The sequence below is a fragment of the Rana temporaria genome, chromosome 2 (genome assembly GCF_905171775.1).
Source record: "Rana temporaria chromosome 2, aRanTem1.1, whole genome shotgun sequence".
Taxonomy (NCBI): domain Eukaryota; kingdom Metazoa; phylum Chordata; class Amphibia; order Anura; family Ranidae; genus Rana; species Rana temporaria.
This window is the reverse complement of record NC_053490.1, coordinates 101368627-101440715: the sequence shown is the minus strand read 5'-3', so window position 1 is coordinate 101440715 and position 72089 is coordinate 101368627. Positions and strand designations below refer to the sequence as shown.

The 72089-nt window shown below is 42.4% G+C and overlaps 2 protein-coding genes and 1 long non-coding RNA gene across 3 annotated transcripts; 2 read left to right on the top strand and 1 right to left on the bottom strand.

Annotated features, from left to right (window-relative positions):
• The first annotated feature begins 32630 nt into the window (after positions 1–32630).
• Positions 32631–37502, top strand: LOC120929296 (keratin, type II cytoskeletal 4-like). The gene is made up of 9 exons (XM_040340623.1): positions 32631–33336; positions 33444–33664; positions 33776–33836; positions 33970–34065; positions 34295–34459; positions 34999–35124; positions 35298–35518; positions 36362–36396; positions 36482–37502. The coding sequence occupies exons 1-9, from the start codon at positions 32707–32709 to the stop codon at positions 36847–36849; spliced, it is 1923 nt and encodes a 640-aa protein (XP_040196557.1). The 5' UTR covers positions 32631–32706; the 3' UTR covers positions 36850–37502.
• Positions 37503–47209: 9707 nt separating this feature from the next.
• On the bottom strand, positions 47210–47649 carry LOC120929298. Its single transcript, XR_005747363.1, has 2 exons — positions 47611–47649; positions 47210–47382 (listed from the first exon to the last, which is right to left on the bottom strand). It is a non-coding gene; the product is annotated as an uncharacterized LOC120929298 (long non-coding RNA).
• Positions 47650–49924: 2275 nt separating this feature from the next.
• On the top strand, positions 49925–70005 carry LOC120928228 (keratin, type II cytoskeletal 4-like). Its single transcript, XM_040339334.1, has 11 exons — positions 49925–50040; positions 61739–61814; positions 62229–62354; positions 62522–62694; positions 64034–64068; positions 64158–64404; positions 66553–66587; positions 66675–66921; positions 68260–68481; positions 69786–69825; positions 69913–70005. The coding sequence occupies exons 1-10, from the start codon at positions 49925–49927 to the stop codon at positions 69817–69819; spliced, it is 1311 nt and encodes a 436-aa protein (XP_040195268.1). The 3' UTR covers positions 69820–69825; positions 69913–70005.
• Positions 70006–72089: the final 2084 nt, after the last annotated feature.

Here is a 72089-nt window from a genome sequence, read left to right as displayed (position 1 = left end):
CTCAAATGTGTAAATTCTGTGCCTTAATTTCCCCGCATTCAATTTGCATAGCAGGAGAATGTGACTGGCTCTCTATGGAGCCGGTTCACATATCTCTGCAGCGGGTCCGGTGTGGTGTGCCGGAAAAACATGTGCCTTTTTTGGTGTGGTTCAGGTTCTATCTCAGACAAAAATTCGGGCTGAAATAGGACCTCAACCTGTGAACCAGCACGCACCGGACCCCTACTGTGAGCCGCATGCGGGGACAGTGTGAACCCGCCCTAACTGTCCAACAACAAGAGTTACTTAATATAAACTTTATATATGCTTTTTTTTACAATGTGTAGTAAACCATGTACCCTGCAAATACAAATAAAAGCATATTTAAACCCCTAACCAAAAATAGAATGTGTTGCAGCTTACCAGTCTTTAGAATTGGTGGTTGAATTCCTTTTTTTTTCACTTTATTATTCTGCAAGGAACACCTTTCCTGTCCTAGGATGACAGCACTCACTTTCCTTACTGTGTCAAGACTACAGAAACAAGATAGGACTAAAGCTGGGCATAGATGGGACTTCTCTTAACTGGTGGGTTTTGCAGCAGGGCAGATGAACAAAAGTCGATCGCTACATTCTGTATAATTACAGTGTCCATACATGGATTGAAATTTGGCTGGTCCCTGCTGAACCGGCTTCTGCTGAACCGGCTGAGTTTTGAGCCATCTATTGGCAGCTTTAGGGATCCCAACTCCCAGAGAACAGTGTAGTTGATCACAAGATTTGAGGCAAGATCAATAAGTAATTTTGTGAGCTTATCAAACAGTTATAACAACATTCCCGTTAATATTATATTATTTTTTCTATTATTATTATATTATTATAGACTAAAAGAAAGGCAAGTTCATTGTTAGGGTTTACTTGCCTCACTGACTGATGGTGACTTCCATCTTTGCTCTCTTCCAGAGAGCAGAATTTTCTAAACTTCTTGATGTATTGTAGGCGTAGTCATTCGCTGTCCACTGTGTTCTTCTTACCAGCTGCCATGTCACTACAGGACACAGCAGTGATATAGCAGACGGCGGGAAGAAACGCAGGACGTAGTTGGGAACCAGACATGAAAATTCTTTTGCAGTCTTAAGCCTCGTACACACGATTGGATTTCCGTCGGACAAAGCGTAGGACTTTTGTCCAAAGAGCGTTAGCTGTGAACTTGTTCTGCATACAGACGACAAAACGTCAGCCCACAAATACGTGGTTTTTCAGCTCTTTAGCGCCACCCTTTGGCAACTTCTGCCAATGTTGTACTATGGTTAGCATTGCTTCTGAGCATGGGTGTTTGTGCTTTGGATTTTTTTCCGACTGACTTTTGTACACACGATCACATAATCCGACATCACACATTTGTTGTCGGAAATTTTAAACCATGCTATCCAACATTTGTTGTCGGAAAATCTGACAACAATTGTCCGATGGAGCATACAAACGGTCGGATTTTCAGTCGAAACCCTTCCATCACACAATTCCCGTCGGAAAATCAGATCGTGTGTATGGGCCTTTAGTTCTTTGAGGGACCGACCAAAGGAATAAACCACCTCCCAATAGTTGGTATGACTTTACTTCATGTGAAGCCCACATTTAAAAAAATTTTTTTCAGGCAACAATCACTTACCATTATGTTTAAAAAACAATCTTTTAACTGGTGCGACTACTGTAAGCTGGAATCTGATAGGTTGCTATTCGTTCATGCACTTTGCACATCATCATCATTACTTCTGAAAAAGCCAAATAAAGCAACAAAATCCCAACTTGACAATGGTTAAGCCATGAAAACAATAGGTGAGAATAAACCACACTGAAATAATAGCATTTTAGTATAGGGAAATTGTATTTTTATAAACTTCACACCTTTTTATTTTATATTGCATTTCATTTCATTTAAAATGTTGTTGCATAACTAAAGTCATTTGCGATGATCAATCACAATTAACTAAAACAAAGATTATATAGACAAAGTAGTAGCTATGCAGATATACTTTATTGTGGGTGAGGTGCATATTTGCAAAGGGGTGAGGTACCAAATAAATTTGTTGGGTGAATTGAAGATTACAATGCCATAACAACAAAAAAAATGTTGTCTTAGGTGCCAGCTTTATTTTAATATAAGCTGGTAAGTGAAGCGTATAGGACATTTCCTGTACTGTAATGCAATATGCTGCTTCCAAGATGTATTTATTGTTTATTCAAATGTCTTTCATTTTGTCCTCCTGTATTAGATGGACTTGGTTCAGAGATGTTTCATTAATTTCACACATATAGAAATTAAATGTGTGCATTGAAATAGGTCATTATGATGTTAATTAATGACCTTGGTTAAACAGTGTTAAATTGCTTTTCTCCAGGCTTCATTCACACATTTTACAAGGTTCAGACATCAAACTCTTGGAGTTGGAATCACAATTGGTTGCGGATAGCTGTGACTGAGAAACCTGTATACACCAAAGATTGGCTGACAGGTACTTCAACTGTCTGCGGCTGTCCCCCAATGTTTTCATTTAGCTGGACAGGCAGGAAGTTTCTTTCTGGACCTTAAAGGACATTTGAATGAAGCCTTACTATACGCCACAGTTTTAAAGTGGAGTTCCACCCATTTTTTTTTATGTTTGTCTGTGCTGCATGCCCTAATCTCATAGTGTTCAGAATGGACAATTTTTATTTATTTTGTTGCTTGTAAATACCTTTATTTTGTAGTCCTTCATTACTTCCTCCTCCTTATTAGCCTAGACTATTAATTAAGTCACAAGGCTATTTGCAAGGGTTTCTGGGATAGGCATCATGTATCCCAGTAGTCCTTGCAAATAGCCTATTTGCATAGAGAAGGGGCGGCAACTTCCTCTGACACTCCCGTTGCTATGGAAACCTGACTGAAACCTATTACATCACTTGTGCAGCACTGAGCATGTGCGAGATCTGCAAGGCTGAAATCCAGGAAGTCATACAGTCTGGCTTCATGATGCCCACACTTAAGATGGCCACGGTCTATTTCTAGATTATAAACTAACTAAATGATCTAACAACCTAACAAAAGGACCTTAGTTTACAGACTAACTTTAGTAGACTACATTAAGCTTGTGTATTACAGAGGTATTTATATTTAAAAAGTGAAATTGTGGGTGGAACTCCCCTTTAAGTGCCCATGGCACTCTACAGGGTGTTCCAAAATTTGCCAATCAATAGGGAAAATTGAAAATGTTAGATAAATGTACTGTAGCGGGGTGCCTGTGAAACGGGTTAAAATTACGGGAAACATTTTTGATGGGATATATGTTCCTCCACAGATTCTTAGATTTTCAATATAAGATAATACCAGCAAAGACTTCAGGGTGAAGAAGGATAGTTCTTTAACCTTTATTGGTAAAGTCCGTTCTGGGGCTGGTTTAATTGGGAGTCTGATAGAGCTCTGGGTGGGAGAGACTCCCAAGTCCGTGGACTTCAGTTTAATATATTCTTTTTAGGTCTTGATTAAGGCAGCTGGTCCTACCTCTTAGTGAGAGTGTGGATCTCCATGTGAGGAGGCAACTAGGAGCATGGCTATCCCTGATCGTGGATACATTTATTTGTGTTTTTAAAGACACTTACCTTGAACAAAAGACTGCTTAGACTATGGACACAGTAAGGCAGGCCATACACTATACAATTTTCTTGTTCAACTTTCGTTCATACAGGGAGTGCAGAATTATTAGGCAAGTTGTATTTTTGAGGATTAATTTTATTATTGAACAACAACCATGTTCTCAATGAACCAAAAAAACTCATTAATATCAAAGCTGAATATTTTTGGAAGTAGTTTTTAGTTTGTTTTTAGTTTTAGCTATTTTAGGGGGATATCTGTGTGTGCAGGTGACTATTACTGTGCATAATTATTAGGCAACTTAACAAAAAAAAAATATATACCCATTTCAATTATTTATTTTTACCAGTGAAACCAATATAACATCTCGACATTCACAAATATACATTTCTGACATTCAAAAACAAAACAAAAACAAAACAGTGACCAATATAGCCACCTTTCTTTGCAAGGACACTCAAAAGCCTGCCATCCATGGATTCTGTCAGTGTTTTGATCTGTTCACCATCAACATTGCGTGCAGCAGCAACCACAGCCTCCCAGACACTGTTCAGAGAGGTGTACTGTTTTCCCTCCTTGTAAATCTCACATTTGATGATGGACCACAGGTTCTCAATGGGGTTCAGATCAGGTGAACAAGGAGGCCATGTCATTAGTTTTTCTTCTTTTATACCCTTTCTTGCCAGCCACGCTGTGGAGTACTTGGACGCGTGTGATGGAGCATTGTCCTGCATGAAAATCATGTTTTTCTTGAAGGATGCAGACTTCTTCCTGTACCACAGCTTGAAGAAGGTGTCTTCCAGAAACTGGCAGTAGGACTGGGAGTTGAGTTTGACTCCATCCTCAACCCGAAAAGGCCCCACAAGCTCATCTTTGATGATACCAGCCCAAACCAGTACTCCACCTCCACCTTGCTGGCGGCTGAGTCGGACTGGAGCTCTCTGCCCTTTACCAATCCAGCCACGGGCCCATCCATCTGGCCGATCAAGACTCACTCTCATTTCAGCAGTCCATAAAACCTTAGAAAAATCAGTCTTGAGATATTTCTTGGCCCAGTCTTGACGTTTCAGCTTGTGTGTCTTGTTCAGTGGTGGTCGTCTTTCAGCCTTTCTTACCTTGGCCATGTCTCTGAGTATTGCACACCTTGTGCTTTTGGGCACTCCATTGATGTTGCAGCTCTGAAATATGGCCAAACTGGTGGCAAGTGGCATCTTGGCAGCTGCACGCTTGACTTTTCTCAGTTCATGGGCAGTTATTTTGCGCCTTGGTTTTTCCACACGCTTTTTGCGACCCTGTTGACTATTTTGAATGAAACGCTTGATTGTTCAATGATCACCCTTCAGAAGCTTTGCAATTTTAAGAGTGCTGCATCCCTCTGCAAGATATCTCACTATTTTTTACTTTTCTGAGCCTGTCAAGTCCTTCTTTTGACCCATTTTGCCAAAGGAAAGGACGTTGACTAATAATTATGCACACCTGATATAGGGTGTTGATGTCATTAGACCACACCCCTTCTCATTACAGAGATGCACATCACCTAATATGCTTAATTGGTAGTAGGCTTTCGAGCCTATACAGCTTGGAGTAAGACAACATTCATAAAGAGGATGATGTGGTCAAAATACTCATTTGCCTAATAATTCTGCACTCCCTGTATTTACCAAAACCATATAATATGAGGTCACACCTAAGCCCTTTCAATTTGTATGCAATCAGGCAGGTACTTGTACTACACAGTTGAACTTCAATCTAAAGGAAATTGAATACGAAAATTGTATAGTGTATGGCCAGCCTAATGCCATGTACACGCGACCGTTTTTCGCGATGTGAAAAATGTTTTTTTTTATATCATTAAAAACGATAGTGTGGGCTCCAAAGCATTTTTTGCGACGTTAAAAATGGCTATTAAAAATTTAGAACATGCTCAAAATTTTCGCGTAGTTTTTAGCGTCGTAAAAAATGGTCGTGTGTGGGCTTTGAAAATAACACGCATGCTCAGAAGCAAGTTATGAGACGGGAGCGCTCATTCTGGTAAAACTAGCGTTCGTAATGGAGATAGCACATTCATCACGCTGTAACAGACTGAAAAGCGCGAATTGTCTATCACCTAACTTTTACTAACATACTAATGGTACTTCCCCTTCATAGTGCCGTCGTACGTGTTGTACGTCACAGTGGTTTGCTAGAGCATTTTATTTTCACGATTGTGTGTAGGCAAGGCCGGCTTAACTTCGTTTTTTCTAGACCATTAAAAATGGTCGTGTGTAAGCATAAGGCTCAGTAGAGCAGAAGTTTACTTTAGTTTGATTGATGGCAATTAGCCTATTTCTTCTGTTTGTAAAATATCCTGTGGATTAAACATGATGTTTTTCCTAAAGAAACTGAGTTTGCCCCTGCATTGAGGCTGATCCTCTACAATACCTTTACAAAATAGTTATAAGATATACTCTACATTAGGGATGAGCTTCGTATGTTCGGTCCTTCATCGAATTACAAACGTTTTGGGCCGTTCGCGCCAAATTCGAGTTAAGTTTCACAGCATATAATTCACTGCGGCATCGCAGTGCATTGCTGGCTGATGATTGGCCAAGCATGCACTATGACCCGCATGCATGGCCAATCACAGCTTGCAAAAAACGGAGAGCCATAATTGGCCAAAGCCAGGGTGGCTTTGGCCAATTATGGCTCAGGGGGTTTAGTACACGCCCCACACTATAAAAGGCCGCCTGCAGGTCGGCCTTGTGTAGTGTGTTGCGGTGGTTAAGAGAGAGAAGACAGAGAGAGTGTCATTTTTAGTTAAAGTTACAGTGTGTAGAGGATATATATGCATCCGAGGTGTTGTATATATATTTATACACTATATAGTTTAGCTAGATCCGCTCTTCCTAATATACTGACAGGCAGGCAGGTGATTGGAGAAACAAATTTCATTTTGCAAATTTATTTTATGAAATGTGAAACTTTATATTTATATTTATATAATTAAATTATTTTTTGATATCTAAAAACCTTGTGTTTTGTGCGCCTACCTTCGATACTAAGAGCAACACACCTCACGTAAAAATCCCTATATTTGGAGAGGAACTTCCTTTCTTCCCCTTATATAAGCTAACCTTTTTTATTTTTTGCAGGCAGGTGATTGTGCTAGCTGCAGTATTCTCACCTAAAGCTACGTGGTGTGTGTACTGCCTGTGTCCTCTGCAGTTTGCACCTAAAGCCACCTAAAGCTACATTAAAGCCGCAAGCAGTTTTAAAATACTTTTTTCTTATAGTAATCTAATTTTGTGCAGGGGCAGTTCTAAACACGTGCCACTTCACAGGCATACTATAGACACCAAGCGTCTATAGTATGTGCGATATTTAAAGGAATTTTTCATTTTTTTTTCATTTAAGCATCATTAAAATCACTGCTCCAGAAAAAATGACAGTTTTTAAAACTTTTTTTCCATTGATACATGTTCCCTGGGGCAAGACCGGGTTCTCAAAGACGTTTTACGACAATAACTTGCATATTAGGCTTTAAAATGAGCACTTTTGAATTCGAACGTTCGAGTCCCATAGACGTCAATTGGGTTCTAAATGTTTGCGCGAACGGTCGGTCCGTTCGAAGGTTCTGGTGCGAACCGAACGGGGGGTTGTGGGCCCAGCCTCTTTCTACACACATATACACACACGTACCCACACAAAGTATATATAAACTATAATATCAGTAGTTTGGTGACCTGGGGGGATATAGTTCTACAGTACTTTAACCACTTGCCACCCACCCTATTGCAGATTGACGTCCGCAAGGTAACTCAGTTTTCCTGACTGGTCGTCATATGAAGTCTAGCAGGATAACCCGCCTCGCAGTGTGGCAATCAGTGGTGCTGTGTGTCAAACCCCACCTCCAATCGTGGTAAAGGTCCTATGACGTAGGCTCTTAACCACGTGATCAGCTGTGACCAATGACCAATCACAGCTGATCACAGCGGTAACCAGGAAGTGCCAGTAATCGGCTTTCTTCGGTTCGTGCTGACAGGGAGAGCTGATCGACCCTCTCCTGACAGGGGGGGAGGTCTGAGCCGTTAATAAGCGCACTGATCAGTGCATCCTCCATCAGGAGGTTCCCACCACAGATTCTAATCAGTGCCCATCAGATGCCAATCATTGCCCATCAAAATGCCAACCAGTGTGCCCATCAAAATGCCAATCAGTGCCCATCAGTAATGCCTGTCAGTGACCTTCACAGATGCCAATCATTGCCCATCAGTAATGGCTATCAGTGCCGCCCATCTCTTCCGCCTATCAGTGCCACCTATCAGTGCCTATTAAGGTCTATGGGCCATATCCTCAAAAGAGATACGACGGCGTATCTACTGATACGCCGTCGTATCCCTGTTTCTATCTTTGGAACTGATCCGCAGAATCAGTTTCCAAGAGATAGACAGAAGATCCGGCATGTGTAAGGGACTTACACTGCCGGATCTTAGGATGCAGTACCGCATCCGCCGCTGGGGGCATTTTGCGTCGAAATGCCGCCTCGGGTATGCAAATTAGCACTTACGGAAATCCACAAAGCTTTTCAGCTTTGTTTTTTCTCCGTAAGTTTTAGTTTGCAATCGTAAAATTAGGGCTGCTTTTACAAAGTGTAAAAGCAGACCCTTCTGTCCAGCGACGCGTTTTTTTTTTGTTTTAAAATTTTTTTTTTTTCGCCGTATCTTTTTTTTCCCCCGATGCAACTTTATTGACCCGTCGCGATCCACAAAGCTCGGCGTAACGTAATTTCGCGCTATGCACGTCGGGGAAAATGACGTCACGAGCATGCGCAGTACGGCCGGCGCGGGAGCGCGCCTAATTTAAATGGGAATCGCCCCCATTTGAAGAGGAACGCCTTGTGCCGGCGGAATTTAAGTTACACAGCCGAAAATTTCTAGGTAAGTGCTTTGTGGATCGGGCACTTAGGTAGAAATTTTAAGGCAGTGTAACTTAAATGGGAATTTTTACGTTACGCTGGTTCTTTGTGGATCTGGCCCTATATCCCCCTCTGTGAGCATTATTACCCCTCACATTAGGTGCAGATCATCCATAGGGGATCATTAGTGAAACCAAGCCAATGATAAAGCCACAGGATATCCACGGAGGCCGATCCAACCATTGATCATACAAGAAAAGGAAAACTCATTGCGCAGCGTCCAAGTTAAAATGGGCAATTTATTTAAAAAACTATTGCGACCCCGATCTCAGTAAAGAGCCAATGACATAGCTCTTTACCCATGTGATTGGCTGTGTCCAATAAAAGAAAAGAGGATAGGAACCCCTGAGCAGGTGTGCAAACCCAAAATGTCTCACCAATAGAGTTTCCAAGAAATATAAAAAAAATGTCAGGTGCTTTAACTCACCAGTGTTGTAATATGTTACATATTACATATTACATATAACATATTAGAACAACCAGCATCTACAAAAAATGAAAAAATCGGTATTACATGGACTGGCCCTTTAGGCTATGCATTTTATTTACATTTTACAGCATGCTTTTGGAAATTATCCATGTTTTGTTTAGTTGTCATATACTTAATTTTTTCCCCAATAAATTTGACAGTAAAAAACTAACAATTATAGTCTTCTGCTTATAAAATAAAATTTTACTGCTATATTTTATTTAATGACTTTTAAGAAACTACAGTAAGCTATAGTCAACAAAAGCATTTAAAAGTAGACTTGTCTCACAAGTTGTGTGTTTAAGTGCTCTTAAAAAATTATACTGTGCCCTTAGGTTGTCCAAGGCTGTCAGTGGCGATGGCTGCACATAACATTACCCCCCTCTCCCCCAACCAGCTTCACAAGTTGGATGCCAGCAGATTTGTCTGTTATTTACAGTATGCAGATACACCTCTGTGCTTGAATTTGGAGTAAATCTTCTATCCTCTTCTGCTAAAGCTCACTCACACCCAACATTAGGCTTCAAAACTCACACTTCACAGCTGAGTGAGCACTCTTCATTGCTTTTCCCCTCTCTTTATCCCACTCCAGTTTTACTTCACTTGCTTCTTTATCTGCTCCATTAGCCACTTCCACTTCCCTTTGGCGACCCAGACACCCACACTTCTATCTACACCCTAACTACTCCACCCAAGTCAACTCTAAAACTTCAATCACAACTCCATCCCCTTTTCCCCCTCTTAATAATAATAATAATAATAAACTTTATTTTATATAGCACCTTTAAAGGTAGCTTCTCAAAGCACTTTACAAGGAAAACACAAGAAATACACAGGATAACATAAAGGTTAAATGTAAGCTTTCTATAAAAAAAAGTTTTTCGTTTTGGTTTGAATTAGTTTAGAGAAGATGACTCTCTGATGTTCTTAACCCTTTCCATACAGGGCATTTTCACCCCCTTCCTGACAATTTTTAGTTTTCAGCGCTGTTGCACTTTGAATGACAATTGCGCGGTCATGCAACACTGTACCCAAATGAAATCTTTATGTTTTTTCCCCCCACAAATAGAGCTTTTGTTTGGTGGTATTTGATCATCTCTGCGGTTTTTAATTTTTGCGTTATAAACAAAAGAAGAGTGACAATTTAAAAAAAAAAACACAATGGGCCAGATTTACATAGAATCCGCGGCGGCGTAGCGTAAGCCATTTACACTACGCCGCCGCAACTTACTGGAGCAAGTGCCGTATTCTCAAAGCACTTGCTCCGTAATTTGCGGCGGCGTAGTGTAAATGGCCCGGCGTAAGGCCGCGTAATTCAAAGGGGGCGGCTTGTATTTAAATTAACCCCCCCCCCTGCGCCGATCGAACTGCGCATGCGCCGGCCGGAAAAATAGCCCAGTGCGCATGTTCCAACTCACGACGGAAAACGTCAATGAAGCTGACGTGAGCGTCATTTCCGCAAATCCCTATTCGCGAACGACTTAGGAAAACAACGTAAAAAATTCAAATTTCGTCGCGGGAACGACGGCCATACTTAACATTGGCTCCGCCTCATAGAAGCAGGGGTAACTATACGCCGGGAAAACCCTTAAGTAAACGGCGTAAAGTGACTGCGTCGGGCCCGCGTACGTTCGTGAATTGGCGTATCTCGCTGATTTACATATTCTCGCCGTAAATCAGCGAGAACGCCCCCAGCGGATATTTTAAAATTGCAGTTAAGATCCGACGGTGTAACACAGTTACACCTGTTGGATCTGATGCCGCGTACACACCATCACTTTATGTGATGAAAAAAAATGACGTTTTTAAAAACGTCACTTTAATTGACTGTGTGTGGGGGAAAACGTCGTTTTATGTCTTGTAAAAAACGACCAAAAAAAATTGAAGCATGCTTCAATTTTATGTGTCGTTTTTCAAAAGTGCACTTTTTACTTCACAGAAATTGACTGTGTGTAGCAAAAAACGTCGTTTTGTAAGACAATTTTTCATCCACGCATGCCCAGAAGCTACTTTAATGGTAAAATGTGGTGGAACGTAACCTCACTTTGCAACATTGTGAGAAAAACGATGGTGTGTAGGCAACTTCGTCTTTGAAAATTGAAGTTTCAAAAATGTCATTTTTTACTTCACAGAAAGTGTCGTTTTTTTTCATCACATAAAGTGATGGTGTGTACGGGGCATGAGGCATATCTATGCGTAACTGATTCTATGAATCAGTCGCATAGATATGACCGATGCAACTCTGAGATACGACGGTGTATCAGGAGATACACCGTCGTATCTCTATGTGAATCTGGCCCAATATTTTTTAATATTTGATTTAATAAATATCACATTTAAAAAAAAAATAAATGTTTTCCTCAGTTTAGACTGATATGTATTCTTCTACATATTTTTGGTAAAAAAAAAATCGCAATAAGCGTATATTGATTGGTTTGCACAAAAGTTATAGCGTCTACAGAATAGGGGATAGATTTCTGTAATTATTTTTTTTTTTACTAGTAATGGCGGCGATCTGCAATTTTTATTGTGACCGTGACATTACGGCGGACACTTTTGACACGTTTTTGGGACCATTCACATTTATACAGCGATTAGTGCTATAAAACTGCCTTGAGGCAATTAAGTTCGCATTTGTTTGCGCTATATAAGTTTCTCACTCACTCATTACTGTGTTAATGTGACTGGCAGGGAAGAGGTTAACACTAGGGGGCGCTGAAGGGGTTAATATGTTCCCTAAAGTGTGTTCTAACTGTAGGGGGGAGGGGACTCACAAGGGGAGTAGATCGATGTGTGTTCCTCTGTACTGGGAACACAGCATCGACCTCCTTTTATATAGGGGAGGCGGGGCCACCCGTCACGTGACCCCGCACCCTCTGCTACGTCACTGGGGAAGCCCAGTCTTCTCCCTTGCTGGGCTTCCCCAGTGATGTAGCAGAGGGTGAGTCAGAGGGTGCGGGGTCACGTGACGGGTGGCCCCGCCTCCCCTATATAAGAAATGTCACAGCTTTAGCCGCTCATTCGGTGGGCTGTGTCCAGCGGTGAGAGGAGGTCGGCGATGCTGCGCTCTGGATGGATGGATCTTCTCATCGCTGGACAGGAGATCACCCGCACCCGTGGATACAGACAACGTTGGAGCAGAAAGCCGGGAACCAGTGTCACCGCTGGATTATTTTTTATTTTTTATTATTAATAAAGGACTTTTTTCTAGGTGTGTGTGTGTTTTTTTAAACTATTTACACTTGCTTCGTGAAATGGTAGGGGTACAATGTACCCCATTATCAATTCACATAGGGGGGGGGCAGGATCTGGGGGTCCCCTTTGTTAAAGGGGTCTTCCAGATTCTGATAAGCCCCCTGCCCGCAGACCCCCACAACCACCGGGCAAGGGTTGTGGGGATGAGGCCCTTGTCCCCATCAACATGGGGACATCCTCCCCATGTTGAGGGCATGTGGCCTGGTACGGTTCAGGAGAGGGGGGCTGCACTCTGTCCCCCCCTCTTTTCTGCGGCCGGCCAGGTTAACGTGCTCGGATAAGGGGTCTAGTGTGAATTTTTGGGGGAATTCCACGCCATTTTTTTAATAATTTGGGGTGGAGTTCCCCTTAAAATCCACACCAGACCTGAAGGGTCTGGAATGGATATTTGGGGGGAACCCCACGTCATTTTTTTTTTAAATTGACGGCGGGGTTCCCCTTAATATCCATTCCAGATCTGAAGGGCCTGGTAATGGAATTTGGGGGTACCCCCAGGCTTTTTATTTTTATTTTTTATGAATGGATTCGCTCTGAATTGCCAGAGCCGACAATTCATTATAGCCGCAAAGCCGGTTTTAAAAGACTTTTTTTCCTTTCAGAAATTACACTTTGTGCAGGGACAGTTCTAAGTACTGGAAACATGCTCTATTTCACATGCTAACTTTACACCCCCCCTAGGTACGAAATTTAAAGTAATATTTCACTTTTATTGTTTCACTTTTAGCATTATTAAATTCACTGCTCCCGAAAAAATCCTATTCGACAGACACCAAAAGCCTTCAATGACAGATTCGACATAGAGAGAAAAGATTCGACATAGAGAGACATGAAGAGTCGACATTTTTTTTTTTTTTTTAAAGATTCTATCGAATCTTTTTTTTTTTTTAGAACATTCGACAGACACCATAAGCCTTCAATGACAGATTCGACCTTAATTTGGATTTTCGGACGAATGCATTTTTTTTACGAAAAACTAAATAAATAAAAACAAATTTCGGGAGTAACTAAATAAATTTATTTTTTGGACGAAAACGAAATTACAAAACTAAATATTTCAGTGTGCACATGTCTAGCATAGAATGCAGCCGAACAATGTTTCCCAAGTGGAGAAAAGATGTTCTGACAACGTTTTGTACCCTTCCCATCTGCTCTCTGCAGGACTATCCATGACTATCATGCAACAAAGGGTCCTAAAACATTCACCTCTCTGAATATTAAGGGAAAAAAAACATTCCTGAGAATTACTCTAGGCTCCCTACTGGATCTGAAACATGTGCAAGCACATGGGGAGGTTGATTTACTAAAGGCAAATATACTGTGCTCTGCAAGTGCACTTCAAGTGCATTTGCTCTAGATCCGAGGGAAAGCTCTGAAATGAGGGGAAGCTCTACTTATTTTCTATCACCCAGTCATGTACAAGAAAACATGCTGTTTTTAATTTCCCTTGCATATGATTGAGTATTCTTTGCAAAGTGAAGCTTTACCTCATTTACTAAGCTCTGGAGCAAGTGCACTTGCAGTGCACAGTATACAGTATTTGCCTTTAGTAAATAAACCTCATAGTCTACTTTCAAGAAACGCATTTCAAGCATTTCCCAGTGGCCTATCACTGCTCATCTACCCTATCTCAATCCAAAGGCATGAACCTTTTTATTCCAGAATTGGTCCTGTAAACCTTTATTAACCAGAAGCAGAATAAACAGGGATGCTATCTATTCATAAAAGGAAGAATTGATTTGACACCAGTAACATTAGTCAATGACTATTTCCTCAACAACTCATTACAAAGATGACACCTTTTATTCTCTTGTACTTAAACAGATTCTCATTTGTGAAACACATATACCCCCACCACCATCCTGTCAGAAACACCTTAATCTCCGATTATGCCCCAATTCATCTTATGCTTTACCTCGCAGCCTCTCTGTCCGAATGCTAATCTTGGAGATTGAATGAACCTTTCGTCCAAGACGCTGCAATCAGAACAGATGTAGACGGGGTGCTGCAAACGTGTCTCTCAGTCAGTTGTACCAATTCAACCATCCCCCTGTTTGTTTGGGAGGCTCACAAATGTGAGATTTGAGGAGTCCTTATCAAACATGGGGCTCAGGTGAAAACTGGTTATGTAACCAAACGACTTACATTGTTGCGTACTGTATACCAGAATCCACACACAATAAATTCCTGGCTCAAGCTAATCACACACAGGTGGTGAATGTTTTTGGGGAACTTAAAAGCCTACTGTTTTCAAAAATGAAACCCGAGATGGGATGTGCTGCATTTGGGATGGTATTTTCTTATTTTTATCCTGTACTGTTGTGTTATAGTTCAGGTAGGGGAACCTTTGGGGTGCTGACATGTTGAGAGACATACATCTAATTTTGTGTAAAATGTGTTATTATTTTTTGTTATATTATATAAGATTCTTACATTTCTGTTTCAGAGCATAAATGACCCTCTTATCTCCTGATTAAGCTGAATTTATATATCCGGGAGTTGCATTGAGCTCTGCCATAACCACCTTGTAAACACTTTATTGCTATATGTTAAGGGGTTTAGAAATATTTATTCCCCCCCCCCCTTTTTTTCCTCATTTGAGGGTATATTATGGTTTCAAGCTTTGGTGGATCACAGAAAACACTTATATTTTGTGGTCACCTGGTCCTACAATGTCCCCCCCCCCCTAATGCTTTGCTGTACATACGCTGAAAAGGCATTTGATAGGATAGACTGACATGTTTTGCAAGCCACCCTTCAACGCAGGTTTAGGTCCCCATATACACAAATGGATCTCTACACTTTACTTCTGCACTCTGCTGCAGTCAATGTGAATAAGACATGGTCTGAGTACTTTACTATCTTCAGTTGGACCCGACAAGTGATTCATTATATCCCTGCATATTTATATTTATCCCAAATCACTTTTTGTGTTTAATTAGAGCACATTATGGGTTAGATTCGAGAACATTGCTGGCCTTGTCAAATCGTATGAGGAACAAAAAAAATCCTGCTTATGCAGATTACCTGATCTTTTTCATTTTCTGCCCAATAACTTCCCTACCTAACTTACTAAAAGAACTAGACACTTAAACTGCTTTATCAACCTTCAAATATACCTCACGAAATCGGCAGCCCTTTACATATTGTATTTGTTTGCACTAAAATTAATTTAGGGTATTTTTCCCGAAATGTGTGTTTGATAAATAAATGCGCAAATTTTGTGTGGCATAAAAAAATTGCAACTACCACCATTTTATTCTCCAGTGTCTCTGCTTCCAGAACATATACTGTACACATTTCTGGAGGGGTTACAATAATTTAAAGGGTACTATATTGCTTTCTATTACCTTAAAATTACAAATACTCTTCCTTTTAGACAGTGAGTGCTCTTTTCAGTAGCCTCAAGGACCCAAACATTGTCCGATTCTGAACTTTATCTTGCTGGCCAGTGGTTAGGTAGGGCATCTCTGGAGTAGGTAGGCTGATGCCAAAATGATTTGTACCGCTGTACGATGTGGACAATTGTTGTTCTTGCATTACGTGTCAGTGTTCTCTCTTGACATCTGAGCTTGCGTTTTCTCCTGGTTAAATATTGGAAAATCTGTAAACAAATAGGAATGACAGGTGGAAGGTAAGTGCTGGCTCCTTATGGTTCCCTGTGTAAAGAGAATCTGGTTTTCTAGACAGATAAAAACACATTAGTTTATGTTGTGTGGTCATGGCGTTCTTGTTTTTTTTTTCTTTTTGATTTTTGATTTTTATTTACTGGATTTTTTCCTACTGAAACCATCAGTGTACTTTCCCTCTGATAAATTGCTTATCTCAGCAGAAAATTGCCTTCATATATTCTCATCTAAGCATTTTAGCTTCTGGTTCTCAGAAGATTTAATCAAGTTTCATAATACCTCCCGTAGAATAATAAATGCTAATAAGATGCAGCTAGGGAACATAATTATTTATTAGTCAGGGACATTGGCAGCTAGAAGTAAACATACAGGTCTCCCTGAAATCTCCCACCGCTAATAAGAAAGGTGTGTGTAGAAGTGCTACATACACACACACACACATTAATGCCCCGTACACACCATCAGAATTTCCATTGGGATAAACTCAGACAGATTTTTCTGACGGAATTCCATTCAAGCTGTCTTGCATACACACTGTCACACCAAATTCTGACTGTCCAAAATGCGGTGACGTGCAACACTACGACGAGCTGAGAAAAATTAAGTTCAATGCTTCCGATCATGCGTCGACTTGATTCTGAGCATGCATGTTTTTTTCTCCGTCGGAGTTCCATACAGACGAATGGAATTTCCGATGAAATTTTTTTTCATCGCAATAAAAGTGAACATGTCTTTTATTGCGATGAAAAAAAATTCCATCGGAAATTCCATTCGTCTGTATGGAACTTTCTAAGTCCGTCGGAATTTCCAATGGAAAAACTCAGATGGGGCACACACACGGTTGGAATATCCGATGAAAAAATTCCGTTTGACTTTTTCCATCGGAAATTCCGATCGTGTGTACAAGGCATTATATGATCTCCATGGTCTCCGTGGCCTTGATATATCAGCCAGGACCCTAAATCAGGACTCTAATCTGCATGTCCAATCTTCACAAACTGGTTAAGCCAGGGGTCTTCAAACTACAGCCCTCCAGTTCAGGAACTACAATTCCCATCATGCCTAGTCATGTCTGTGAATGTCAGTGTGTTACAATGCCTCATGGGATGTGTAGTTCTACAACAGCTGGAGGGCCGAAGTTTGAGGATCCCTGGGTTAAGCACTAGACATGTGTGTTTTGATTTGATTAGTTTTATGACTAAATATTAATTTTCAGAGATTCGGATGTACAGTGTACTATGTATAGTAGTTCGGGCTCACGGGGAAATTAATTGAGTTTTTAAATTTGTTAAGTAATTTGGATTTGGATAATGAATGGATCGAAGTTCTTTCAATTCGTTAATTTGGATGTACATGACGCCAGTCAAATCAGTCCATGCCATTTCTCTTGGTGGGTTGAACTAACTTCCGAAAATATAGAATCCTTCCGCTTAGAATCTGTCCGATTCGATAATATATTGAATATAGCAATCTTACGGAAAAACTGCAAAATGTTTTGATTCCATCCAGACGAATATTCCAAAAACTTATCGGGTCAACATAATTTATGACAAAACAAAATACTTTTATGAACGGATGCATCTGAAACAAAACAAAAAGAACATTTCTAAAATGCACGTGTCTATTAAACACTGATAATGTTGGTTGTGTCTGTCTAATCATGTGTCTGTGTTGAGCTTATCTTTTGTTTATCCAATGACAACATGGATACAAATCGGATCAGCATGTCCCTAGGCCTGTGGTTCTGGTTTAAATTGTGGATGATTATCAGTTTACTAACTAGTCGATTGTTGATCTATTGCATTGTAATCTTTAAATAGGGACCATAACTTTGCACTACTCTTCATTTCGTGTATAGAATATGTGATCTTCCCATACAAAATATTCCAGATTCAGGGCCCCACACAATGCATGAAACACAATATTAATGCTTTAACAGAAATCTTCTATTTCTCCATTTCCAGAATGGACAAATTTACCAAAGTATTTTTTATTGAAGTGCTAATAATCCCAGTGAAGTTTTGATAATGGTGCTTTGACGCTTACATGAAACAAAAGCAGTTAATAAATGCTTAAAATGTAACTGTATATGTTGCTGGCCTCTAGAGTTCTTGCCCTTTTTTGAACATTGTGGCATACAGTACTTACCTCCAGTAAACTAGGGTGAACAGATTTTCAAAATTAAATCCGGAGATACACTCCTGACCATGCCCACCTTTTATTGAGGATGGGGCATGGGAGGAACAGGGGGCATGGATGGTAGTGGCACACCAAGCACGCTACAACAAATGTTGGGTGTGGTACCAGTGTGTGTGCGCATGGGGGGGGGGCTTAAAGGGATAACGTAAAAAAATACCTAAACCTATTTTTTTCTGGATCCAGAGAGTTTAACACACTGTGGAATCCAATAGTAAGTAAAACACAAAATGCCTCCCAAACCAAAATTCCTCCCTCCACTTAATACAATCCCTCACCTCCTCATGATAAAAAAACCTCCAGCACAAATTCTCCCCTTCCTGAAATGTACTCATCGGATCTTGGCATGGCACTGCAGGTGAGTATCCACAGTCCATTATTTGCTGGTGAGTTGGTGGTAGCACCTGTACAGCTACAGAAGGCACCATGTGCTTGCAGGACGGGGAGAAGTCTGTGGCATCAAGTGGAGCATGTCACCTCTCCAGCCCCCCCATGCCTCTCTTTGTTCAGGTAATCACAAATACACTCATGTCACAGGGCATGCCCCCCAGCTGCATTTAAACGTGGGTGCCAGCAGAGGGCTCTCTAGTCACAATCAATTTCCATAAAATAATGTCACAAAGTGCCATTGGTGTCTACTGCTACTGATTTACTGACCCCCATCCTTCACATTAAAACACTGTGCATTAAGAAGCTGCTCCTCCTGGAAGCTCGCCCAACCCCTTGTGTTGGCCCTGTACCCTAGTGTTGTGTTGAATTACCATCTCTAGGCCCAGATGTGCCCTGCAGGACACCATCACTAAGAAGAGTAAGGCAGCAAATAATCCATATCCTTACCTCCCACAAAAAAAAGTCTTCACAAGCCAGGAGGGGAGGGAACAGGTATACCACGTGATATCGTAATGTGACATCATCAACAACCCCGGACACAGCTGGGAACATAAACATTCCTCCCCTCTCTTCTCCTGCATCAAGCAAATCACAGACAAGCTGGAAAGAAATCAGGGACACATTCTTTTAACTATGGATAAAAGTGGGGACACATATTTTCTGGGGACAGCCCCCTATAATCAAGGACTCTCCCCTAAAACTGGGGACATCTGGTCACCCTATAGTAAACAGAGATTTAAGGTCCGTACTCCCCATCAATTTGTCACCACAGCTGTTAGCTTCTACCTATCATCTTCTGTCCTCAGTGGATAGCCACTGGTGACGTAATACCAGTGTACATGCACAGTAGTTACAATGCCCTTACAATGCCATACTCTTAGCATTGTACAGATGATGAAATAGGCTAAAACAAGACAGGAAGGGAGAGGAAATCTAGACAGTTGCCACTGGAACAGGTTTCGTCACTGAAAGACCTCTTATATTTTTGTTACTATGACAATGGTTACATTTACTTTCTCTCCCAGTGACAATGATCACCAAGGCAGAGCACAGACAGCAATGAAAACCTGACAGAGGTTCTAACTGTTTTTCCAAAATGAAAAAAAAAAAAAAAAAGTTTTGGCTTTCAACATTAAACTTTCAAAATCAGTTTTGATATGCTTTGATGCTAACAGTAATGGAGGTTACTGGACAACAATTTCTGAAAGGATAAAATAGAGTTAATTTGGGTAGCCGGTCATTGCTTCCTGACTGGTGACTCTCAGGCCTTGTACTCACGACCGGATCTGTGCGCTGGAAACTGTCTGCCCGACAGTTTCCGGCGTACAAGGCTGATTTGTGTTTTGTTCCGCTGGCGTGTACACACCAGCGGACCAAATTCCCGTCGTACCGGAACGCGTGCACGTAAACTACGTACGACGTCACTATAAAGGGGAAGACCAAAGTTAATGGCGCCGCCCTCTGTTCCTCTTTTGCTAGTTACGTGTTTGCTCGTGTTAGTGAAGGTTTGGTTAGAGCTGATTCGCGCTTCTCGGTCTCCAGGCTTTGACAGCGTGTATTCACGGGTTCAGTGCGTGTGCTTGCGGTAACGTAGTTGTCATTCGGCTATAGGCAAGCAGGTTGTTTCTGCTTTAGCAGTTGCATCCTGTGCGCTCGTATCTGTTTGTCACGCGTTTGTCGCAGGTAGTGCTGGATTTGCGAGTGCTTTCTGTTTCAGTGTGTTCTTGACTGACCAGCCGGCCGGTTTGAAGCCATGATGGAGCAGCAGCGTCAATTTTCGCGAGTTGGTGCTGTTTATGGGATGGCTGCTGGATATGTTCATTTGTCCAGTACTTTGGCCAGAAACAGGGGGCGGAGGCGTTTCTGGACCAAGAATTGGTTGCGCCAGCGTGACCAGTTCTCACATATGCCTCTGCTTAGGGAACTCCAGGAGAATAATCCTAATGACTTTAGGAATTTTCTCCGCATGACGGACCCCGTATTCAACCGTCTGCTGGATCTTCTGTCCCCCTATATCACGAGGCAGGACACTGTGATGCGCCAAGCCATCACGGCCGAGCAGAGGCTTATTGCCACGTTGCGGTACCTGGCGACTGGGAGGAGCCTGCAGGACCTCAAGTTCTCGACAGGCATCTCTCCGCAGGCGCTTGGGGTCATCATACCGGACACGTGTGCTGCCATCATCAAAGTTATGCATGAGGAGTATATTAAGGTAAGTTTCCTGGCTCTAATAATGTGGCCAACTAACTTTCTTTTTATTTTCCCAGATATGCTGTGTGTTTAACTAACGTTACCTTTTCTCCCTATGCATGTTGATATCAGCTTTACATGTTTTATTCTTGGCCTACCTGCATATTTGTCCCTTACCCAATATTAACCTGTCCAGCATGCTATCCTAGGGACAAACCCACCTTGCCATTTTTTCTAACAGGACTTTTTGGTTTTTGTGCCCCCCCCCCCCCCCTTCAAACTTTTATTGTCCCCATCAGAGGGCTGTGGAGTCTCTTAATGAAGTGGCCCTATATATTTCATTTCCCAAATTCTCCATGCACATTTTTCTAATGCAATTTTAATACTGTGAACTGTCACAAGGATGCTTGTAGGATGTATTTGTTACAAAGTACTAAATCTCTAATTTTGTTTGTCCCCACAGCTACCCTCCACACCACAGGAATGGCAGTCTGTGGCTTCCCAATTTGCCCAGCGGTGTGATTTTCCAAACTGCGGTGGAGCAATAGATGGGAAACACGTCCGCATTGTGCCCCCACCCCGCTCGGGGTCGTACTATTATAATTACAAGGGTTATCATAGTATTGTGTTGATGGCGGTGGTGTCGGCACAGTATGAGTTTCTATATGTGGACGTGGGGAAGAACGGCCGGATGTCTGATGGGGGAGTGTTCGCACGGACTGATTTCTATGATCGTCTCCAAGCTGGTGGTCTGGCATTGCCACCAGATGAAGATAATGTGGAAGGACTTCCGTTTGTGTTCCTAGCGGACGAGGCTTTTGGGCTTGGTCCTCACCTCATGCGGCCTTTTCCCCAGAGGACCCTCACCTCAGAGAGGAGTGTGTTTAATTTTCGGTTGGCCAGGGCTCGGAGGGTAGTCGAGAATGCCTTTGGGATACTCACCAACCGGTTCCGCCTGTTCAGGACATCGATACATCTGGCGGAATATAAATTGGACACCGTTGTATTTGCCTGCTGCATTTTGCACAACTTTTTACGCAGGCACTCCCAGACGTACCTACCCGACATCGGTTCTGAGGCAAGACTACCCTCAGATCCCCTTCCCGGGCTGGACACTGGTCGCGCTGGCTTGGCCCCCCAATCAGCTCGTGAGGTACGCGACAAATATGTTGAGTACTTCATGGGTCGGGGGGCCATTGCTATGCCAGATCATATTTCTTTCTAATTCGGCCCCCAAAGAAAGGAATATTCTAAAAAATAATAAATAATTAGACCATTGGACTTTATACAGTTGTTTGTCATTAATGCTTTTTCTCTTTTTCTGTCTTCCTGGTTCTCTAACTAACTTCTTCAATTGTAATGCATAATTGATTTCTCCACTTTTAGTAACTAACCACATTTTGCACATTATTCACTCATCTACAAACAGGGTATTGAGTCTAGAAATAAGAAGCAACTCCATTTGTAAATGTTGAGGTCAATTTTTTTTAATTTTTGCTTGTTCATGACCCCAAAAATAATTTTATATTTTTTTCATTACTCCCTGCTTTTGTACTTAGGAGTCTTCAAAATTTTTTTAAAATTTTCTTTTTTTTTTCAGGTAATTCAACCAAAAATATTATGCAGATTATACATTTATTAACAAGTTCACTTTTTTTTTCATCAAATATAGTTAGATTTATTGTTTACATATATATATATATATAGATTATATTTGGTGGGGTGTTTACCGCCTTAATTTTTTTTTTGGCCATATTTTTTAGGCACAAAAAACAATAATTTTTTAACCATTTTTTTTTTTTTTGGTGTGTTTTTCTAAAAGAAAATTTTTAGGTGAGAATTTGAAGTCAAATCTCTACTTCACTAAATTCAGTGATTAGAGAGATTTATAATTCTATATATATATTTAAAAAATTTTTTGGCGTTGTTTATTCTTTATGGTCTAAACTTTATAGTATCCCAAAATGTTCAACATGGTCAAAAAGTAACAAAATCCAATTCAAAAAATATAAAAACTCACAACAGCAGTCAGTCATGGTGTGCTTTCACACTGGAACACGCCAAAATTGGAAGATACACACATTCAGTGCAAACTCGCCAAATGTCATTGGTTCAACAGACAAATGGCCACATGTGCTATCTGACATCATGGGTGATCAATGTCTGTGTTTTGTGGGAGCAAACCCTTCCTCTCAACTACTTGAGGATGGAGGAGGGGGTTGGACCCACAAAGCACAGACATTAGATATTCTGTGATGGCAGATAGCACATGTTGGCACACTGTGTGTGTATATTCAAATTTTGGCGTATTCATTATTCAAACTGTAAAAATGTTTGTGGGGGCGGGGGATGGGCGGGGGGTGTTTCAGTCTTTGACACGGCCCATCATGTCAATAATGTTCTTAAAATTAGATTCGATCACCATCATTCTTTGCCGCATATTGTCCATTTCCGTGCTGCATTCCAAAAGGACATTTGTTACATTCTGTTCCATGAGAAACATCCTTTCACGCATATTGTGCATTTCAGTGCTGCACTCCATTACCTGCTGAATAATTATAGCAGCACTTGCACGTGAAAATATTGGCACACCATCCTCCTCCCCTAAAACAACAAAAAAAAATGGCATTTACAATATTATTTTTCAATGAGGCCTATCTACATATGTTTTTTGGAATCAAGCTAGGGTGACACTGACCTGATGGGCTTCTCCTTTCCACCTCTTCGACATCTTCTATCACTCCTCCTTCTTCCACCACCTCCCCATCATCTTCTATCACTCCTCCTTCTTCCACCACTTCCCCATCATCTTGGACTCCTCCTTCATCCATCAATCCACCTTCTTTCAATTCGCCAAATTGTTCTTCCGCCACTTGCCCTTCATCTGCTATGACTTCTAAGTCCAAAATTACTTCTTCCTCCTCTCTTCCTTCCTCCTCTCCTTCCACATCCTCCTCTCCTTCCACATCCTCCTCTCCTTCCACATCCTCTTCTCCTTCCACATTCTCCTCTCCTTCCACATCCTCTTCTCCTTCCACATCCTCCTCCTCCTCCACATGTTGAGATGGCAGATTTTGGCCTTGTCTGGCCCTCTCTGCCTCCTCCAAATGCTGGCGACTTCTTTCCCCTGAAATAAACCAAAAAAAATGTAGACTCATCAGCACACAGATATTGGAGAGCATAAATCGCACACATTGCTTAGAAGATGCTTTCATTTAGTTACTTTTATCTTTCACCAAACCTACATTTTGCAATTACTTCTATATGGCAAGCTCTGATCCTGCCCCTTTTTAGCAAAGTGACACACATGGATGTCCCCCCTAAACTGTATTTCTGGGAGACCCTACCAAAACCCATTTTTGATTTGGGGAGACACAGGTGCTCTGCATTGCAGATGTGAAAACATCTGCTTTATTACCACTGTTTTTAGAATGAATCCTGTTTGCCTTTCCCATTCTCATACTTTTTTTTTCTAGAACTAGCTTTTACACAATGTTTACAAACAAAGTTTTTGGCCAGTGAGCCATGTCCAGGTGTGTTGTTCCTGTAATAACCGAGCCTTTCTGATAAACTATGTGATGTTACGTTGTTTACTAAGAACACTGTTTGTAAATATGTAGTTATTTATGTTCTAAAAAATAAATAACAACATGTCTTTAAAATTACAAGCTGGCCAAGGAGGCAGATGGTGAAATATACATGGCAACACATTATTGCAGACAATCACCACCCCCCCCCCCCCCCAACCCCAATATATATTTACTTACTTTTACGCAGAATTTTAAGTATTTTCTTCATCTGATGTGGCTCCCTCAATTTTAAGTCTGACCATCGTTTCCTCAGCTGTTCCTTGGACCTGGTGATCCCAAACATCCTCTGCATTCTCCTCGCCACCTTGTCCATAATATGTGCCTTTCGGCGGTTAGGGGTCTTGTATGGCCCTAATTCCCCATCATAGTCCTTCTTTCGCATGATGTAAACTAACTCCACCATTTCCTGGAACCGCATATTAGTGGCTTTATATCTTCTTTTCCTTGATCGGGACGTCCCTGCCTCTGTCCCTTCACTTGTGGCATGAGAGCATCGTGCCCGCTCGTGTGACATCGCCATCTTTCCTTTCCCACAGAGATTATGGGCGTGGAAAAGATGAATTCTTACGCCATGGGCGGAGAAGAGGGCGGCGTTTAATACATACGCGGAGTGTAGAGAATGCAAACAACGTGTTTACGTCCGTTACGCGGAGAATCTTCGAGCGCATCCAGAACATACACAGTTAACGCCATATTTCCTAAACTCATTGATTAGGGGCCTCGCAAAGGTGACGAGGGCGGGGTTTCATAAATACGCGGAGTGTTTAAAAGGTTTACGCCGTGATTACGCATCTTACGCGGTAATTAGGCGAGCGTGAGAAACGAGGAGCGAGAGACAGGAAGGTAAGGAAATTAAAAATGTGATCAGCAGAGGCCTTGAAAATGTAGACACATGGGATGGGGGTTTGGGCTGTTGGTTGCACCCTTTTTAAGCTATTCTGTCTATGGGGTACCACAATGTTATTTTGGTATCCAAATGCTTTTGGACACCTCACAAAATAGAGATGTGAACAATGCTGTACCTCATTGACAAGTTTTTGAATGGTGTATTCAGATCAGGCAAAGTATTGTTCAAGTGTTGGTTGTACAGAGGTCATTAGGAAGTGTCTTTTATGTCATCCATTGTCAGGGGCATGAGATTTACACAGGAAAGAGTGCCTAGATGAATACTGTCATTTGTAAGCATTGTTTATTTTTCAATATTAAAAATATTTACTGCAATGTTAACAATGGCTCTGCATCTAGCAAATCAATGTTTGGTACAACCAATGCGGCCGAGCTGACAATCATTGTTTAAACAAGAGAGACTGTGTTTGTAATTAGATATAGGTAATAAATTTAAAGACACATATTATATCAAGGTCAACGCTGATCCTTTTGAATATTTATTTTTCTTTGGTTTATGTTTTTTGAATCTAGACTCAAAAAAAAATATCATATTTCAAAAAGTAAAATGGACCAACTACAAACCAAGGAAGCTATAGAGGCCTTACTACAAAAATATCAGGACACGCCCATCCTGTGGAATTCAAAACACGCATTATATTGTAATAAAGATGTACGAGCGGCAGCACTAGAAGAGCTAGCAAACTATATGCAAACATGGGTGCCAGGATGCACTGCCAACATGGTGAAGGATAAACTTGCCAACCTCAGAAGCACATACAGGAGAGCATACAAAGCTAATAAAATCAAAAAATCGGGAGCAGCAGCAAGACAAGCAAAGGAACCCAAACTGTGGTATTATAAACAGATGGCTTTTTTGCGGGACGAAATGGAAGGCAGGAAAACGATGTCCAGTCTTTCTTCCAACCTTTCCTCCATGCTACCTTCCAGCGGACCTTCCCCAGATGACCACAGCCCTGCAGAGTCGGAGGAAGAGGGCCTGGCTGACAGAGATGCAGATCTGCCACCCTTCGATGAGGAGGTATAGTAGTTTCCTCTATATTTATGGCGTAAATAATTCTTGGTGGATTAATGATTAGATATTGTAAAAATAAAACCAAGCTGGAAAAAAGCAAAAAAAAAGGTGTACAGACAAATAGGTGTCAGGGATGACAACTGCAGGGGTCAGAAGTAGAGTGTATTCAAGTAATAATGAACAGAAAATACTGAACGAAAAACATGAAAATGAGTGTGGTTTTATTTAGCGAAATTGTAAAAAAATTCTTTTTTTTTCCACACAGGAAGAAGAGATCAGCCAGGAGGTGGCAGATCCTCAGGTGTCTGTCAGCCAGGAGGAGGCCGGGGTCAGTGGCAGCCAGGAGGAGGCCGGGGTCAGTGGCAGCCAGGAGGAGGCCGGGGTCAGTGGCAGCCAGGAGGAGGCCGGGGTCAGTGGCAGCCAGGAGGAGGCTGGGCCCAGTGGCCTGCAGCAGGTCCACCCGGCCAGGAGAACCACCACCAGCCAGTCTTCTCCCCCCCAGGTGAGGCCATCAGGCCGAAGGAGGCAGTTGAGGCCTGTGGAGGAGGCAAGCCTCCGCATGATCCAGGAGGCAAGCGCCATCATGAGGGCCCCCCTCAACCCCACAGAGGCCTTCAGTGCCTCATTGGCCCATGATTTAAATGAAGGGGAGGAGGACCAGAGAAGACTGGCAAAGGCCCTGATGAACCAGGTCCTTTGGTGGATGCAGAGGGGCCTGCTGACCCCAGACACTGGGCTATGTGACCCGGCCCGGCTTGCGGAACACCATCCTCCTGCTGCCACATCAACCCCACCTGCAAGACCCCGTGTTCGATCCGCTGGAAGGCTGCCTGGAGGGAAGGCTGGAAAGAGGAGGAAACGTTGATTTTCTGCCTTCCATTTCCTTCCACATAAAGGACATCGTGTTTGTACTACCACAGTTTGGGTTCCTTTGTTTGTGTGCTGCTGCTTCATATTTTTGTGTTTGGCTACTGAGGCTTGGAAGTTTATCCTTCACCATGTTGGAAATGCAAGTTTGCATATAGTTTGCTATCTATTCTAGTGCTGCCGTTCTTTTTATTTTTTTGTGATGACATTTGCCTGAATAAAAGGCCTTTTGCTTTCATTTGAAAACATGTCTATTGTTTGATATACTGTGGGGATTATTAGGCAGCAAACCTTTAATAAATATACAATGGGTAATTTACAAAGGACACACTCCTTGGGGGGGGGGGGGACATTTGGTGTGCCAACATGGTTTAATATTCTCTAATGAAACACCAAAAAAAAAAAAAATTTTTCAAAAAACATGTAAAAAAAAAATAGTTTAAATGGTGACATAACTAGAAACAAAAAAAAAAATTAAAACAAAATGAACATTCCTTTACAAAAATGACTACTCTAAATTATGGAGGACCACCAACCAAAACACACGTCTGGCATAGAAAACATTATTAAAGGATTACATCACAAGCAAGAAATGTGACATTTCAGTATGGGACAACTCTATTGAAATTGCATCAGCAAGAGAACGGGGTTATTCTAGCAAGAGAAGAATTAATAAAACGAGGCTTTAAAATGTGGTTTAGTGCGCCTTTTTAAGACATTGTTCTCTTGCTAGAATAAAAGGTTTCTAATGACGAATGTGCCATATCCCAAAGAAACGCGAGTTTTACCTGAACGAGCGCTCCCGTCTCCTCATTTGGACTGAGCATGCGCGGGGTTTTTGTACGCTGCTTTTGTGTACAGACGACCGAACATGTCTGACGGACACGATTCCAGCAGACTGTTTTAAAGCAAGACCAGGAAACAGTTGTTCGTTGGAAAACGGTCTGGCCGACGATTGTTTGCTGGAATTCTGTACGTTACTGCCTACACACGAACGAACATGTCCGCTGAAACTGGTCCGCGGACCAGTTTCAGCAGACATGTTTGGTCGTGAGTACGAGGCCTAAGGCCCCATACTCACGACCAAACATGTCTGCTGAAACTGGCCCGCAGGCCAGTTTCAGCAGACATGTTTGGTCGTGTGTGGGCGCGAGCAGGCCGAATTCCAGCAAACATTTGCCCGCCGGGCCTTTTCCCAGCAGACAAATATTCCTGGACTTGTTTTAAAACAGTCCGCTGGAATTCTGCCCGCTCGGACATGTACGGTCGTCAGTACAGACCTACCGTACATGTCCAGGCGCCCGCCGTCCCTCGCATGCGTCGAATGACTTCGACGCATGCGTGGAAGCATTTTAAAGGCGGGCCGCCCATGTCGCCGCGTCATTGTCGCGGCGACACCGCGTCATCGACGCGGCGACACCGCGGACACGCCCCGCGTATTGTTTACGCGCGGACTTCTGTACGATGGTGTGTACAACCATCGTACAGAAGCCCTCTGGCAGACATGTATGGTGAAAACGGTCCGACGGACCGCTTTCACCATACATGTTTGGTCGTGAGTACCCGGCCTCATGAGCACTATATTATCTTTACACATCCACACATTTTTATTGGTAAACTCCTTAATATAGAGCCATGTTTATTTTAAATAATGATAAACTTTATATTGTGTTTCAATGATACACAGTAGTGGCAATAACTGTTTTCTGGAAGAATTTAAAGAGTAAGTAAACCCCCAGGCCTTGTACACACGGTCGGACCAAACCGATGTGACTGGTCCGTCGGACCATTTTCATCGGTTCACCTCTGAAGTGGCCGTACGGCCTGATATGTGTACACACCTTCAGTCCAAAATCCGATCGGGTCAGAACGCGGTGACGTCAAACACACAAAGTGCTGAATAAAATGAAGTTCAATGCTTCCAAGCATGCTTCGACTTGATTCTGAGCATGCGCAGGTTTTGAACCGATGCTTTCCTGTACTAACCATCGGTTTGGTCCGATGGGGCAGCGGTCCATCGGTTCGGTTTTGAAGCATGTTTTAAAATTTTGGATCGAAGGAAAACAGACCGATGGCCTATACACACGGTCGGTTTGGTCCGATGAAACTGAACTTCGGTTCATTCTCATCGGTTTGGTCCGACCGTGTGTACAAGGCCCCAGGGACACGGTCTCAGAGATATTTGCAATTTCCCCGAGCGACGACTTCAAGGGCGCATGCGCCGTCTTAAAAGGGCACGCTGTGGCGTTTCAAGCCGGGGTCATGCTGTAAAAGGCGGCTCCTGCACGCATTTGTGGGAGGGACGGAGTTCGCGGCCCCGGAAGAAGAGGGGTGAAGAATTGATGCTTGCTGCCAGCGTGGAAGACGGTGACATTGCGGGATTCTACTGCAGGTAAGTGTCAAAAATGGGCTACTATGCGATGCTTAGTAGCCCATTATGCTTTACCTTTGCAGGGAAAGATAGAGGAAGTAAAACCTGTTAGGGTTTACTTCCTCTTTAAATGTTATTTTGTTAATTTTATTGTCATAGTGGTGTTAACCCATTTAAACAATGTTTTGGTCCTCAAGTTGTCAAAAAGGGAATATTTTCTCTTTGATATTATTAGTTGCAATGACACCACAAATCAAGAGACCAAAAATCACTACAAATGAAGAGACTTTTTCACCTTGACAACTAAGGAAAAAGTGGTAAAGTCTCTTGTCAGCCCATCCTACCAATTTACTTATACTCCCATTTCCAGTGATCCCCCGCCACTCTTTGGCGCTATTGTTGACTCTGCAAATAACCAGTGCCTCCAGGAATGGGAGGGGGAGGGGGGCAGGGGGAGGAAAGCTATGTAGTGCTCAGGTCTAAGCAGCCATTTGCCCGGCCCAATTATCCTTACAGGGATAGTGATGAAATCAACCCTGTGATGGGATTGATGTCACCCAACAGTATTGTTTACAGGATTTGACTCCCGGGTCCAACTAAGGAATGGAATAGCAGGGGAGTGCAGGGAAGGTTATCATAAATGAGTGGGAGGATGTGTGCTTTTAAGATACACTGCATGGGCATGTTATTAAATGTAGATAATAAAGTGCAGCGCTAAAATGTAAAGGTCAGAAACATGGATCTTGACCAGTGATGTGTAGTAAAAACACAATAAAGTCCTTATGGTGAGAACTCCAAGCAACTTGATGGATTGCTCCAAATGGTGAATAGTACACAGTTCAAATCAGTAGATAATAATCTCATGTATTTGTCTGCAGTTATCATCCAAATCATCAAGAATTAGAGTAAATGGGTACTCTTACCGGCTGGTGTGGTCTGAAAGGCATATTGGTCTCAACAGACCCAGGGACTCTGGACAGATGGTCAATCCAGGTAATGATGGCTGTATCAATCCTGTTTGGACGAACACCTCCAATCGAGGAACCAGGTGGATGTAATTCAATAATGCAGGTCAGATGGCCACCCTCAATGAACAGGTGGGGCAAATGTGGTCATGGAAATAAAAAGAAAATGCTCCAAATGGTGCAAATCAAACTAAACCAATGAAGGTTTTATTTGAAAGATATATAAAAAATACATAAAATCACGTGAAAATAAAAAGCAGTATAGGGTGCTAGTATAGCGGTACCCGACGCTTTTCGGCTAAAAACCCTGTTGATGGCTTTTTTACCGCTATATTAGCACCCTATACTGCTTTTTATTTTCACGTGATTTTATGTTTTTTTATATATCTTTCAAATAAAACCTTCATTGGTTTAGTTTGATTTGCACCATTTGGAGCATTTTCTTTTTATTTCCATGACCACATTTGCCCCACCTGTTTATTGAGGGTGGCCATCTGACCTGCATTATTGAATTACATCCACCTGGTTCCTCGATTGGAGGTGTTCGTCCAAACAGGATTGAGGGTGGCCATCTGACCTGCATTATTGAATTACATCCACCTGGTTCCTCGATTGGAGGTGTTCGTCCGAACAGGATTGATACAGCCATCATCACCTGGATTGACCATCTGTGCAGAGTCCCTGGGTCTGTTGAGACCAATATGCCTTTCAGACTTGCTGTTTGTATAAACACGTAAGTCCACACCAGCCGGTAAGAGTACCTATTTACTCTAATTTTTGATGATTTGGATGATAACTGCAGACAAATACATGAGATTATTATCTACTGATTTGAACTGTGTACTATTCACCATTTGGAGCAATCCATCAAGTTGCTTGGAGTTCTCACCATAAGGACTTCATTGTGTTTTTACTACACATCACTGGTCAAGATCCATGTTTCTGACCTTTACATTTTAGCGCTGCACTTTATTATCTATTTTGCCATATACTTTGTTTGTTTGTGTGCCAGCCGCTCACTGTTCACTCATTTATTTATTTATTTTTTGTATAGCGCAGTTGTTTTTCTTTCTATCCATGTTATTAAATGTATTTTCAAAGGCAAAATATTCATTTACATCGCCGGTATTTGTAAAGTATCTAAAACTAATAGAACTCATTTTGTCAAGTATTGTGCACCTGGAGTATGCTGTCCAGTTCTGGGCACCAGTCCTCAGGAAGGATGTACTGGAAATGGAGAGAGTATAAAGAAGGGTAACAAAGCTAATAAAGGGTCTGGAGGATATTAGTTATGAGGAAAGGTTGCAAATACTGAACTTATTCTTTCTGGAGAAGAGACGCTTGAGAGGGGATATGATTTCAATTTACAAATATCATACTGGTGAACCCACAATAGGGATAAAAAACGTTTTTGCGGAACAGAGTTTAACAAGACACGTGGCCACTCATTAAAATTAGAAGAAAAGAGGTTTAACCTTAAACTACATAGAGGGTTCTTTACATTAAGAGCGACACGGATGTGGAATTCCCTTCCACAGGTGGTGTGGTCTCAGCAGGGAGCATCAATGGTTTCAAGAAACTATTAGATAAGCACCTGTACGACCACAACATACAGGGGTATACAAGGTAATACTGACATATAATCACACACATGGTTGGAGTTGATGGACTGATGTCTTTTTTCAACCTCACCTACTATGTAACTATGATAACATCATTAAATTCTAATTAAATTAAATTCTTAAACAAAATAAATTCATTTTAAAAAGGCAAAATAATTGTATGCCTATTATTGCATAAATACACTACAACAGTCAGGTTTATCAACTAAAAATCACAAGCCCATATGTATACTTATTGCAAACATATATTAACTATTATTTCTCCTGTATTTTAAATGAATACAGCATAATATTTGTAAGAATATTTCAATAGATCCCCAATGGTTTATCTTTTTAATAAAGTAAAGTGGAAAAATAAAGGACACAATTTAATTTATACACTGTAACTCTTGATCTATTAACATCTAAAAGCAAGTACACTGATGTAGATTAAATAAAGTGAGCATTGCAAGCTAAACAATATTTCCCATAGGTGTGATCAGTTTAGCAGATTGATGGGTGTCTGCCAGCTTTGCCAAACCCACTTTTGCATTATGCTGGCCTCCAGACACCTATGCAACCAAGCCCAACTTTTTCAAACAGATAAAAAGGGATGCTTTAGTCTCTCAGTGCACAGGGGACCATTCTCCTTCGTCTTATCTGTTTCTTTTGTTTCCTTCAAACTTCATCTTTTTAAACGCCATTATGAACAACTTTAGGCAAAAGCAAAGTGGTGGTGGTGGTGGTGGTGGAGGCAGCAGGGGCTTTAGTGTCTGTTCACTTGGTGGAGGAAGATCAGGTGGCTCTTATTCTGCAGGTGCATCATCACAAAGTCTCTATAACCTTGGTGGAAGAAGGAAAACTGCAGTCGCTTCATCTGTTCGTGTTGGGTCAAGCCATGGTGGAGGATCATTTGGTGGTGCAGGAGGATATGGCGGTGGTGCAGGAGGATATGGCGGTGGTGCAGGAGGATATGGCGGTGGTGGAGGAGGATATGGTGGTGGCGCTGGAGGATATGGGGGTGGTGCAGGAGGATATGGGGGTGGTGCAGGAGGATTTGGTGGTGGTGGAGCAGGAGGCTTTGGTGGTGGTGGCGCAGGAGGCTTTGGTGGTGGTGCAGGAGGCTTTGGTGGGGGTGCAGGAGGACATGGAGGACAAGGAGGAGGTCCCGGCTTCCCTGTGTGTCCTCCTGGTGGCATCCAGGAAGTTAGCATAAACCAAAGCCTTTTGAAACCACTTAATGTTGAAATAGATCCAACCATTCAAAAAGTGAAAACTGAGGAAAGGGAACAGATCAAAACTTTGAACAACAAATTTGCAAGTTTCATTGACAAGGTAAGAGTTGTTTTAATTTATTGTTTGCTGTTTTGAATTGATCTTTTTTTTAATTCCTAGTGGACTTGGGCATAGGAAGCTAACAGTACTGTCCTTTATGGTTACAGGTTAGGTTCCTGGAACAGCAAAACAAAGTACTAGAGACAAAATGGCAACTTTTACAAGAGCAAGGGCACACAGGTGGCTCAAAAAAGCCTAGCTTAGAACCACTTTTTGAAGCTTTCATAAGCGCTCTTACTAGGCAGCTTGAAAGTTTTCTTAGCGATAAAGGCCGTCTGGAAAACGAACTAAAGAATATGCAAGAAATGGTAGAAGACTACAAGAAAAAGTATGTATGATGTCTTGTCATTTGTTAGTCCATATTTCTGTTTAAAAATGTATATTATAATAAGGAAGATAGAGGATTTTTTTAGACTGTCAACGTATTTTGTCTATGCAGATATGAAGATGAAATTAATAAGCGAACAACAGCAGAAAATGACTTTGTGGTGCTTAAAAAGGTAAAACATATTTGCTAACTAACATCCTATTGATTACACAGTAATGTTAACCAAGATTAAAAAAAGAAAAAAGTGTATTTGTGGTGTAAATCTGCCATGCAAAGTGAGATGTTTTTGTGTTCTTCTTTTTCAGGATGTGGATGGTGCATTCATGATCAAAACAGATTTGGAAATTAAAGTTGACTTGTCCAATGAGGAGTTGAACTTCTTGAGGATGCTATATGATGCTGTAAGAATGCTTACTTTATATTTAAACATGCTTAAAGCAAATGTATAGCCAAATACTTTTTGTTTGCTTTCTATTGAGTGGAAAATTCCTGCTATCTGTGTACCATTGGGGAAATTTCACTTCACTTTCTGTCTCAGAGATGCAACAGAATGCCGAAATCTCCCAATGTAAGGAGGATAAAGAGTTATCTCTGGATTTATTTAATTTGATCCATGATTTGTATTTGCAGGAGCTTCAAAGTGCACAAGGAGGAACAGGTGACACCTCTGTCATTCTATCTATGGACAATAACCGGGACCTGTCTCTTGATGGAATACTAAGAGATGTAAAGAAACAATATGAAGCTGTTGCAGAAAGAAGCAAAGCTGAAACACAAGGCTTATTTGACCTTAAAGTAAGTTCATTTTATCTACTTTTTCACATATGCTGAACCTCACAACAAGTACTTAGACCACACCCCTTAGCCTGTGTAGATAACTTGCCAATGCAAGTTCAGACTTAGGAAACCAGTTATGAAATATTAATTAAGAAAGATTGTTATGTATAAAATGTAAATTGATGATCATATACACCTTTACTAATATTGTTATTAGAAGCTGTTGCCTGGAACTATATATATATATATATATATATATATATATATATATATATATATATATATATATATATATATATATATATAACATTTGAATTTCTTCATGATAGACTAGCATGTAGACAGATAGGTATGTAGATGTAGGTATGCATTCAGTAAAGGATGGCAAATGTAGGGAACAAGGAATTTGTATCTACAGGCTCCACAAATGCTTATTGTAGTATTTTACTCGCAACCTCTTAGCTCATTCTTCATTATTCTTTTCATTTGAAACTTTACTATTAGATTTGTTAAATTTTTAACACTGGTAATCTTGGAGCTTCTTTTCTTCATTTTAGTATCAGCAACTACAGGCTACAGCTGGAAAACAGGGAGACAACCTGAAGAGCACCAAGAGTGAGATTTCAGAAATTAACCGTATGATCCAGAGGCTGAAATCCGAGATTGAGAGTGTCAAAAAACAGGTATCTTGTTGATTTGTATTATTTTCTTTGAAAGGCTTAAGTCTCATTTTACAACAATGTTTTATAAACTGTGTTGCAAAAAGATCCAAAAATTGTATTCAAATTAAATAAAATAAAGATCATTCATAAACTAAACTAAACTAAGACACTAAAATGACAGCATTATTCTTCAGATTGCAGCCCTTCAGACCTCCGTTACTGAGGCCGAAAATCGTGGAGAACTTGCATTGAAGGATGCCCAGAAGAAGTTGGCTGACCTTGAGGCAGCTTTGCAGAAAGCCAAAGAAGACCTGGCCCGTCAAGTACGTGACTACCAAGAGCTACTAAGTACCAAGATTTCCCTTGATGTGGAAATTTGCACATACAGAGCCCTGTTGGAAGGAGAAGAGGACAGGTGAGTTCAATCAATTCAATGATCTACCTAAAATGTCAACAGCAGGTACAGGTTTCCCATAGGACTATTAAATGCTGTGAGCAGCAGAATAAGTCTTTCACTCATATGTGCTTTGTGCAGCTTGCAGGAGACTCACAGTGTTGTAAGCAGGCACTTTCTTAGGGTTGGATCCACTATTTTGAGCCTTACAGCAAACAGGATGAGAAAAGTTATGGCCATTAAAAAGTAGTATATCATGTCTTCACAGTAAAAAATAACTGACATTTTATGAAATAGTAATTGCTCTGAAAAAGCCAAAGGATTAAAAAAAAAAAAAAAAATCAAAAATATATTTGCTTTATTGATTCTAGGGTGGGTGAAATTCTACATTAAATGTATTTTTATATTGGTCCACTAAGGTTTATGTACAGCTTATGCCCGTTTCCTTTAAACTAACTGTTTTAATCATAGTCATATTAATGCCATGCCTTCCACTGATAATGTTATATAATGATTTAGTCCATGCCCCCAAGCTATTGGATTATGAGGTTTAGCAAATCTTAGCAGAATATATAGCAGAAATTTGTAATGGAATAGAGAGTATCCCATTTATAACAACAAGAAGCAGTAACAATTCTGACTAGACATTGACTAGAATGATGAAGTGTCTTACATTTGCAAAAATGTTATTAATTGTAGATGGAAATCAAAGACATATTGGATTAGATGCATAAAAAAGATAGGTCACCAAAAACAAATTATGACAAGCTTCAGTGAGAATTACATTGACAATGCATATTACAATAGATAAGATAACCATTTCAGCCTAATAATTTGAAATAAAACATTGATTTGCCTTTGCAGAATGTCTGGACATGTACAGAACAATGTCAGCGTTTGTAAGTATAGATTGGTTCTCTAACTACAGATATTCTTGCTCTGTTATCCAAAGCAAGAGCAAATAAAACTCTTATTTTTTTCCAGCTGTGGTTGGTGGAGGTTCCTCAAGTATGTCTGGCGGAGGAGGTGGATATGGTGCTGGCGGAGGAGCTGGATATGGTTCTGGTGGAGGAGCTGGATATGGTTCTGGAGGAGGAGCTGGATATGGTGCTGGCGGAGGAGGTGGATTTGGTTCTGGCGGAGGAGCTGGCTATGGTGCTGGCGGAGGAGGCAGTGGATATGGTGCTGGCGGAGGAGGCAGTGGATATGGTGTTGGAGGAGGAAGTGGATATGGTGCTGGAGGAGGATACAGCAGTGGTGGCGGCCAAGCAAGCAGTGGTTACAGCCAATCATCTCAAAGATCCACAGTGGTTGTGTCAACAACATCGGGCCAAGCCAAAAAATCTCATTAAGATGCCCCTCTGTTATAGCACCAGTTTCCACCCTTCCAAGCCAAACTTTACTTTACCTTTGTCAGTCTGCTCAAATGAGAAAAGCTTCTATAGTCATCTTCAGTTGTATCAGCCTTGTCCAGTCCTTTTTGTTTTTCAGGATACGGCTAACTGTAATTTAAACAATCTATGCTTCCTCATCACAGCAACCCATAAACTGGTTATATGCAATAAGATGTTGATTGACTAATTGCACCAATGTTATTAACAAACTTAACAGATGGACCATTCTTAAACAACCCATTTGGTAAAATCTAGTAGAATGGCCCTCCAGTTGCATAGCTCTCATTGATTGGTTAATTAACAAAAAGTAATAAAGAACAGGTTTCTAGCATGAAAGGAGAACTGCACTACAACATACACCAAGCAGAATATGTAAGAATGTAACTGTACTTGAATGTATCCCTGTAAGTGAGTGAAACTTCTACACTAGGTGTTGGCTGTAGCCAGTCCTATACATACCTGATTTTCTTTGTTTTGTGAAGTAATGGATGGTATCACTTCTGGGTGTTGTATATAAAATCCTTTATAATGCATTACTGGATTATCCAATACCAGGCTTGTATCTCTTGTCTTTTCTTTATATCTTCAATAAACTGCACGTGAATTTCAAATCTGATGTGTTTCAATTTTTTTTTTTTAAGATTTCCAAACTTTATTTTAGGAGCCTAATATAGTAGTAGTGGTGAATTTCACTGTCATTTATTACACCTAAGATCAGTGTACAGCAAACATTTTGTAAACATAACCTCAAATTTGTTTTCAATGCATTAAAGAGTATCTAAGCCCAAGAACAACACATTTAATATATTGGAGGATACCAGTCCTTAGATATGGGAGCTGCATTTGTTTTTTATTTTCACCTGGTGATCCTGCCAGTAACACACTTCCTGCCATAGGGTGACAACATTCACTCAAAATAACACTAGCTGAAAAAAGGGCAGTGCAGGCAGAGTGCACAAAAAGTAATCCACTGATAACATTTCTGGCATGATCAACAAAACACTTTTGATGGAAAAGTTAACAGACTATAAGGGACAAAATAAAATAAGTTAATTGTTTGGGTTTACATACACTTTAATGCACTTTGACCACGCTCACTTGTTTTTGTACTACTATATTAAGTCCAAAGGTATAAGAGTCTAAAAGAAGTAATTTATATATCATCACTTCAAAAAATAATAGTAATAGTTCATGGAGAATATAGGAGGAGAGAAAACTAAATATTCCTGTATGCTCATGTAGCCAACTATGGATGCATGACTATTGGTTTAAAGGCAATGATTTAGCCTAAAACATTGATTCAGTAAACTAGTTTGGAAGGGGGATTTCTGCAAAACATAAGGCCCCATTCCAAAATTGTGATTGTCTTCCCACAACATGGTCTATTAGCTACTTTTAGTCACAGCACATGACAGGTGCTTTACCCCTTTAAGATAGGTGGCAAGTGGTCTATACTAAAATGATGGTGTTCCTTAAATTGTGAAATATATGGAACACCCATGGGCACATAAATGACAGGAATTCCGTCATACATATATGGTGGGTGTGGCTAGATTATGCTGCACAATGGTAGCGACTTACTTACTAAAATAGTGTTTTACTATGCCATAAATCACAGTTTCCCAAACATGCATAAACCTCAAACATGATAATTTTTAGGAAATAAAACTCTTTCATTACATATGCTTTTCTGCACACAACATATATTCATAGATCTATAATTTTGGCCTACCTTAAAGAAAAATGCCATTAAAGCAACCACTATCTGTTGAGGCAATTAACGCTTTGGTCAGGAGCAGGGGCAGCCACTCCATTAGGGGCACAGGGGTGCCGCACCCTAATCCACGCGCCTGAACCCTAATCCACATATAGGGCACCAGACTCATGGATTTCAATGGATTTTTTTATAAGCGCGTGATTAGAGCTTGAGGCTCTAATTGGCTTAAAAAAAGGGTGGACTTGGGTCAAAGAGCACTGCGCCCTGAGACCACCCACTTGTGTGACATTAGCAAGTTATATTTGCTTATGTCTTCCTGCTTCTCCTCCCAGCCAATCAGACAGTGGCTCCTGAGACTTGATTGGCCTGGGAGTCTTAGAACTTCAGGCCTATCGGATCTCAGGACCTACTTCCTGTTCAGCCAGGAGGCGAAGCAACTCCTCTTTAGCTGGAAGCCTAAAGTGAGGAGTAGCCTCCTAAGGTTAAGGACAGATTGATCGGCACCTTGCTGTCTGATTGCCGCCTTCCCGTCCATCTCCTGCAGGGGGGGGGGATGCGGTTGTGCGAGTGAAGGGAGCAGGTTTGTTTGCCGCCACCCTAAAATATTGAGCACCAGCCACCACTGGTCAGGAGTATGTAATGTATCACACCCTAAGCTTTAAAGAGAAAGTAAACCCTGATGGGTTTTACTTCCTATTTATTTCCCTGCAAAGGTAAAGCATAATGGGCTATTATGCATCGCATAGTAGCCCAATATGTGTCACTTACCTGAAACTGAAGCCTGCGATTTCACCGCTGTCCACACTAGCAGCGGGCGTCCATCTCCACCCCTCTTCCTTCCTTGGCCGTGATCTCCAGCTCTGTGACTGGCTGGAGTCATGTGACGTCACTCCCGCCCCTACCCATTCACATCGTACCCCTACCCATTCACCTGGAGGAAAAGTGTTAAAAAAAAATAAACACTACACAGGTTTTTAAAATATTTTATTAGTCAGCTCCGGGGGTCTTCTTCCGTCTTCTCCGCTCTCTGCTTCTGCTCTCCCCGGTTCTTCTGCCAGGCTGCGCTGCCGCCATCTTCTTTGTAGCTCTTTTACTAACGGCAGCGGCCAGCCCGGTCTTCCTCATCGCCTTCTTCCTCGTCGCCTTCTTCTTCCCTCTTCTTTTCTTCCGGTGTTGACTCGACGCTCCCTCCCGCTGCAATGCCAGGTGCGCGGCTCGCACCGATTTATTTAGGCCTCTTATGATGTCACAGTCCCAGAATGCTCTGGGTGGTGACGTCACCACCCAGAGCATTCTGGGACTGTGGCAGAAGGCACGGGAGAGCGGGAGAAGAACCGAGGAGAGCGGAGAGCAGAAGAAGAGAGCGGAGGAGACGGAAGAAGACCCCCGAAGCTGACTAATAAAATATTTTAAAAACCTGTGTAGTGTTTATTTTTTTTTAACACTTTTCCTCCAGGTGAATGGGGGGTTCCCCTTTAAATCCGCACCAGACCCATGGGCCTGGTATGCTCTTGGAAGGGAACCCATGACTGTTTTTTTGTTAAAATTTGTCGTGGAGTTCCCCCTCAAGATCAGCAGAGTACAAGTCGCATGCCAAAGTCGGAGCGTGCAAGACTGCAATCCGACTTTCATCCTACTTCAATGATATTCAGTTGAGTGAAGTAGGATCAAAGTCGGACCAAAGTAGTACAGGGAGTACAGGGAGCATTTGCAAAGTCATGCGACATGAGCTCCCAATGTTGGAGCGTTTGTCGGACTAGTGTGAACCCGGTCTAGAGGCACATTGAACACCCAGCACATAGCACAATGGCAGCAAAGATGCTCAGCGTGTCCTGACCAAATTTACACCAGTAACAAAGAGATGGCCCCTTCCCCCACCTATAACTGGCCTTCACAGCAAGGAGCACATGGAAGGGCAAACGCATGAAAGACAAAACTTGAGAAATTCCAAGCTCAACTCACCAACCAGTCTGCTTACCCACCGAATTAACCTGTCCAATAGTATGCGTTAAAAACAGGGGTTTAGTTAGCACACATTTGCAAACGGTCGGATGAAAACCAACTGTCATTCAATCGATGGATAGGGAATGGATTCCCACCTGTCTGTTTTTGGTTCCCCATATCCGATACTGGTGGGTGCCAGCAGATACATGTCTACTAACGTCCACCGCTCCAAAGAGAGCTATGGATAGTCCGATTGGGTCAACCTGAAAAAACGGACAGGTGGACTCGATTTGGAACATTTTTGTGTGAAAAGAGGCCTAACAGCAGGGGTCAAGTCCTGGGGAAAAAAGTGTGGGAACTCCCACCCAAGATCCACTCCCCCACCAAAAAAATAAATAATTATACGCTCATATGCATAATTACTAAACCGCATGTTTTTTTTTTTTTTTCCGATTCACTGTACCTTAGTAATCCTTTATGTTACTGGCCGCTTCCTGTATATGGTTTCATCAGGTAGTGTGCGGGTATTCCGTCACTTCCTCGATGCCGCAATGTCTCCTGGGAGCTTTTGTCATTGTTCCCAGGAGACATTGTGGAGGTCTTCCGTGAGTTATCGCTGGATTTAGAAAGAACTGCCCCTGACAGTGACTCGAGCTGGGCATCGCCGCTTAGTGAAGGTTTGGCTCGGGCGGCTCGGCTGCTCTCGGCTGCTCTAGTCCTGCAAAGGGAACTGCGTTCCTGCTGTGAAAAAAGTGCAGGGACTCCGTTCCCACGCGTTCCCGCAGGACTTGAGCTCTGCCTAACAGTCAATCAACTACCATTTAAAATAGGTCAGCAACACTTGAATCTTTTTCATTCAAGGTTTATCTTAACGGGGGATTTAAATGTTAATTTATCGTTTAGGTTATATATTGGGTCTTTGAAGGTTTAAATGTTAGGGTCAGGATAAAGTTAGTTGTCAGTTTGTTGGGAGGTGCCAAATGTTCATTGCATTTCATTGTTACATAGTGTGACATTGGGGGTTGTTAGCTCTTGTGGTAGATGCATTTTCTTGTAGTGAGTCCAAACAGGCATATATCATTAAGGGCCTGGTAGCCCACGTTTATTGAATGAGAAAAAACAAAATAAAAGTCCACTCAGGAATCCCACGCAGGGGTTTAAACGAAATTCAAAGATAAATGAAAATACCAGCCCACCTGGCTACTCTTCAACAGCCCTGCTGCTATAGTTACTGGTATCTTAAACCACCAGATCTTCCAGTCTCAGTCTTGGACGCACACAGCTTTGGGCTTCTTAAACACATACACAGCTTGAAGTCCCTTAATGCACACAGCTTTAGGTTTTCTTGGGCGCACACAGCTTTGAACCCCTACAACGCACACAGCGTCTGTCCGCATACAGCTTTGAACTTCTTGATGCACACAGCATCTATCTGCACACAGAGACACTTAGTAGCAGCTACTGCTCCAACTCCACCTTCCTCTCACTTCTGCTCTGACCAGTCCCTCATTATATGAGCTGTGTGCACCTGGGCACACACCCTGCAGGCTGTCTATAAGATCTGGAGAAAACTGCCAGAGCAGTTTTCTCTGTTTCAAATCTATGATCTGCAATCTGGCTATATGCAGACCATGGCCCGGATTCAGATACAACTTTACGGCGGTGTATCTCCAGATTTGCCGGCGTAATTTCAAATCTGCGTTGGAGTATCTTTACGCCGATTCTCAAAGGCAGATACGTTGAAAAAATAGGCTTCCTCCCCTGACGTAACTAGCATACGCCGGTGTATAATTGTGTGCAATTTTACGCTGGCCACTAGGTGGCGCTTCCGTTGATTTCCGCCTCGAATATGCAAATTAGCGAGATACGCCGATTCAGAAACGTACGTCCGCCCGACCCCTTTTTTTTACGTAAGGCTTTTTCCGGCATAAAGTTACCCCTGCTCTATGAGGCGTAGCCAATGTTAAGTATGGACGTCTGTCCAGCGTTAAATTTTGCGTCGTTTATGCCGTTTGCGTAAGTCGTACGCAAATAGGGCTGTGCGTAAGTTACGTTCACGTCTAAAGCATTGACTATTTGCGGCGTAATTTGGAGCATGCGCACTAGGATATTTTCACGGACGGCGCATGCGCCGTTCGTTAAGAACGTCTAACGGCTAATTAGCATACAACGCGCCCCCTATCAGCCTATTTTTAATTACGCGGGCTTACCCCGGCCAATATACGCTACGCCGCTGTAACAAGTTCTTTCTGAATACAGGACTTGCCTCTCAAAGTTACGGCGGTGTAGCGTATATGAGATACGCTACGCCTGCCTAAAGATAGGCAGATGTTTCTGAATCCGGGCCCCTGTGTCTATTTCAACAACATTTCCATAGGGACAGAGCCTCGCTCTGCCACAATAGTTACAAAGTTAATCGGGTTGATTTGGGTAGCTGGTCATTGCTACCTTACTGGTGACTCATCTTTTCACATCCACACATTTTTAAGAGTGGAGCCATACGACAAAGAGTAGTGATGTCAGCACGTCATTCGGGGACATAGTGGTGACTAACGCTGGAGAGACAAGCTCAGTGGGGTAGGAGACGCCGTAACGATGCCCGATCGAGTTTGCTGACTATATGTGAATATTTGCCAATTTTGTATGCATATTTTGTAAGTGCAAGTTTTAAAGGGGGAAGCTTTTTGGAAGCAAATAAAAGGTTTAAAAAAAATAAAAAAACAGGATTACACTATGGTGTTTCCTCCTTTTCTCTTTGAATGACTCCCTGATTGAGAGATTCAGCTGTCTGGTATCAACGGGACTTGGAGAGTAATAGAGAGAAATAGCCTTGGAGAGATTATCCATATAACATTCTGAGATTTATGTGCAGTGTTCAAGTATTTTTTGGTATGAGTTTTATAAGTGGGGGGTATCTGCATGTACTCTCCATCTCTCTGCAAGCGTGGAGGTGTTGGTGACAGCAACCTTGTTTCACTGAATCTGAAAATTATTTGACTTTATTAAAGCACCCCTCAAAAACACACTATGGACTAAAAATAAAGGTGTATATGTTTGTACTTTTTATTAGCACAGTGTACATAGCGCTGCATGGGTCTGCTGGACTTTGTTGTGTTTTCTTTGTTGTACTTGACTTTAGGCTTGTTTTATGGCAGCAGCTGCAGTCTTAATTGGCTTTTTTCTTTTTACACCCAGATAGGGTGTGTATGTTTAAATTTCACTGTCACATGAGCGCTTGTTTATTAGGAACGGACTCTTTTGTTTAATACATTTTTATTGGTAAGCTCCTTAATACAGAGCCATGTATACCAATCTAGAAAATCCTCATAGATGGGACTTGGCAACGTGGTTGGATGCAGTAATTTATCACTCATATAGTGCCATATAGTATAAAAGTAATATTCTTTATTTATGACAAACAATAACAGAATAAAAACATTTTATAGCAAATATACACAGGCTATTCTAATAGATGTTCTATTTTCAACAAGTTGTATATGTAGTGTTCCCACCACCTATGGGTCACCAATTAGATAGTCCCAAAATGGTGGATACCCAACATGTTTCAAGGACCATTTTTCTTCTTCATGGGTAAACATACCATTAGATATATTGTAGATAGATACTGTACATTATAAATGTAGCACTACCCCGGAGGAGCTGCTGGTTTGTTTTGGGTGGCACATTTACCTCGTGGCTCTCTGAATTCCTGGGGGGGTGTATGGTGCATACAGCAAAAGTAATGGAATGTCCGCGACAGGTGTCTTTTATTGTGCTCTTTATTACCCATCCGGGTAAAAACAATAAAACTTGTGGTGAAGAAGGTAGAGTTGAAAGGAGAAAAGAATAGCAGATTCAGGCGTAACAATAGGGAAAACAATCCTGCTCCCACGTGTAACACCTCTTGCGCCACTGCTTGAGTGGAAATAGCATACCTGGACAGGCCCCTCTCACTGACCTGGCAGCCAGAGTATCGCTTGAACCTTTTAGGAAAAGTCTCTGCCACAGACCATCCTGGAATGAACTTAGGGAGAGACCTCTGCCACAGGCCTTCCTGATTGTGGTTATGGAGATGAACCTCCTTGATAGAATTACGCCTGGATCTCCTTCAAGTTGCTTTCAGGTACCGACTGACAGGTGACCAGCCTCTCAGTATCCGGATACCTCGATCCCCGGTGGTTTGTCGAGACCCTATTGGATAACCAGCCTCTTATTGGCTCTCCTCAGATGGACTCCCCACCAAACAGCTACCTCACCTGGGATCTTCAGGATCGGGAACCCAGTCGACCACTGGGCTCCCGACTACAGCTCAAATGCTCCGGGCCAACATGGTCCCGGAACCAGGAACACCGCGCGGCACGCACGCCCCGGCCCGGTAGGCCATAAGGCCAGGGGGCCGTGGTGCAGCCCCCCAAAGGTGGGCGCCGCACTCGAAGAAGAAGACCCAGAACCAATGGTGTCTGCCCCATAAATACGCCCCCCCCCCCAGCATGCACAGCTGCTGGAGATGAGCACCCAAACTTTGACTCTACTGCTGCCATCTACTCTCCTGGGGTGAGAAGAACACCCCAGTTACAACATAATGAGCCCACAGCACAGCCAAGCTGAGACAAAGACCCAAATTTGAACACATTAACTGGATCAGAGTTCAATTAACACTCTGATCTCCCTCTAAATTTAGATAGCACAGGTACTTTGAAGTAACCAGGCGCTACATAAAATTATACCACTTGCAGGAAGGTAAGTATTACCTGTTGCAATGTAGTGTAGCGTTATATCAGAATAGCCATAGTTAAAGAGTAAGTTTACCTTTGTTCACTATTTTTTCTTAAATTCCTGCTCCCCTATGTACCAATATAGCATTCATGTACTCTTTTCGCAAAAATATCAACCCTTTTCATTAAATCAACATACACTTCCTGTACTTGTCCTCATTAATGTTTCCAGATGTATCCATTAGTAATGTTTTTCTTCCTGATCAGACTTTAGGTTATGACACAGGAAGGAGTTGACCATCTGACCTCATTAGCACACACCCTGCATCAGCCACCCTCCCATTCCCAGGTGCATGTTTTTTTAAATGAAATACAAGTAATCAGTGTTCTCACTAAATACACAATATATAATCAGATTGCATAGTGTATTGCCATCTTTATACAAGTACATAGAAGGGAGTGGACAGAAACACTCAACTGTGAAGCCCTGTACACATCTCTGCATAGCGGGTAAGGATGAGCTGAACACCCCCCTGTTCGGTTCGCATCAGAACTTGCGAACACACCAAATGTTCGTGTGAACTTTAGAACCCCATTAACCCCTCCCCGACCGCCGCATGTACATATACATCGGCAGAATGGCACGTACAGGCACATTGGTGTACCTGTACGTCCCTGCCTAGACGTAGGTCGGGGGTCCAATCGGGACCCCCCCCCGCGACTTGCGGCGGTCGGGTCCCCTCGGGGAGCGATCCGGGACGACAGTGCGGCTATTTGTTTATAGCCGCTCCGTCGCGATCGCTCCCCGGAGCTGAAGAACAGGGGAGAGCCGTGTGTAAACACGGCTTCCCCGTGCTTCACTATGGCGCTGCATCGATCGAGTGATCCCTTATATAGGGAGACTCGATCGATGACGTCATTCCTACAGCCACACCCCCCTACAGTTGTAAACACACACACAGTGTACACCAAATCCTACAGCGCCACCTGTGGTTAACTCCCAAACTGCAACTGTCATTTTCACAATAAAGAATGCAATTTAAATGCATTTTTTGCTGTGAAAATGACAAAAATCCCAAAAATGTGTCAAAATTGTCCGAAGTGTCCGCCATAATGTCGCAGTCACGAAAAAAATCGCTGATCGCCGCCATTAGTAGTAAAAAAAAAAAAAAATAATAAAAATGCAATAAAACTATCCCCTATTTTGTAAACGCTATAAATTTTGCGCAAACCAATCGATAAACGCTTATTGCGATTTTTTTTACCAAAAATAGGTACAAGAATACGTATCGCCCTAAACTGAGGAAAAAAAAAATTTGTATATATGTTTTTGGGGGATATTTATTATAGCAAAAAGTAAAAAATATTGCATTTTTTTCAAAATTGTCGCTCTATTTTTGTTTATAGCGCAAAAAATAAAACCGCCGAGGTGATCAAATACCACCAAAAGAAAGCTCTATTTGTGGGGAAAAAAGGACGCCAATTTTGTTTGGGAGCCACGTCGCACGACCGCGCAATTGTCTGTTAAAGCGACGCAGTCCCAAACTGTAAAAACACCTTGGGTCTTTAGGCAGCAATATGGTCCGGGGCTTAAGTGGTTAAAGTCTATGGGACTGGAACATTTGAAATCTAAAGTGTTAATTTTAAAGGCTAATATGCAAGTTATTTGTCCTAAAAAGTGTTTGGGGACCTGGGTCCTGTCCCAGGAAACATGTATCAATGCAAAAAAAAGTTTTAAAAACGGACGTTTTTTCAAGAGCAGTGAATTTAATAATGCTAAAAGTGAAACAATAAAAGTGTAATAAATAAATGAGGCACAGATACTCAAATCAATGAACACCACATCCCGGTATAAACAGAGAGAAAATAAATTCGGGAGCGGGTAACAAACCCTGGGATTTTAACGGTGTTGATGGTGGAAAATCAATCCAAAACAGTAAGATAAATACAAAAATAATAATTTATTCATACATAAATTTTACATATAACAAAATACAAGACAAGACATGGATGGTCTCATTGATGGTAATAGCGACTAAAAAGTCGCAGAGGAACCTGTTGGAAGGGGCCCGACATGTTTCGCTCGTTGAGCTTCATCAAGGGCAATACAACAAGCTATAAAATAAAGAAAAAGAAAACAACAAGAATAAGGCATTGTATATATTGCCAAAAATAACAACAGTTTGAAAAACAACAACAAACCGCTGCTGTTAAAATACAAAATACATAATGTATATTCAAACAAGATAAACAAGGTTCAAATATTTGTAATACACGTAGTTCATGAGAATACAAGGGTCACATAAACATTTTGTACAATGAAAGGACCGTGAGCAGACTTACCTTTTATCCAAAGTCCAAGATCATCCAATTACATTAAAATCAGCTGTGTACCATTAAGTAAAAATGTCAAAGAAAATTCTACAGTATTGAGTGCCTCCTTCCGCATGCATCCCAAAAACCGCATCCACCAGTCAGTCCGAATGAGGTATTCACAGTACTATAGTAAATAAAGGTAAGGAATAATGAATACTGGGAGAAAGAGACCCCCAAAAGGAATTTTGGGGGGACAATCTCAGAAAATGACACTAAAAAGATATGTGCAAAATATAATTGAAAAAGATAATGGTTGTATATAGATATGAGTACCTTCACTGGGCAGTTGGATCGGATCCAATGAGGCTGGCGAAATTGCGTCCAGCAAAACAGGGGTTAAACAAACCAATATGCACTGGTCAATGGTAGACAAAAATCTCAAAGCAAAGCTGGTTGCTGAAAAAAGATATATATAAAGAAAGGAAAATCAATAATGGTGTCAATAAAAACACCCAAAGCCATGTTTAATAAAATACCATAGGCAAAAGCTGTATAGGAAGACCAAAAAAGGCAAACAAACCTGTTTGAAAACGTTGTGGTAAAGTGCCAGAGAAGTGGTAGGGCACAAACAGCCTGGAGACTCTGATATCTCAGAGCCATGAAAAAGGCAAACACAATTAGCCTTTAAATACCCCCCAGCCCAGCATGATGCAAAGCTTCTGGGGGTGGGCCATAATCTGACAGGGCCTGATGACAGGTGGGCTGGATTGGGGAGATCAGAATGATGGACAGCCCCATCCACAACAGTCCCGCCCTGCGAACGGATCAGCGCTGATCCGTGCATGCGTGGTGACGCAATGCGGGCGTCATCGTGGTGACGCTGGACGCATTCGCCATCTTGGATGAGGGAAACACCGCCTGGCAGACTGAAAACAGACTGCCAATGCAGATGAATCTCTCTCCAAGCGCGCCGAACCGGGGAGAGCGGTACGCTCGGTGGTGGGGGGCAAGGATGAAGGGGACAACCCCCCCATGTACGCTGACCCACCCAGGGTGGATTGGGCGGAGCCGCGCATGTGCAGTAGCGCCAGAACCTGCTCTGGGATGGCGATGCTCTAATACGCCATCTTGGATGTGGGAACACAACCTGGCAGACTGAAAACCAGGCTGACAGGGCGGATAACCCACTCCAAATAGTGCCAGCCAAGGAGGAAAAGAGGCGGCAGGTGGGCAGGCTGAATGAAAGGAGAGACAAACAACTCCATTGGAAAAATCCATTATTGTTGTTGCTCTTAAAGGGGCAAGATGACTGACCTCATTACCCAAAAACATCAATGTTGGCTGAATTGTCACCCCGGGCGTTTAGCACAGACGTCAGAGGGCATCAACAGAAAGAGAGGGATCACCCTAGCGGACCCACCCATCAAGGTCCGTACACCGGGTGCGCCCTTCGCGCCCATATAGCACGTGATAAACCATGGAAAAGCTGGAAAAAATGGGGCCAGAGAGAATGCATGCTTGGTGGAACAAAAAGTATATATATAGAAACAAAGAGAGCTTCTAATTAAATATATACGTAATAAAAATCCTATGAAACATAGGGATTATGTATGTCTGTTAGATAACACAGCAATAGTGTGCCCGAACGGCACAACACCTGATGGATATCAGAAATTGACATCCAACGGAGAAGAAAGGTGGATAATGTCTCCATATGGAAAGATGTATAAGGAACAAGGCAATGGGAGGATCTGGACCCGGATGTATAGCAAATCTGCTCAGTATTGACATGCATTATTAAACAATGTGTACATGGAAAAATGACAAAATTAGCATAAGATATACTTAAATTCAAAAATGGTCAGTAAGAAAGAAAAAGAGGAAAGAAAAAAGAAGGAAAACAAAAGAGAAACAAAAGGGGTGGAAAGAAAGAAAAAGAGAACATAAGAGGGGAGAAAAAAACCTAGATATAGAGACGGACCCAAAGCCCGACAGCTCGTGATGCACAGATGGAAAATAGGTTATATACATATAAGTTGATGTAAAACAAAGTATTACAACATATGAAAGGCAAAATGAACATGATAAAATCACACCAGATACTTTAAAGGAAAGGTTTGAAACTAAACCCATCGTTTAGGCCAGGGAATTTTAGAGCAGACAGCTGATGGATCCATTTTGCTTCTTTCTGAAGCAACAGTTTGTCATAGTCTCCTCCCCAATCACCGGGGGGGATATGTTCCAATGCGAAAAAATGCATACAGGAACTGTCAAAGTCATGGAAGAGCCCCACATGCCTACTAATGGGTGTTTCCATCTTCTTTTTACGTACCAAGGCAACATGGTCCCTGATACGGTGGAAGAATGGTCGCTTCGTCTTGCCAATATAGAACGCGTTGCAAACGCATTGCATAATATATACAATCCCGATGGATTGGCAATTGGCAGAGAAGCGAGGTATGAATTCCCGTCCATTAGGAAGAGTAAGGCTCGCTGCTGCATAGATATATCTGCAGAACGAGCAGTTGTGACATGGTCGTGTACCACACATGTCAGCCGGGATGGATTTCCGGCTGACATGATGGCTCCGGACCAGCTTGTCCCGCAGAGATAAAGATCTCCGAAACGTTATTTGGGGGTAGGAACATAGATGTTTTGATACCGTTTCATCGCCCATAAGTAGATACCAGTACTTCTGAAGGATGACCCTAATTTGATGGTGGTGCCCCGAATAACGAGTGATAACCCTAGTGCCTGGATTAGCTTTTGGGGGTTTGGGATCATGGAGCAAGGAGCCCCTGGTTTTGCCGTATAGCGCCGAGTCCCAGTCCGGCTATTTTCGGAACGCGTGACGCGTCTTAGCCGCACGTCAATCATCTATGCCTCTTCATAAGAACGCCTATTCCCCGCGGGAGTCTGAAAAGAAAAAGAAGTATAAAACGTTATGTACATCAAAAATAAAAATAAAAACAGCATACTGTACATGTCGGAAGTATGCTGGTTGGAATGGTATATAATTGTTTTAGGATGAACCTCCGCTTTAAAGGCTAAGATCCCCTATGTTCACCTTTTTTTCCCCTCTAAATTACAGCTCCCCAATGTACCAATATAGCATTAATGTACTTCTTTTGAAAAAATATCAACACTTTCCATAAATTTTACAGATACTTACTTCACTGTCCTCGTGGATGTTTGTACAATCTGATTGTATAGTGTATAGGCATCTTTATACACCTAAAATTACTAGTTGTACTCTCAGTACCTTTAATTGGTAATGGCAAACATGAATGAGGACAAGTAAAGTAAGTGTCTGTAGATTTAATGGAAAGTGTTGATATATTTGCAAAAAAAGTACATGATTGCTATATTGGTACATTGGGGAGCTGGACTTTAGAAGAAAAAAAAAGTGAACAAAGGTGAACTTATCCTTTAACCCCTTCCCACCCGGCCTATAGCAGAATGACGGCCGGGGCGGTGGTTCAGTTATCCCGACTGGGTGTCATATGATGTCCAGGAGGATAACAGTGGGGGCGCACATCGCGCCGATCGGAGGTTCGGTGTGTCAGTCTGACACACCGCTACACCGATCTCGGTAAAGAGCCTCTGACGGAGGCTCTTTACCACGTGATCAGCCGTGATCAGCCGTGTCTAATCACGACTGATCATGATGTAAACAGGAAGAGCCGTTGAATGGCTTTTACACAGAGGAGAGCTGATTGGCTTCTCTCCTGAGGCCCCGTACACACGACAGAGTTTCTCGGCAGAATTCACCGAGAAACTCGGTCAAAACCCGGATTCTGCCGAGAAACTCTGTCGTCTGTACAGTTTTGGCTCGATGGAGCCGCCGAGGAGCTCGACGAGAAAATAGAGAACATGTTCTCTATTTTCTCGTTGTTCTATGGGAGAAGGCGGCCCGCCGAGCTCCTCGGCGGCTTCATCCCAGAACTCGACGAGGAACTCGACGTGCTTGGCACGTCGAGTTCCTCGGCCGTGTGTACGGGGCCTGACAGGGGGGGTTTGTGCTGATTGTTTATCAGCGCAGCCCCCCTCGGATGTCTGCCCAGGACCACCAGGATGCCACCAGGACCACCGGGGTAGGCCACCCACATTGGACCACCAGGAAAATGCCAATCAATGCCCAGGCAGCTGCCAATCAGTGCCCATCCACAATGCCTTCCAGTGCCAGTGCCACCAGGGATGCCTATCAGTGCCAGCTATCAGTACCGCATATCAGTGCCCATCATTGCCGCGTATCACTGCACAGCAGTGCCGCCTATCAGTGCCGCCCATAAGTACCCATCATTGCAGCCTTTCTGTGCCCATCATTGTTGCCTATCAGTGACCATCAGTGTCCACCAGTGGTGCCCATCAGTGCCGCCTATCAAAGCCCATCAGTGCCGCATATCAGTGAACATCAGTGCCCATCAGTGCCACCTCATTGGTGCCACCTCATCAGTGCCGCCTTCAGGGGTGGACTGACAACTCATGGGGCCCCTGGGCAATAGGAGATCCTGGGGCCCCCTGTTTTCCCCACTGACCACCAATGTAAGGGACATTCTTCCCACTGATCACCAATGCAAGGAACATTCTTCTCACTGATCACCAATGTAAGGAACATTCTTCTCACTGATCACCAATGTAAGGAACATTCTTCCCACTGATCACCAATGTAAGGAACATTCTTCTCACTGATCACCAATGTAAGGAACATTCTTCTCACTGATCACCAATGTAAGGAACATTCTTCTCACTGATCACCAATGTAAGGGACATTCTTCCCACTGATCACCAATGTAAGGAACATTATTCCCACTGATCACCAATGTAAGGGACATTCTTCTCACTGATCACCAATGTAAGGAACATTCTTCTCACTGATCACCAATGTAAGGAACATTCTTCCCACTGATCACCAATGTAAGGAACATTCTTCCCACTGATCACCAATGTAAGGAACATTCTTCTCACTGATCACCAATGTAAGGAACATTCTTCTCACTGATCACCAATGTAAGGAACATTCTTCTCACTGATCACCAATGTAAGGAACATTCTTCTCACTGATCACCAATGTAAGGGACATTCTTCCCACTGATCACCAATGTAAGGAACATTCTTCCCACCAGGGCAGCCATCAGGAATTATGGGGCCCCTTAACAGCTTCAGGCATGGGCCTTGAGCAGAGAACCAGGGGGGGGGGTGCTGCCACCTGAAATTGAGAAGCGGGGGGGGGGGGGGGGGGCTGCTGCGAATTGAGAAGCGGGGGGGGGCCCTTTACAAAAAAAAGAAGAAATAAAGAAAAAAATATATAAAGAAGGGGGGTAGCCATCCGGGGCCCTGGGGACCTCTGGGCCCCTTAATAAATAAATAAATAAATATATATATATATATATATATATATATTTTTTTTTTTTTATAAAAAAAAATACAAAAAGGGGGGGGTTGCCATCCGGGACCTCTGGGCCCTTTAATAATAATAATTAAAAAAAGAAACCTCTGTGCCCTTTAATAAAAAAATATATAAAAAAAATAAACATTTATAAAAAAAAAAGGGGGGGGGGGTTTGCCATCCAGGGCCCTGGGACCTCTGGGCCCTTTAATAAAAACATAAAAAATAAATATATATAAACAAAAATAAAAAAATAAACATTTATAACAAATAAAAAAAGGGGGGTTTGCCACATGGGGCCCTGGGGACCTCTGAGCCCTTTAATAAAAAAATATATATATTTAAAAAAAGAAAAAAAAAAAGAAATAAAATAATATAATTTTTTTTATATAAAAAAAGGGGGGTTGCCATCCGGGGCCCTGGGGACCTCTGGGCCCTTTAATAATAATAATAATAATAATAATAATAAATAAATATATATATATATATATATATATATATATATATATATATATATATATATATATATATATATATATATATATATATATATATATATATATATATATATATATAATAAATAAAAAAATATATGAAAAAATATATATATTTTTTTATAAAAAAAAGGGGGGTTGTCATCCGGGGGCCCTGGGGATCTCACTGATCACCAATGTAAGGAACATTCTTCTCACTGATCACCAATGTAAGGAACATTCTTCTCACTGATCACCAATGTAAGGAACATTCTTCTCACTGATCACCAATGTAAGGGACATTCTTCCCACTGATTACCAATGTAAGGAACATTCTTCTCACTGATCACCAATGTAAGGGACATTCTTCCCACTGATTACCAATGTAAGGAACATTCTTCTCACTGATCACCAATGTAAGGGACATTCTTCCCACTGATCACCAATGTAAGGGACATTCTTATAGCCAGATTCAGGTACGGCGGCGCATCTTTCCGGCGGCGTAGCGTATCATATTTACGCTACGCCGCCGTAAGTAAGTGAGGCAAGTGCTGTATTCACAAAGCACTTGCCTCCTAAGTTACGGCGGCGTAGCGTAAATGGGGCCGGCGTAAGAGCGCCTAATTCAAATGAGGATGAGGGGGGCGTGTTTTATGTAAATGGGTGGTGACCCGACGTGATTGACGTTTTTACGAACGGCGCATGCACCGTCCGTGTACATATCCCAGAGTGCATTGCTCCAAAGTACGCAGCAAGGACGTATTGGTTTCGACGTGAACGTAAATTACGTCCAGCCCCATTCACGGACGACTTACGCAAACAACGTAAAAATTTCAGATTTTGATGCGGGAACACGGCCATGCTTAACATTGACTAGGCCAGCTATTTGTTGGAATAACTTTACGCCGGAAAACGCCTTACGTAAACGGCGTATCTTTACTGCGACGGTTGACGTACGTTCGTGAATCGGCGTATCTAGGCATTTGCATATTCTACGCCAAACTCAACGGAAGCGCCACCTAGCGGCCAGCCTAAATATTGCACCCTAAGATACGACGGCGTAGGAGACTTACGCCGCTCATATCTTAGCCTAATTTAAGCGTATCTGGTTTCCAGAATACGCTTAAATTTACGACGGCTAACTACTGATACGCCGGCGTAACTCTCTCTGAATCTGGCTATTAGTGTACAGATTACAGTGTTAGGGAAAACCACTCAGTGGGGGAGATTCAGAAAGAGATACGACGGCGTATCTCCTGATACGCCGTTGTATCTCTGAGATCCGACGGTCGGATCTATGCGACTGATTCATAAGAATCAGTTACGCATAGATCTCCCTTAGATCCGACAGGTTTAAGTGACTTAGGGCTCTTTCACACGTCAGCTCAGTTTTTTAGATCAGTTTTTTTTTCATCAGTTGATCCGTTTTTCCATCAGTTTTTCCATCAGTTTTCGTCCATTTTTCATCAGTTTTTCCATCAGTTTTTCCAGCCGTTTTTTCATCCGTTTTTTTTTTGGGGGGGCTTTTTACATACAGTGCCTGCCGCCGAGAATGTGTTTTTAGCACGACGACATCGCGCTGATTCTCGGCGACAGGGTGCCGACATCTCGCACTCGCTGGAATAGTAAAAGCACATTCCAGCAAGCACGTCATAGAAGCAACGGGAGATCCGACTTGGATTCCCGCCAATTCTACACGTGTGCGGCGTTTGGTATGAATCCTGAGGGGAAAGTCCCCGCCGGATTTTAAATAAAAATCCGGCATGGGTTCCCCCATCGGGAGCATACTGGGCCCTTAGGTCTGGTATGGGTTGTAAGGAGACCCCCCCCTACGCCGAAAAAACGAGCGCCCCCCCCCCTCCTGAGCCGTACCGGGCTGCATGCCCTCAACATGGGGGGGTTGGGTGCTCTGGGGCAGGGGGGGCGCACTGCGGCCCCCCACCCCAGAGCACCCTGTCCCCATGTTGATGAGGACAGGGCCCCTTCCCGACAACCCTGGCCGTTGGTTGTCGGGGTATGCGGGCGGGAGTCTTATCGGAATCTGGGAGCCCCTTTAATAAGGGGGCCCCCAGATACCGGCCCCCCACCCTAAGTGAATGGATATGGGGTACATCGTACCCCTACCCATTCACCTGGAGGCAAAAAGTTAAAGTTAATAAACACGACACAAGGGTTTTTAAAATAATTTATTAGTCTGCTCCAGAGGCCCCCCCTGTCTTCTTTATTAGCTCTTTCACCAGGGGGGGCTTCTTCTTTGATGTCTTCGGTTGGGGGCCGCTCTTCTTCGCCGCCGTCTGGTTCTCTTCCACCGCCGGGGGGGGGTCGCTTTTATAAAAGCGCCCCCCCCCCCCCCGGCGGGTTTCCTCCGACGTCTTCGGCGGGGGGGGGGGGGGCTTCTTCTTCCGCTATCCGGGGGGGTCTTCTCCGCTATCCGGGGGGGGGTCTTCTCCACTCTCCGGGGGTCTTCTTCTATGTTCGCCGCTCTCCGCTGTTGACTCGGCGCACCCCGGTTCTTCCTCCCGCTGTCCGGTGCCTTCTCCTTCAGGGCTGAACGTCTTCTTCTTCTTCTGTGCTGTGACGTCGTCTTCTTCTTCTTCTCTTCTCCCGATGTTGACATGTCGCCTCTTGTCGCTGCAATGACAGGTGCGCGTATGGATTGTAGGGGGACTCCCTACGCCGTTTTTTCGGCGTAGGGGGGGATTTTTATTTAAAATCCGGCGGGGACTTCCCCCTCAGGATTCATACCAAACCCCGCACACGGCGTTAGCGGATCGGATGGTAAACGGATCATCCGTTTTTCGTCCGTTCCGTTTTTTTGATGGAAGAAAAATAGGGTTTTCTTCCATCCAAAAAAACGGAACTTAACGCAGACGGATGCTAACGGACATTAGCGGATGCGCATCGGCTAACGGACGTTAACCTATAGGGAAGCATTGCGGTCCGTTAACGGATGTCCAAAAAACGGACGAACGGAACGGACGTGTGAAAGAGCCCTTACACCGTCGGATCTTAGGCTGCAATCTCCTGCCGGCCGATAGGTGACGCTTCGGTTTTTTACGCAACGAATATGTAAATTCCAATTTCTGCCGATTCAGAAACGAACGCCCGCCCGTCGCTTTTTTTTTACGTCGTTTGCGTTCGGCTTTTTCCGGCGTATACTTACCCCTGCTATATGCGGCGTATCCAATGTTAAGTATGGCCGTCGTTCCCGCGCCGAGTTTTGATTTTTTACGTTGGTCGCGAATACGGATGGACGTAATTTACGCTCACGCCGAAAACAATGACGTTCTAGCGACGTCATTTGGAGCATGCGCACTGGGAAAAATTTCGAGGCTCAGTCACTCTCGGCTCCAGCTTGGCGGCTCTGGTTTTATCCCTTAGTTTCCTCTCCACAGTCCATACATGTCTGACTTCTGCCATGACCCCCATCCTGGCAGCACTCCCACTCTCGACTCCTCTCCAGACCTGATATAAGACAAGAAAAGGTCAGAGGCTGCGGATGGTACAGGGGAGGTCAGAGGCTGCGGATGGTACAGGGGAGGTCAGAGGCTGCGGATGGTACTGGGGAGGTCAGAGGCTGCGGATGGTACAGGGGAGGTCAGAGGCTGCGGAGGGGGGGACAGGAGGTCAGAGGCTGCGGATGGTACAGGGGAGGTCAGAGGCTGCGGAGGGGGGGACAGGAGGTCAGAGGCTGCGGATGGTACAGGGGAGGTCAGAGGCTGCGGACGGTACAGGGGAGGTCAGAGGCTGCGGATGGTACAGGGGAGGTCAGAGGCTGCGGATGGTACAGGGGAGGTCAGAGGCTGCGGATGGTACAGGGAAGGTCAGAGGCTGCGGAGGGGCGGACATGAGGTCAGAGGCTGCAGGGGGGGGGCAGGAGGTCAGAGGCTGCGGAGGTCAGGGGCTGCAGGGGGGGCAGGAGGTCAGATGCTGTGGAGGGGGGAATAGGAGGTCAGAGGCTGTGGAGGGGGGGCAGGAGGTCAGAGGCTGCGGCGGTCAGGGGCTGCAGGGGGGGGGCAGGAGGTCAGATGATGTGGAGGGGGGAACAGGAGGTCAGATGCTAAGGAGGGGGGAACAGCAGGTCAGAGGCTGCAGAGGGGGGGCAGGAGGTCAGACGCTACAGGGAGGGGATGTAGGAAGAGGCACAGGCTGCACACGCCAGACGAGACCTCACCTCACCTCCGTGAGCTGCGCGCATTTTAAAAATGGCGCCGCTCGGCACCGTCGTGTCACTGCGCATGCGCCCGCCTTTCCGAAACTTGCCGAGTGTGTACGGGCTTTCCCGAGCATGGCTAGGTTCGGATCTGCGCTTGCGCATGCACAGATGCATGTCGGCCGGCCTGGCCACAGCCATATTTGTTTCAGGCGCAGCGGCCTCCAGGAGCAGCCAAGCAGCCGCCCCGCCGGGATTTTTCCCAGGATCCCGGTGGGCCAGTCCGGCCCTGGACATCTGTGCAGATGTCTATGGAAATTGCACCCAGAAGTCGCCAAAAGTTGTACAGAAACATGTCAAATTGCATGACAAATTGCTCCAATGTGATATTCCAAAGTGCTATTCCCTATATATAACACTGATATCTATACACTGAGACCCCTTTCACACTGGGGCACTTTTCAGGCGCTATAGCACTAAAAATAGCGCATGCAAAGCGCCCTGAAACAGCCGCTGCTTTCTCTCCAGTGTGAAACCCCTGAAGGCTTTCACACTGGAGCGGTGCGCTAGCAGGACGGTAAAAAAAGTCCTGCTAGCAACATCTTTGGAGCGGTGAAGAAGCGGTGTGTATACCGCTCCTGCCCTATGAAATCAATGGGTCACCGCAGCTAAACCGCCAGCAAATTGCCTCTACATAGGCGCTTTGCAGTGGTTTTAACCCTTTCTCGGCTGCTAGTGGGGGGTAAAAGCACCCCGATATTGGCCGAATAGCGCCACCAAATTGACAATAAAGCGCCGCTAAAAATAGAAGCGTTTTACCGCTGATGCCCCCCCCCCCACCAGTGTGAAAGGGGCCGGAGTGCAGTGGGATTCAATGTACCAGATGTCAGTGTGCACTAGTGAATGGCACCTGCCACCTGGTAAATAGGCACAGCACAGGGCAAGAAGGAACACTCAGCAGCATGGCTCGTTTTTCTCCTTACAACACATACACTAACTGCTGTATTTGTATCACACTGACCTGCTGCTGCACATAAGGCAGGTCAGTGTGGGTGTCGTTGGGAAAGGGAGATGAACTGAAGACAACCCCGCTCGGGCTCTGCGTACTGTGCCCCTCGGCTGAATTCCCCAGGGGGAGAGGTGGCTAGAGCGCCTGTCACTAAAATCATCCTCGCACGGATGACGGCGACTCTCACTGATGATCTATCCCGGCCAGCTCTCATATAGCAGCATCAATCGGGATTTAACAGGTTTTACTGCTTCCTCGGGGGTATGGTTTTTCAGATTTTTTTTCCCTGTATATTAAGCTGCAGGCACCTCCAGGGGCGGACTGAGCCGGCCCAGGCCCTCCCACCACCGGGCCCTCGGGCAGTGTCCGACTGACCGAATGGTCAGTCCGCCCCTGGCCGCCTTATCAGTGCCCATCAGTGAAGTAACCACTTCAATACCAGGCACTTACACCCCCTTCCTGCCCAAGCCCAGTTTAAGCTTTCAGCGCTGTCGCTCTTTAAATGACAATTGCACAGTGAAGTAGAAAACATACTTATTTACAACATTTTATAACAGAAACAAAAGAAAAACTTTTTTTTTTCAGTCTTTTTTTAATTGTTTAGCAAAAAATAAAAACGCAGAGGTGATCAAATACCATCAAAAGAAAGCTCTATTTGTGGGAACAAAATGATAAAAATTCTGTTTGGGTACAGTGTAGCATGACCGCGCAATTGTCTTTAAACAGCGACAGCGCTAAAAGCTGAAAAATGGCTTGGGCAGGAAGGGGGTGTAAGTACCTGGTATTGAAGTGGTTAAGAACCACATAAAATCATGAAAGATATCCTTATATTATCACTCGGGGAGTAGCAAGAGCCAGTCAACAGCCTATGAGCCACAAACCAGCAGCTGCATGTAGAAAAAAATTAGAGGGAAGGAGAGGGACGTCCAAAAAAACATATAAATGAATGTTATTGAAGGCTAGCGAACAGAACAAATGCAAAAGTAAAACCTTGAGGGGGGAGGGGGAGGAAATATAGAGAGAGCTTCTAACAGAAGTTGTGTCTCTGTGTTAGGTGAAAGTTACAGATAGGGATGAGCCAGTGGTTCGAGTCGAATGAACTGAACATATGGGGCGTTCATGGCAGTGTTGCCAACCTACCAGATTGAAATTTACTGACACAACACCCAAAACTTACTGGCACAGCCAAGTTTTTACTGGCATTTGCAAAAGTTACAAAATTACAGTTTTAAGTGCAAACTTGAGTATTTAGGGCCAGATTCTCAAAAGAGATACCAGATACGCCGTCCTATCTCTGAGTTTTGCCGTTGTATATATGCGCCTGATTCTTAGAATCAGTTACGCATAGATTTAGATCCGACCGGCGTAAGTCTCTTACGCCGTCGGATCGTAACTGCATATTTACGCTGGCCGCTAGGGGCGTGTACGCTGATTTACGCGGCGAAATATGTAAATCAGCTAGATACGCGAATTCACGAACGTACGCCCGGCCAACGCAGTACAGATACGCCGTTTACGTTAGGCTATTCCCGGCGTAAAGTTACCCCTGCTATATGGTGGCGTACATGCGGCGTACCAATGTTAAGTATGGACGTCGTTCCCGCGTCGAATTTTTAATATTTTAGGTCGTTTGCGTAAGTCGTCCGTGAATGGGGCTGGACGTAATTTTCAAAACCAATACGTCCTTGCGGCGTATTTGGAGCAATGTACACTGGGATATGAAAAACGTCAATCACGTCGGGTCATGGCTATTTTACATAAAACACGCCCCCCTGTTCCACATTTGAATTAGGTGGGCTTACGCCGGACGATTTACGCTACGCTGCCGCAACTTACAGAGCAAGTGCTTTGAGAATACTGCACTTGCCCGTCTAAGTTGCAGAGGCATAACGTAAATCGGATACGTTACGCCCGCCTATAGTTATGCCGATCTACGAGAATCTGGGCCTTAGACTACAAACAAATACAATATGCAAATAGCAATGTGATTTAAGGTATATAATAAGACAATTCTTAATCTTTTTTTGTTTTTTTTATATATAGTAGTAAGTAGCTCAGGGACAGGACTCAGGAGGGTAAGAAATTAGAATGGGCGGCACACACACATAAAATTGACTCTCACGGTGACATTGACAGCGATGTGCAGCCGCACAGATGATGTTGACACCTCACTGACACAACATGTCCCCTCCTGAGTTACAGTGACAGTCTCTGCCCAAGGCCAGTGGTCCCATCAGTCCACTCCAGTCCAAACAGCACTGACAGTCCTGGTTCCAGCCTGCCTTGCTCCTGTCCCACAGACCCACACACGACGCTCCGACCACACCGCTTGGTTCTATTGCACCATGACATCACACGACATGCTCAGGCACAGTGCCTGATCACACTGTAGCAAGCACTCGGATGGTCCCAGCCGGCTCCAAACCAAGCCGAGGGTCACAGCCATATTTTTTACTGACAACATTTTACTGGCATGTACTGGCAGGAGAAAATTGCCTATTTTTTACTGGCTGCCAGTAAAAATACTGGCGGTTGGCAACACTGGTTCACGAAAAGTTTGAGCGCCACGGAACGCCCCATAATGCACTGTGAGATTGCAGTGCATTGCTGTATGCACAAGGAGGAACAGGTGACACCTCTGTCATTCTATCTATGGACAATAACCGGGACCTGTCTCTTGATGGAATACTAAGAGACGTAAAGAAACAATATTGCCGCGTACACACCATCACTTTATGTGATGAAAAAAAATGACGTTTTTAAAAACGTCACTTTAATTGACTGTGTGTGGGGGAAAACGTAGTTTTATGTCTTGTAAAAAACGACCAAAAAAAATTGAAGCATGCTTCAATTTTATGTGTCGTTTTTCAAAAGTGCACTTTTTACTTCACAGAAATTGACCGTGTGTAGCAAAAAACGTCGTTTTCTAAGACGTTTTTTCATCCACGCATGCCCAGAAGCTACTTATGAAGCAAGCTTCAATGGTAAAACGTGGTGGAACGTAACCTCACTTTGCAAGAACATTGTGAGAAAAACGATGGTGTGTAGGCAACTTCGTCTTTGAAAATTGAAGTTTCAAAAACGTCATTTTTTACTTCACAGAAAGTGTCGTTTTTTTTCATCACATTAAGTGATGGTGTGTATGCGGCATATGAAGCTGTTGCAGAAAGAAGCAAAGCTGAAACACAAGGCTTATTTGACCTTAAAGTAAGTTCATTTTATCTACTTTTTCACATACGCTGAACCTCACAACAATAATTAGACCACACCCCTTAGCCTGTGTGGATAACTTGCCAATGCAAGTTTAGACTTTGGGAACCAATTATGAAATATTAATATGTATAAAATGTAAATTTATGATATATATATAAAACAGTTGAATTTCTTCATGATAGGCTAACATGTAGACAGATAGGTATGTAGATGTAGGTATGCATTCAGTAAAGGATGGCAAATGTAGGGAACAAGGAATTTGTATCTACAGGCTCCACAAATGCTTATTGTAGTATTTTACTCACAAACCCCATCATTCTTCATTATTCTTTTCATTTAAAACTTTACTATTAGATTTCTTAAATTTTTAACACTGGTAATCTTGGAGCTTCTTTTCTTCAATTTTAGTATCAGCAACTACAGGCTACAGCTGGAAAACAGGGAGACAACCTGAAGAACACCAAGAGTGAGATTGCAGAAATTAACCGTATGATCCAGAGGATGACATCCGAGATTGAGAATGGCAAAAAACAGGTATCTTGTTGATTTGTATTATTTTCTTTAAAAAGGCTTAAGTCTCATTTTACAACAATGTTTTATAAACTGTGTTGCAAAAAGATCCAAAAATTGTATTCAAATTAAACAAAATAAAGATCATTCGGTCTAAACCAAGACACTAAAATGACAGCATTATTCTGCAGATTGCGGCCCTCCAGAAGAAGTTGGCTGACCTAGAGGCTGCTTCGCAGAAAGCCAATGAAGACCTGACACGTCAAAAACGTGACTACCAAGAGGTACTAGGTGTCAAGATTGCCCTTGATATTGAAATTTCTACATGCTTTATCCGGCTGCAGGCAGAAGAAGAAAGGGACAGGTGAGCTCAAGATGATCTACCTAATCTCTTGTTAAAAAAAAAAAAGATGATCTACCTAAAATGTAAAGAGCAGGTACAGGTTTCCCATAGGACTATCAAATGCTGTGAGCAGCAAGGTAAGTCTTTTACTCATATGTGCTTTGTGCAGCTTGCAGGAGACTCACAGGTGTTGTAAGCAGGCAGTTTCTTAGGGTTGGATCCACTGTTTTGAGCCTTACAGCAAACAGGATGAGAAAAGTTATGGCCATTAAAAAATAGTATATCATGTCTTCATACCCAAAAATAACTGACATTTTATGAAATAGTAATTGCTCTGACAAAGCCAAAGGATTAAAAAAAAAATCAAAAATATATTTGCTTTATTGACTCTAGGGTGGTTGAAAGTCTACATTTAAATTTATTTTTATATTAGTCCACTAAGGTTTATGTACAGCTTATGCCTGTTTCCGTTAAACTCTAATGCCGCGTACACACGACCGTTTTTCATTAAGAGAAAATTATATTTTTTAAATTGGTCATTAAAAAAGATCGTGCGTAGGCTCCAGAGCATTTTTCTTGACGAGAAAAATGGGCATTAAAAATTTAGATCCTACTCAATTTTTTTCTTGTCGTTTTTCACGTCGTTGTTTTTCTCGTCGTGAAAAACAGTCGTGTGTACGCTTTAACAACGAGGAAAAAAACACGCATGCTCAGAAGCAAGTTATGAGAAGGGAAATTTGCATAATCAGCCCAAAGGGTGGCGCCATTCGAATGGAACTTCCCCTTTATAGCGCCGTCATACATGTTGTACGTTACTGCGTTTTTTTTTTCAGGATCGTGTGTATGCAAGGCAGGCTTGACAAGAATCACGTAGAGAAAAACTTATTTTTATTTCCATGACATGAAAAATGGCCATGTGTACGCGGCTTTACTGTTTTAATCATAGTCATATTAATGCCATGCCTTTCACTGATGATGTTATATAATGATTTAGTCCATGCCCCAAGCTATTGGATTATGAGGCTTAGAAAATCTCATCAGAATATACCTGTATATCAGAAATTTGTAATGAAATAGAGAGTATCCTATTTACAACAACAAGAAGCAGTAAAAATTCACTCCATGGTGAAAACTAGACTAGACATTGACTAGAATGATGAAGTGTCTTACATTTGCAAAAATGTTATTAATTGTAGATGGAAATCAAAGACATATTGGATTAGATGCATAAAGAGATAGGTCACCAAAAACAAATTATGATAAGTGTCAGTGAGAATTACATTGACAATGCATATTACAATAGATAAGATAACCATTTCAGCCTAATAATTTGAAATAAAACATTGATTTGCCTTTGCAGAATGTCTGGACATGTAGAGAACAATGTGAGTGTTTGTAAGTATAGATTGGTTCTCTGACTACAGATATTCTTGCTCTGTTATCCAAAGCAAGAGAAAATAAAACTCTTATTTTTTTTTTTTCAGCCGTGGTTGGTGGAGGTTCCTCAGGTATGTCTGGCGGAGGAGCTGGATATGGTTCTGGTGAAAATCGCGAAAAACTTGCATTGAAGGATGCCCAGAAGAAGTTGGCTGACCTACAGGCTGCTTCGCAGAAAGCCAATGAAGACCTGGCCCGTCAAGAACGTGTCTACCAAGAGCTACTACGTGTCAAGATTTCCCTTGATGTGGATATTGTCACATACAAAGCCCTGCTAAAAGAAGAAGAGGACAGGTGAGTTCAAGATGATCTACTTTATATCTTGTTAAAAAAAAAATGATGATCTACCTAAAATGTAAAGAGCAGGTACAGGTTTCCCATAGGACTATCAAATGTTGTGAGCAGCAGGATAAGTCTTTTACTCATATGTGCTTTGTGCAGCTTGCAGGGGACTCACAGGTGTTGTAAGCAGGCAGTTTCTTATGCCGCGTACACACGGTCGTTTTTCGGCATGGAAAAAAATGGCATTTTTCAGCATGTCCAAAAACCAACGTTTTTCCAACTTCATCATTAAAAACGATGTTGCCCACACACCATCGTTTTCGAAAAATGATGAACAAAGCGTGGTGACGTACAACACGTACGACGGCACTCTAAAGGGGAAGTTCTATTCGCCTTTGGGCTGCTTTTAGCCGATTCCTTCTTTATAAAAGACGATTCGCGCTTTTTTGTCTGTTACAGCGTGATGAATGTGCTTACTCCATTGTGAACGGTAGTTTTACCAGAAAGAGCGCTCCCGTCTCATAACTTGCTTCTGGGCATGCGTGGGTATAAAACGTCGTTTTTGTCCACACACGATCATTTTTTACAACACGAAAAACTACATTTTGAAAAACGACATGAAAAAATGCAGCATGTTCGAATTATTTTTTTCAGAAGCCGAAAAAACGATGTGAAGCCCAGACACAGTGGGCCGGATTCAAAGAGATTTGCGCATTTATTACGGAGGCGCAGGGCAACGATTTTGCCCTGCGCCCCCGCAATTTTTTTGCACTGCCCTCGATTCACGGAGCAGAAGCTCCGTAAATTGCGCGGGGGCGCCGGCAAAATGCCCAGCGCAAGAGCACGCAATTTAAATGATCCCGTAGGGGCGGGAATCATTTAAATTAGGCGCGTTCCCGCACCGAGCGTAGAGCGCATGCTCCGTCGGGAAAGTTTCCCGACGTGCATTGCGGCAAATGACGTCGCAAGGACGTCATTTGCTTCAAAGTGAACGTGAATGGCGTCCAGCGCCATTCACGATTCACTTACGCAAACTACGTAAAATTCAAATTTCGCGACGCGGGAACGACGGGTATACGTAACATGGGCTGCCCCTGCTAAAAGCAGGGGCAGCCTTGCACGAAAACCGCCTTACGTAAACGACGTAAATTGCGTACGCAGGGCTCGCGCAACGTTGTGAATCGGTGTTAGTATGCAATTTGCATACTATACACTGAGCACAACGTGACGCCACCTAGCGGCCATCGCAAGAATGCAGCCTAAGATATGCGGGCATAAGAGCCTTATGTCACGCAGATCTTAGGCTGCAGTCGGCGTAACGAGGTTCCTGAATCAGGAGCACTCGTTACGCCGGGGCAAGTAAGCAATTGCGCTGTGTAACCTATGGTTACACAGGCGCAATTGCTTCTTGAATCCACCCCAGTCATTTTAAATGACATTTTAAAAAATGTCGTTTTTTTCATGCCGAAAAACGACCATGTGTACGCGGCATTAGGGTTGGATCCACTGTTTTGAGCCTTACAGCAAACAGGATGAGAAAAGTTATGGCCAATAAAAAGTAGTATATCATGTCTTCATAGTCAAAAATAACTGACATTTTATGAAATAGTAATTGCTCTGAAAAAGCCAAAGGATTAAAAAAAAAATCAAAAATATATTTGCTTTATTGACTCTAGGGTGGGTGAAAGTCTACATTAAATGTATTTTTCTATTAATCCACTAAGGTTTATGTACAGCTTATGCCTGTTTCCTTTAAACAAACTGTTTTAATCCACTGATAATGTTATATAATGATTTAGTCCATGCCCCCAAACTATTGGATTATGAGGTTTAGCAAATCTTAGCAGAATATATATCAGAAATTTGTAATGAAATAGCAAGTATCCCATTTATAACAACAAGAAGCAGTAACAATTCACTCCATGGTAAAAACTAGACTAGACATTGACTAGAATGATGAAGTGTCTTACATTTGCAAAAATGTTATTAATTGTAGATGGAAATCAAAGACATATTGGATTAGATGCATAAAGAGATAGGTCACCAAAAACAAATTATGACAAGCGTCAGTGAGAATTACATTGACAATCCATATTACAATGGATAAGATAACCATTTCAGCCTAATAATTTGAAATAAAACATTGATTTGCCTTTGCAGAATGTCTGGACATGTAGAGAACAATGTGAGCGTTTGTAAGTATAGATTGGTTCTCTGACTACAGATATTCTTTCTCTGTTATCCAAAGCAAGAGAAAATACAACTCTTATTTTTTTTTCCAGCCACAGTTGGTGGAGGTTCCTCAGGTATGTCTGGCGGAGGAGCTGGAAATGGTTCTGGCGAAAATCGTGAAAAACTTGCATTGAAGGATGCCCAGAAGAAGTTGGCTGACCTTGAGGCTGCTTTGCAGAAAGCCAATGAAGACCTGGCCCGTCAAGAACGTGGCTACCAAGAGCTACTACGTGTCAAGATTTCCCTTGATGTAGAAATTGACACATACAAAGCCCTGCTCAAAGGAAAAGAGGACAGGTGAGTTCAAGATGATCTACCTAATCTCTACTTAAAAAAATAAAATAAAAGGATGATCTACCTAAAATGTAAAGAGCAGGTACAGGTTTCCCATAGGACTATCAAATGCTGTGAGCAGCAGGATAAGTCTTTTACTCATATGTGCTTTGTGCAGCTTGCAGGAGACTCACAGGTGTTGTAAGCAGGCACTTTCTTAGGGTTGGATCCACTGTTTTGAGCCTTACAGCAAACAGGATGAGAAAAGTTATGGCCATTAAAAAGTAGTATATCATGTCTTCATAGTCAAAAATAACTGACATTTTATGAAATATTAATTGCTCTGAAAAAGCCAAAGGATTAAAAAAAAAAATATATATATATACACATTTGCTTTATTGACTCTAGGGTGGTTGAAAGTCTACATTAAATGTATTTTTATATTAGTCCACTAAGGTTTATGTACAGCTTATGCCTGTTTCCTTTAAACTTTTATGCTGCGTACACACAACCGTTTTTCGGGTTGTAAAAAATAAAGATTTTTTTTGACGGTTGTAAAAAATCGTTGTGTGCGGGCTTTAACGACGTGAAAAAAACGTGCATGCTCAGAAGCAAGTTATGAGACGGGAGCACTCGTTCTGGAGTAAGCACATTGATGACGCTGTAACAGACTGAAAAGCACAAATCGTCTTTTTCGAACACAAAATCAGCAAAAGCAGCCCCAAGGGTGGCGCCATCCGAATGGAACTTCCCCTTTATAGTGCCGTCGTACGTGTTGTACGTCACCGCGCTTTGCTAGAGCATTTTTTTCACGATCGTGAGTAGGCAAGGCCGTTATAACGATCGGGTTGAAAAAAACGTTGTTTTTTTCTAGACCATTAAAAACGTAATTTTTTTCAAACCCGAAAAACGGTCGTGTGTACGTGGCATAACTGTTTTAATCATAGTCATATTAATGCCATGCCTTCCACTGATGATGTTATATAATGATTTAGTCCATGCCCCCTAGCTATTGTATTATGAGGCTCAGCAAATCTTAACAGAATATACCTGTATATCAGAAATTTGTAATGAAGTAGAGAGTATCCTATTTATAACAACAAGAAGCAGTACAAATTCACTCCATGGTGAAAACTAGACTAGACATTGACTAGAATGATCAAGTGTCTTACATTTGCAAACATTTTATTAATTGTAGATGCAAATCGAAGACATATTGGATTAGATGCATAAAAAGATAGGTCACCAAAAACAAATTATGACAAGCGTCAGTGAGAATTACATTGACAAGCCATATTACAATAGATAGGATAACCATTTCAGCCTAATAATTTGAAATAAAACATTGATTTTCCTTTGCAGTATGTCTGGGGGAGGAGCTGGAAATGGTTCTGGCGAAAATCATGGAAAACTTGCATTGAAGGATGCCCAGAAGAAGTTGGCTGACCTTGAGGCTGCTTTGCAGAAAGCCAATGAAGACCTGGCCCGTCAAGAACGTGGCTACCAAGAGCTACTACGTGTCAAGATTTCCCTTGATGTAGAAATTGACACATACAAAGCCCTGCTCAAAGGAAAAGAGGACAGGTGAGTTCAAGATGATCTACCTAATCTCTACTTAAAAAAATAAAATAAAAGGATGATCTACCTAAAATGTAAAGAGCAGGTACAGGTTTCCCATAGGACTATCAAATGCTGTGAGCAGCAGGATAAGTCTTTTACTCATATGTGCTTTGTGCAGCTTGCAGGAGACTCACAGGTGTTGTAAACTCACAGGTGTTGTTTTGAGCCTTACAGCAAACAGGATGAGAAAAGTTATGGCCATTAAAAAGTAATATATCATGTCTTCATAGTCAAAAATAACTGACATTTTATGAAATAGTTATTGCTCTGAAAAAGCCAAAGGATAAAAAAAAAAAATCAAAAATATATTTGCTTTATTGACTCTAGGGTGATAAAGTCTACATAAAATGTATTTTTATACTAGTCCACTAAGGTTTATGTACAGCTTAAGCCTGTTTCCTTTAAACTCTAATGCCGCGTTTTCATGACGAGAAAAATGCAATTTTTTAAATTGGTCATTAAAAAACGATCGTGCGTAGGCTCCAGAGTGTTTTTCTCGACAAGAAAAATGGGCATTAAAAATTTAGAACCTGCTCTATTTTTCCTCGTCATTTTTCACGTCTTCGTTTTTTTCGTCGTGTGTATGCTTGAACGACGGGAAAAAAATGCGCATGCTCAGAAGCAAGTTATGAGAAGGGAAATTTGTATAATCAGCACAAAGAGTGGCGCCATTCGATTATAGTGCCGTCGTACGTGTTGTATGTCACCGCGCTTTGCTCAAGAATTTTTTTTTCAGGATCCTGTGTATGCAAGGCAGGCTTGACAAGAATCACGTCGAGAAAAACGTCTTTTTATTTCCATGACATGAAAAATGGCCGTGTGTACGCGGCTTTACTGTTTGAATCATAGTCATATTAATGCCATGCCTTCCACTGATGATGTTATATAATGATTTACAGTAGTCCATGCCCCAAGCAATTGTATTATGAGGCTTAGCATATCTTAGCAGAATATACCTGTATATCAGAAATTTGTAATGAAATAAAGAGTATCCTATTTATAACAACAAGAAGCAGTAAAAATTCACTCCATAATGAAAACTAGACTAGACATTGACTAGAATGATATAGTTTCTTACATTTGCAAACATTTTCTTAATTGTAGATGGAAATCAAAGACATTTTGGATTAGATGCATAAAAAAGATAGGTCACCAAAAACTAATTATGATAAGTGTCAGTGAGAATTACATTGACAATGCATATTACAATAGATAAGATAACCATTTCAGCCTAATAATTTGAAATAAAACATTGGCTTGCTTTGCAGAATGTCTGGACATGTAGAGAACAATGTGATGTGAGCAATTGTAAGTATAGATTGGTTCTCTGACTACAGATATTATTGCTCTGTTATCTAAAACAAGAGAAAATAAAACTCTTATTATTCTGTCCAGCCGTGGTTGGTGGAGGTTCCTCAAGTATGTCTGGCGGAGGAGCTGGAAATGGTTCTGGTGGAGGAGGAAGTGGCTAGTGTGCTGGAGGAGGATACAGCAGTAGTGGCGGCCAAGCAAGCATCTCAAAGATCCACAGTGGTTGTGTCAACATCGGGTCCAGACAAAAAACCTTATTAAGATGCCCCACTGTCATAGCACTAGCTTCCACCCTTCCAAGCCAAACCGTACTATACCTTTTGTCAGTCTGCTCAAATTAGAGAAGCTTCCATAGTCATCTTCAGTTGTATCAGCCTTATCCAGTCCTTTTTGTTTTTCAGGATACGGCTAACTATAATTTAAACAATCTATGCTTCCCCATCACAGCAACCCATAAACTGGTTATATGCAATAAAAAGTTGTATGGCTGGACCATTCTTAAACAACCCATTTGGTAAAATCTAGTAGGATGGTCCTCATATTGCACAGGTGCTGGTCAAAAAAAAAATGGTTATATAATGGCTCAAAATTGTACTTTGTATGTCTAGTTGCATAGTTCTCATTGATGGATTAATTAAAAAAAAAAGTAATAAAGAACAGTTTTCTAGCATGAAAAGAAAACTGCACTACAGCATAAACCAAAGCAAAATATTGAACCAGATATCATGTGCCAAGGTTATCATGTAAGAATGTAACTGTACTTGAATGTATCCCTGTAAGTAAGTAAAACTTCTACACTAGGTGTTGGATGTAGCCAGTCCTATACATACCTGATTTACTGTACTTTGTTTTGTGAAGTAATGGATATTATCACTTCTGGGTGTTGTATATAAAATCCTTTATAATTCATTACTGGATTATCCAATACCAGGCTTGTATCTCTTGTCTTTTCTTTATATCTTCAATAAACTGCACGTGGATTTCAAATCTGATGTATTTGAATTTAATTTTTTTTAAAGATTTCCAAACTTTTTTTAGGAGCCTAGTTTAGTAGTAGTGGTGGATTACACTGTCATTTGATACACCTAAGATCAGTGTACAGCAAAAACCATTTTGTAATCATAAACTCAAATTGTATTTGTTTTTAATGCATTAAAGAGTATCTAAGCCCAAGAACAATACATGTAATATATTGGAGCATACCAGTCCTTAGATATGGTAGCTGCATTTGTTTTTTATTTATATATATTGTAAGGGGTTAGCTCGGTAGCGGGGTGTGTGACCTCCTGAGTGGGTTCACTACACACTAAATTATACAGAGAGGCAGCCGTGGGTGGTTGAAAAACAAGGGTTATGGTTTATTCTTCCATATTGCTGGAAACAAGTGCAAGCATCAAAACAGCATAAACAAAATAAAACATAAAATAAACCCTGGCCACTTGGGCCGTCTACCTTCAGAACACAGGAACCTACCTATGGAGTCTGGCACAGCCTACTGCTGGGCAGACACTGCTGGTCTTCCAGCAGAAAACAATAGTCTTTTTGATTTTCTTATCACACAGCAAAGATATCAACAACCACTTCACCTTCAGAAGTCTTCCTCAGCTCACTTCTCTCCTTAACTCAACAAGCCTCAGGATGCAGCATTCAGTAGTAATCCTCTGGACAACTTATAGAGGCCTTAATTTTCTCATTCTAAACAGCTGAAGCTATTCAACGTCCTTAAACCTTTCTGGCTACCTCTGCAGCTGACACCTGATAGTAATTGGTGAATTTTCTAAACAAGGCAGAAATGTATCTCCCGTCTGTGACAACACACTCAGATTTACCTACTACTGATACGCCGTCGTATCCCTGTTTCTATCTATGGAACTGATCCACAGAATCAGTTTACCATAGATAGGCAGAAGATCCGACATGTGTAATTGAATTACACTGTCGGATCTTAAGGATGCAATTCTAGGCCGGCTGCTAGGTTGCGAGGCCATTGCGGCCGGCCTAGAATAAGCAAATGAACACTTACGGCGATCCATGAACGTTCCGACGGGCCTGTCGCGCTAAATCTACGGCGTTTTCGTCGAGTTACGCCGCGTAAAAATAGGGCTGAGTCCTATTTGACTAAGCCCTATTAAGTATGGCCGTCGTTCCCGCGTCAAAATTTTCAACTCTACGTCGTTTGCGTAAGACGTTCGTGAATGGCGCTGGACGCCATTTACGTTAACGTCTAAGCAAATGACGTCGGAGCGACGTCAGTTAGCGCA

Bases quoted from the DNA above. Each gene is read 5' to 3' on its own strand.
- LOC120929296 (XM_040340623.1), top strand. From the start codon at position 32,707: ATGAACAACTTTAGGCAAAAGCAAAGTGGTGGTGGTGGTGGTGGTGGA. The intron at 35,519-36,361 runs GTGAGTTCAATC...TTGCCTTTGCAG, and splicing joins TTGGAAGGAGAAGAGGACAG to AATGTCTGGACATGTACAGA. The intron at 36,397-36,481 runs GTAAGTATAGAT...ATTTTTTTCCAG, and splicing joins ACAGAACAATGTCAGCGTTT to CTGTGGTTGGTGGAGGTTCC.
- LOC120928228 (XM_040339334.1), top strand. From the start codon at position 49,925: ATGGTCCCTGATACGGTGGAAGAATGGTCGCTTCGTCTTGCCAATATA. The intron at 50,041-61,738 runs GTATGAATTCCC...CATCACATTAAG, and splicing joins GCAATTGGCAGAGAAGCGAG to TGATGGTGTGTATGCGGCAT. The intron at 68,482-69,785 runs GTGAGTTCAAGA...CTTGCTTTGCAG, and splicing joins CTCAAAGGAAAAGAGGACAG to AATGTCTGGACATGTAGAGA.